The following is a 63,167-nucleotide window of genomic DNA, read 5'->3' as shown; positions in this document are numbered from 1 at the left end:
TTGTAACATATAGCCAATTGTCTGTTTGAGATATCTCAGAACTTGTTTTACCCCTTTCCAGGCATTTAGTGTGGGTTTTGAGACCAATCTACTTAATATGCCTACTGCATAGCTAATATCAGGTCTGGACCACTGTGCTATATACAATAAACTTCCAATTACAGAGTGATATACATCAGGGTGTTCAAATTCAGGACTCTCATCTATATGAAGTGTTTTTATGAAACCTGGATCCATAGGCACCACTGCCCCTTTGCAATCCTGCATCCTGTACGTAGTCAGTAGTTGTTTAACTTTGTTCTGCTGACTAATTAGGCAGCTGCCATCTTGGGCCCAGCACACTTCCAACCCTAGATATGTCCTAACCGGGCCTAAGTCTTTCACTTTGAACTTACTGGACAATTGCTTGGCAAACCTTTTAGTTTGTTTATCTGTTTTACAGGCATACAATACATCATCTACATAAATCAGACAAAACTCTTGATCACTGCCTGTACCACGTACATAAACACAATTGTCAGCTGTACTCTGCTTGAAACCAAATGACACTAAGGCCTCATGGAAACATTTGTTCCAAGATCTTGCAGCCTGTTTGAGACCGTATAGAGCTTTGTTTAATTTCAACACTCTATTGGAACCTGTCTCATAACCAGGCGGTTCGGCTAGATACAGGTCTTCTGATATTGGTGCATGTAAATATGCAGTCTGGATATCAAAATGGTTTAACAGGAGTTTTCTCTTTGCTCCAAGTGTTAAAATCAGCCTTACACTGTCCCCCTTTGCAGTGGGGGAAAAAGTCTCGTCATAATCTTTTCCAGGCCTCTGAGAATATCCTTGAGCCACTAAACGAGCTTTGTATTTGTACTCTCCTGTCACCAGAGGTTTAAGTTTGTACACCCACCTGCAGCCTACAATCTTTGCCCCCTCAGGCGCTGCCACTGGTGTAAAAACCTTGTGCTCATTCAGAGAGGACATCTCTTCCTCCATTGCCTGTTTCCAGCGCTCTGCCTCCTCTTTTGGTAACTTTAACACCTCCTGAAAACTCTTGGGCTCTGCACTTACACTAAACACATTTGCAGTATCAGGAGAAAAACGCACCGGAGGCACTCCTTTGTTTTGTCTTTTAGATCTTCTGGGAGAAAATTTTTCTTCTGACCCACTTTCCTCCTCAGAACTACGACCTCTCTTTTGTTGCTTAGCAACTGGTCTTCCACTTTCTTGAGAGCTCTTGTCTGAACTTTCCTCCCCCTCAGACTCTGATTCTCTGTGTCTACTTTCAGAGTCATGAAGCTCCTGGGAAGGTTCAAACCAAACCTCAGTATTGGCATGTAGTCTCTCCCAGCCACTATGTTCACAAAAACTGGCATTCCTGGAGATCACAATGCCATTTGTCCCTTCAGCAAAGCGGAAACCTTTTCCCAGCTCCTGGTAACCCACAAACACTAACTGTTTGGTCTTAGGATCTCCCTTCTTCCTCATTTGTTTCGGAATTAATACCCAGGCCTTTGATCCAAACACATGCAAATGGTCAATTTTAGGTTTTTTCTGAAACAATTTAAAGTATGGGGTTGTACCTATTGTTTGATGAAAGAGCCTATTTTGGAGATAACACGCGGTGAGCATGCTCTCCCCCCAATAAGACATGGGCAAATCAGCATCAGCAAGCATGGCAAACATCATATCTTGTAAAGATCTGTTTTTTCGCTCTGCAACGCCATTCTCCTCTGGGGAAAAAACGTTCGTTTTTCTATGCCCAATGCCACGCTTTTGTAACCAATCTTTAAAAGCATTTGACATAAATTCGCCACCTCTGTCCGTCTGAATCCTTTTGAGTTTAATGGACAGAAATCTTTCCACAGATGCCACCCAGCCTTTAAACTTAGTGAACACGTCACCCTTATTTTTCATGGGAAAAACCCAGGAGTAACGCGTGGCGTCATCCACAATTGTTAGTGAAAAGCGCGCTCCACCCCTGCTTACAGCAAATGGACCAATTACGTCCATGTGAACCAGCTGTAGCGGTGACTCACTAACTCTGTCACTTCTGGGGTAAGAGACTCTGTGGGTTTTAACCTTTTTACAAACATTACAATCAAGGTACTTGTTACAACTCTTTAAATTACCCCCATCAGCCAATTCAGACATTTTTAGTACACTTTTCCAGCAAGCATGCCCCATTTTCCTATGCAATAAGTGCACACAGTTGTCATGTATAGCTTTGTTATTCACTGCAGGCTGAGATTTACTGACTACTGCTGCAACTTGAGATCCTGCTTTAAGCCAAAACAAGCCTCCCTCTGACTTAGCAGTGCCTAAAATCTCACCAGCCTTCTTAATAATGCAACTGTCTCCTTCAAAATGCACTTTAAACCCAGCTTTTAGCAAACAATCTACAGACATCAGATTGCTCCTTAATGACGGCACACAAAGTACATTTTGCAGACATTCACGAAGACAAGGAACAAAAACTGCACCCCCCGAAATCACTTCGGAAGTACTTCCGTCTGCTAGAGCCACCTGGCTGCGCTGTGCTGAGTTCTTGGAAACAAACAATTCATCTGAATTCACGATGTGGCGAGACGCTCCCGAATCGACCACCCAGACCGCTTGTTTCTCATCAGCACTCTTGACCTCGCCGGTCACCAGCTGAGCCGACTGTTTTCGTTTGAAGAATTTCCTTTTATGCTGCTGCTGCTGCTGATCTCGTCTCTGCTCCTGCACCGGCAACTGAGACTTGACCAACTCCGGACATTGTCTTTTTAGATGCGCTGAAGACCCACATCGGAAACAATGCCTAACAGCAAACGCTGACTCCTCACCGGCACGCTGCTCTTGCTTCACCTCTGGCACGGCATGAGAACTCCTTCCAAACCGCCCACCTGTAGAAGCCTCTGCAGCCACCGACCTTTCTTCCCTCTTCTGCCATTCTTCAATCAAACGCCCAGTAACGTAACTGACTGATAAGTCACACTCCTGTATGCCTTCTAGAGACAAAACTAAATTATCCCAGCTTTCCGGGAGAGAACTCAAAATAATAGCCACCTTCTCCTGCTGGTCTAGTGCACAGTCTCTTTCCTGTAGCGCAGAAAACTTTAACTGTAAACTGTGTAGGTGTTCCTGCATTGTAACCCCAGGCTGTAACATTGCCTTGTACAATGCCTTGCGAATGAACAGCTTGGAAACCGCTGTCTCACGCACATGGAGTTCTTTAAGTGCTTGCCACACACCTCTAGCTGTCTTGATTCCCCTCACATACGGCAACTGGGAATCTTCCAGCCCCAAGACAATTGTGGCCCTTGCTCTTTGGTCTTTATCGAGGTCTTCATCATCAGGCTTCGTAGGAAACTTACTCACCACTTGCCAGAGACGATCCCTCTGCAGCACTGCCTGCATGCGTTCCGACCACAGCAAGTAATTGGAGTCATTCAGACGCTCAAAAGCCATCTGAACTGGTTGTGAGGCCATCTTGAGAGCGATGTCCCTGGAACCCGGAACCAGCTACTCACGACCACCGAGAGAGAAAACAGGAACCACAGCACCCAGCACTCACACGCTGCAGCTGTTGTCCTTGAGTCCGCTGCGTCACCAGCTCACCACGGTCAGGAACCAGCCAGTGTCCATCTGCTGCACCAACAGGAACAACAACTTCTGGAACTACTGGAACCAACGCCGTTGATGCTGACACCACCACAACTCAGGCTGGCAGCACAATGCCCATAACCTCATGGAACTTTGGAGTGTCAGGCATAGCCCTACTGGCTTTAGCCCATACGTAGCAGAGTTTTCCTGCACAGCGAGGAAGCTAGTTGCGGCGATGATGACTAGGCAGCTAGACTCAGAATAACTATTTACAGGATTTATTAAAAGGAAAAATAAAACCAGCAGAGTTTCTGCATACAAATAAAAGCAAAATAAACCCTCTCTTTCTCTCTCTCAAAACCATACACAGCACTTCTAACTCCTAACACACCTCACATCAAACTGTGCTAGCAATCCCTAGATAACAGAGTTGAGTGCTGCTCGTTAACCAATCAGAGTGAGTAGTTTCTAGGTCAAGCAGACCTGGGCTTTCTGCCAAGAGTAAATTGACACCAGCTTGAGTTAATTGGTGAAGCTAGAATCTGCAAGTTTCCCACGAGAACCAATTAACTGAAACTGAAACAGAAACTGAACATGGCCACCTCATGAGAAGAGAAGACTCCCTGGAAAAGACCCTGATGTTGGGAAAGATGGAGGGCACAAGGAGAAGGGGACGACAGAGGATGAGATGGTTGGACAGTGTTCTCGAAGCTACCAGCATGAGTTTGACCAAACTGCGGGAGGCAGTGGAAGACAGGAGTGCCTGGCGTGCTCTGGTCCATGGAGTCACGAAGAGTCGGACACGACTAAACGACTGTGTGGCGTTTGCCCATTCTTTTAAAAATGTCTGTACAGGGGGAGAGAAAGAGTTCATAGGTAGACCAATAGAAAAGTCAGAGGCGGAGCCTACCTGTTTATAAAAGGGCTTAGCCTGAGGTTTGGTTGGTTAGGAAAAGGCAGTTGGGAAAGCAGTTGGCAGACAGATGGAAATAGAGAGACAGTTAGTGCAGTTGGTTCTTGTGTGAGGGGATGTAGAAGAATTAGAGACAGAATAAAATAAGACTAAGGGGGTAAAGGGTAACAGCGTTTCGAATGCGTTTAAAGTTTATTTGTGTTTGCAGTAAACTACAATCTTCATTGTTAACTTAAGAACCTGACTGAGACTAAGAGATTTACCGGGGAGGACCTGGTTGGTGGCAGCGGATTAGTGGTGTACGGGTCAATAGTCCGTGAGATGACCGGGGGCTCTGTACGAACAAAACAGCGTGTTTTCATTTCCAGCAAACTCTGCAGTATTCCTGCCGACATGTGCTTCCTGATTTGAAAAGACCCATGGCAGAAGTTTCCTCATGACGTCTTTCCTGGGGATTTAACCAAAGCACAGGCATACAAGGAGGCTGCCCAATGCAGACCATTGGTGAGATGATATGTAGAATGGAAGAGACAAACACTCCTCAGCCACCTCCAATGTATGGTAAGCACAGGAGAAACCCTGAACCCCACCCATGAGAATTCACACACACACATACCCAAAAAACTACCCTTCGATAATTTTTGAATTAAATGTATTATCTCCATCTACCTTGGAAGGGAGTGGATTCTTCTTTGTTGGAGATTTTTAAAGAGCAATTGGATGGTTATCTGTCCAGAATTCTTTTTGATTCCTGCATGGCAGGGGGTTGGACTAGATGGCCCTGGGTGTCCCTTCCAACTCTACTATTCTATGATTCTATGGTGGAGAAAGGATGGGGCGGGGCAGGATGAGAAAGCAGGAGGAATTTTCTGCATGACACTAGTTTCTTTTTCTTCTTTTTTTTTATTCCATGCTCCCTTTTCTTTTTTAAATTTTTAAAAAATCATTTATTATTTTATTCACATTCTTTACAACAGACAACTCCAAAATAAAATCATATGTAACAAAACCATAAGTCTCATCGTTTCATTTACAAGATCTCCTCTCCAATACATTTACTTGATATTTCTTGCTGCTTTCTGCTTTCCTTACAGAATCTTTATAACAATTTAAATCTCTTAAATCATATACCAGTCATTAACAGTTTCAATTAATCCCTTTACCTCCCTCCCCCACAGCCCAGTACTTCCCTCCACCCGGGTGCGATCTTCTTTACCTGCTATTATTTTTGTTATTGTTCCATTATTCACTTTATTTGTTATTCCATCCTTAGTATATTATTATCCTATCTCCTTGCGCCTTTTAAACTTTTGCATATTAATTTTTAAGCTCCAGCACCGACTTTTTTCATGTAGGGCAGAAAGCACGGCACTAGTTTCTGTGTCAAAATAATTCGCTGCTTGGCCTGAACCTATAGAATTCTGGACCGGAGCTAGTTAACCATGAGAAACATCTGGGGCTTTTTAGTACAGAGAAAGAATAATTAGGAAGAGACCAGGAGAGAGGATTATGCAACTATGTACAATGTTGGAGAGAGAGGGAGAAGGAGGGAGGGTAGTATGCCTCTGAATACCAGTTTGGGGTGGGGAGAACAATAGACTGGGAAAGCTGGCTTCCCAGAGGCAACTAAATGATCACTGCTGGAAACAGGAAGGCTGTGGCACTAGGTGGATGATTTGCTTGATTCAGCAGAGTTCTGTACCTGTTCATAGAATGGTAGAGTCAGAAGGGACCCCAGGGTCATCAAGTCCAACCGCCTGCAATGCAGGGACCTCAACTTGAGGTCCCCCATCCAACCCGGAACCATACCAGACCCTGCTTAGCTTTGCAAATGTGCTAGCAGTTTTATTGCTGTAGTCAGAGCTTCTGGAAAAACCCCATGGTGGTGGAGAGGAGACAATTATCCAGCAGAGTTGGAAATAGATGTCTTTGGGACTCCAAAACCAGGTGTGGGGAAAACCTAGGCCCTCCAGTTGTTGCTGGACTACAACTCCCATCATCCCTAGCAGTTGGCCTCAAGGAGGTTGTGGATTTTCCCTCCTTGGAGGTTTTTAAGCCGAGGTTGGATGGCCATCTGTCATAGATGCTTAAGTTGAGACTCCTGCATTGTATGGGGTTGGACTGGATGTCCCTTGGATCCCTTCCAACTCTATGATTCTATGCTCTGAAGGACCAAAGGTTCCCCACTTCCGCTCTAGAAAATTTCTGATACTGAAGAGCCACATGAGCCACATTGGTCCCTGCTTTGGAAGCAGACCAGCTGCAAGGTTTGACCCACTGGAATTACACATCCCTTTTGGCTTCAATACAGAGAGGGATGAGAGTCACCTTTTAGTTCACTACTGCTCCACAAAGAGGCATTTCACAGTCATCTTCTCCGAAGGACTCGACTTCTTTGCAACACAGACCCCAGCAAACCACACAAGTGCTCTGAAGCCCCTCCTGTCCTTGCAAGATGTCTCCATCCTCATCAAGTCATGGGAACATCTTGGTTGTCCTGGCAACCAAGATGTGGGTGGCCTCTTTGCAGTCATTGCTGGGTGGCATCCTTCTCTTCCAGTTGCCCTGGCAACTGGGATTGCTGCATTTCCAACCCAATTTCCAGCTGAACATCAACCAGCTCGCATGCACGTTGGCACCAAGTGGACCATTGTGTGGCCCAACATCCCAAATGGTTGCCATTGTTTTCAAAATAAAACACTCTTGAGATACAAAATCCAAGCAGGGAAAAGGGTTACAGGAAACACAAAGCAACATAGAACAAAGGTAGACGGCAATGGAGGATGCAGATACTCCCCGCTCAGCCTGGTCCTTTGCTGAGACAACATCCTCCAAAGTTCAGCCAGCTGCAGCCCACAGGAAGAACTGAAGAGCTTCAAGAAGAAAGCTTCAAGGATGCCTTAAGAAGGCAACCTTCTTTGTTGTTGTTTAGTCATGTCCGACTCTTCGTGACCCCATGGACCAGAGCACACCAGGCACTTCTGTCTTCCACTGCCTCCCGCAGTTTAGTCAAACTCATGCTGGTAGCTTCGAGAACACTGTCCAACCATCTCGTCCTCTGTTGTCCCCTTCTCCTTGTGCCCTCCATCTTTCCCAACACCAGGGTCTTTTCCAGGGAGTCTTCTCTTCTCATGAGGTGGCCAAAGTTTTGGAGCCTCAGCTTCAGGATCTGTCCTTCCAGTGAGCGCTCAGGCCTCATTTCCTTCAGAATGGAGAGATTTGATCTTCTTGCAGTCCAGGGGACTCTCAAGAGTCTCGTCCAGCACCATTATTCAAAAGCATCAATTCTTTGGCGATCAGCCCTCTTAGGAGCCCGGTTTCCGGTGGTGGGTGAGGTGACAGGCAAAAAGTGAGTTGGGCAATGGATCCAAGACTTTTTTTCCAGCCAGACAGAACTCACTGGAACTCAGTTCTAGCACCTCTCAGGTGGGCACCATTGCCATTATGAAATAACAAGGGAGGTGTTCATGGTGAGTTCCAGCACTCCTTTTTCTAAAAAAATAGCACTGAGTGTGACTCTATAAGATAAACCCCTTTATCCAGGCAAGCAAAAGGGATTATTGTATCCCCCTCCAACATGCCACTGATCAAAATCAGAACACCTGATTTTTTGGTCCTGAGCACTTGCGGGAACTAGCTAACTTGCACCAGAGTGCCAGATCGAAAAAAGGACTTTCCAGGATCGAATCAGAAGCCGAGATGGCGTCTGTAATTCTGGGATGCTCCACTCAATTACCGCCCAGTTTCGAATCTTCCATTCCTGGGTAAGGTGATTGAGAGAGCGGTTGCTGAACAGCTTGGTAGGTTTCTGGATGAAACATCGGCTCTGGATCCATTCCAGTCCGGCTTCCGCGCTGGTCATGGGACCGAGACGGCTCTGGTCGCCCTAACAGATGATCTTCGTAGACAGCTGGACCGAGGCGGGTCGGGGCTGCTGATTCTTCTAGATCTGTCAGCAGCTTTCGACATGGTCGATCACGAACTTCTGGACCACCGCCTCGCCGACGTGGGGATCCAGGGCACAGTCCTTCAATGGCTGCGCTCGTTTCTCTCTGGTCGGGGACAGAGGGTGGCGCTTGGGGGGGAACTGTCATCCCGCCACTCCTTGGTGTGTGGAGTGCCTCAGGGTGCGATTCTCTCCCCGATGCTTTTTAACATCTTTATGCGCCCCCTCGCCCAGCTTGTCCGGAGTTTTGGGCTGGGCTGCCATCAGTATGCCGATGACACCCAACTCTATCTGTTGATGGATGGCCATCCTGACTCGGCCCCAGACACACTGATCAGATGCTTGGAAGCTGTGGCTGGATGGTTACCTGGGAGCCGGTTGAAGTTAAATCCTTCGAAGACAGAGGTCCTCTGGCTGGGACGGGACGATATGGGATTGAGGGGGCAACTCCCATCTCTTGCGGGGGTGCAATTAGTGCCAGCACCGTCCGTTAAGAGTTTGGGTGTAATCTTCGATACCTCCCTCTCCATGGAGGCGCAGATTGCAGCTATAACAAAGGCGGCATTTTTTCATCTCCGCCAAGCTAAGCAGTTGGCTCCTTACCTCTCTCGCCCTGACCTAGCCACTGTGATCCATGCGACGGTCACCTCCAGACTGGATTATTGTAACTCGCTCTACGTGGGGCTGCCCTTGAGACTGACCCAGAAACTCCAGCGGGTGCAGAATGCCGCAGCGAGACTCCTTACGGGGTCTTCGCTGCGGGATCACATTCATCCGGTGCTATACCAGCTGCACTGGCTCCCGGTGGAGTACAGGATCAGGTTTAAGGTGCTGGTTTTAACCTTCAAAGCCCTACACGGCCTAGGACCCTCGTATCTACGGGACCGCCTCTCCTGGTATGCCCCACAGAGGAACTTACGGTCCTCAAATAAAAACATCTTGAAGGTCCCAGGCCACAGAGAGGTTAGGCTGGCCTCAACTAGAGCCAGGGCCTTCTCGGCTGCGGCTCCAACCTGGTGGAACACTCTGTCACAAGAGACAAGGGCCCTGCAGGACTTGACATCTTTCCGCAGGGCCTGCAAGACAGAGCTGTTCCACCAGGCCTTTGGTTAGGGCACAGCCTGACTCCCTCCTTTGGCAATCTTTACAATACTTTAGTTTATGGTTGCCATCAATTTTGATTTTAATTAATTCTTATGATGTTTTTATAATGTTGCACTATTTTAGTGTTGTTAGCCGCCCTGAGCCCGGCTTCGGCTGGGGAGGGCGGGATATAAATAAAATTTATTATTATTATTATTATTATTATTATTATTATTAGAGGGTTGAGGTAATTTTAATCTTGTTTTAGTATTTTAACTTTTGTATGTTTTAAAGGAGGGCTGTACATTTTATCATCTTACCTTTTTGTAAACCGCTTTGAGGGTTTTTTTTATCAAATGGTGTATAATTTTTATGAAATAATAATAATAAATATCACACATCAAGGACATATTCCAGCTATGTGAAGCTACTTGTGGAACATGTAAAGCAAGGCAGGTGAGGGGGCTGGTGTCTTAGGGAGAGTCCTGGGAGCCAGATAGGGAAGCCTAGAGGGCTCCTTTCAAATCCTGGGCCTGAAGTTCCTCACTCCTGTTTTACGTCAGCTAATGCAGTGGGTAATGAATCAGTGGACTGGAACTACTGTCTTGTATGGCAACCTTGAGAAGCACCATTCCAAGGCTTCTGGCAGAAATACCTGAAGGAGCGTCTCCATCCCCATCATTCAGCCCTTACACTGAGATCCACCTCCAAGGGCCTTCTGGTGGTTCCCTCCCTGTGAGAAGTGAGGTTACAGGGAACCAGGCAGAGGGCCTTCTCAGTAGTGGCACCTGCCCTGTGGAACGCCCTCCCATCAGATGTCAAAGAAATATACAACTATCTGATTTTTAGAAGACATCTGAAGGCAGTTTTTAATGTTTGATGTTTTATCACTTTTTCATTTTTTTACTATTAATATTCTATTGGGAGCAGCCCTCAGAGTGGGCAGGGTATATTATTATTATTATTATTATTATTATTATTATTATTATTATCTTATATATCCTATGCCCTTTTAAAATGTGGCTCTTGGGGGAGGGTATTGGGTTGTTGTCGTTTTTATTTCGATTATAAACATTATGGTTTTTCTGTTGATCTTGTTCTGTGAACCGCACTGAGACGTCCAGGTATAGGGCAGTATATAAATTACAACAACAACAACAACAACAACAACAACAACAACAACAACAACAACAACAACAACAACAACCTTAGTAGTGCCATAAAGTAGAGATAAAGCCAGGCTGCTGTGAATCTACTTTGAGACCACCCACACTCCCACCACCAAGCAGCCAGTTTCCAACAGGCAAATTGTTAAGGAAGCATCGAGGAGGGGGAGTCTGTGGTAATGGAAAACAAAGTTTGGATTTGTTAAGATTTAAGATTTGTTAAGATTTCATGGTTAGGTGCACAGATATTCTCTGGTTGTTTTGCAGTGTCAGTGTAATAGCTAGTTTTCCCAGAGGATAGACAGAGTAATGAATGGGTTGTGCAACATGCTGATAAAAACAAAGACATCCATTCACTGCCTTGGGTTTCCTGGGACCTTTTCCCCCTCCTCTTTTTCCCCCTGATCAGTTTATATCTTTTTCTATTATGTCAGAAATTAAGCATTCAGCACGCATGCTTTCTTAAACACACATACACACACAAAACTACCTTCACCTTCATTGCAGGGTGATAAAACTTTTGCAATGGCATAAGCATTGCGATAATGCAGTCAGAAGGTTCCTTATGCCTTAATTCATATATGCTGAAGCCCTGTGTATAAATACTATGCTGCAGGGGCTGTAAGGATACACTTATAGCAAAGGCAGTTTTAGCATAGTGCCCAAAGTTTACCATTGCGTATAGGATATCTGGCAGTGCTTCTTAAAGAAAATGCAACATTTACAACGCATGTCTCTTAAAAAGCAAACATTTCAAAATTGATGTCCTTTAAAAATCAAAATATGGAGTGTCGGATAGGATTTTTGCATGGCAGGAAGAGATGTTCCCCAAGCAATCATGGGGATTATACTATAAATTGTGGAGTTGCATACAATGTTAAGTCACATTCAGAGGAGATCCACTCAAATCAATGGGCATTCCTGTTTGTAAGATTTCTGACCCGCATTTCATTGTAAGGTCACAGCGTGGCTTACAACCAGGGATATTGGAGAATCCAATGAAAGCAGAAACACTGGTGTTTGCAGTTGGTCCCGTGTTTGGAATGAAAATCAATCCAGTAAATGCAACCAATATTTAATGCTGCTGCTTTCAGATATGCAATTGCTTACATTTTCCCCATTTACACAGCACACCCTTCGCATTGAAATGAATGTGGTCAAGTAACGTAATGACAATGTTACACGTTCTATGTAATTTTGCAGACAGTGCTGTTTTGTGCAGAAGGCAAATTGCAGGCGAAGGGAAACAGTGCTGCGTGCAGTGAATCCAGAGTAGAACAGAAAGCAAAGCCTTCTTATGTCCCCAATTCTCAACAACCCTGGAGAGCTGGAAGCCCTAGGGAGATGCCTGCTGCCAGTCAGTGTAGCCTATACTAAGCTAAATTGACCAAGAACATGAAGAGTCAATGGACTTGCCTCCTATTTGTTTCATTTTTCCTCTCATAGCCTTAATTTCAGCGAATTCTTCTTCTTTTTAACTTTTAGAGAATTTGCTCAATACCATTGAGAAATGCCCCTCCAATTTCAGCACCTACTAATAGGAAGCCGACCCCTTCGAGATAAAACCACGTGCTTTCTTCTGCTTTCTGTGGTTGAACCGCCTTCATGAATGCAGATTATTTATTTTATTTATTAAATCTGTTTGTCGCTTTATCTTGCCCAGGGCAACCCAAAGCAACCTACGTAAAAATAAAGCAAACACAGAAACCCACATAGGTACATTAAAACCGAAGGGGGTGTACATTAAAAACATCCCAGCTGCAAACTGTACAATCTGTTACTGGAATGGAAAATGAAGGATGAAGAGGTCAAATCAGTCACGATTAAATGGGCACAAGATGTGGGACATAATATTCAGGCGTTCCTTGAGACGTTGCAGGTGTTATAGGTCAAAATCAGCACTTGGAGGAGCACAAGCACCAAAGGGTGAATTATTAGTTAGGAGCAACCTGACTCCAGCTGACTCCAGGGATGTGGGTGGCGCTGTGGGTTAAACCACAGAGCCTAGGACTTGCCGATCAGAAGGTCGGTGGTTCGAATCCCCGTGACAGGGTGAGCTCCTGTTGCTCGGTCCCTGCTCCTGCCAACCTAGCAGTTCGAAATCCCGTCAAAGTGCAAGTAGATAAATAGGTACCACTCTGGCGGGAAGGTAAACAGCGTTTCCGTGTGCTGCTCTGGTTCACCAGAAGTGGCTTAGTTATGCTGGCCACATGACCCAGAAGATGTACACCGGCTCCCTCAGCCAATAAAGCGAGATGAGTGCCGCAACCCCAGAGTCGTCCGCGACTGGACCAAATGGTCAGGGGTCCCTTTACCTTTACCTTTACCTTTACCTTTACCTTTACCTTTACCTGACTCCAGCTAGTAAAATGTTGCAAGTCCAACAGGTTTTTAATTCATGTAAGATCCAGCCAGTCTGCCAGGTACCTTTGAGGAAAGATATTTTTGCTGGCATTCCATGTCAGTTAAAAGTGTTGCTTCCTGAGGTAGCATCAAGAGCCAGCTGTCGACCATTGCGCTTGTTAATTCATTACAATCAGTTCTTTATCCTCTCAGGAAATCAGGGAGCTCACACTTACTGGCAGACAATAACATTCAAGGGCTGTGCTGCTGAACTTGCTGACAATATCCATTATTCAGTTTTCTGCCAATTCCTATTAGACTTCTCAGGCTGGAGAATTTACACTGTGTTATTGAATTAAACACACACACACACAGCTAAAAGCTTTAGGGAGCTCAAACTAATTAGACAGCATTTGTAAACCCCTTTGTTCATGGTAATTTGTTTACAAGAGTAGTTCAACCTTTTAATTATCGCGTGTTCACAGGCTGCATACAGTACCTTTGTCTTGTGCGTGTGTGCATTGGGTGCGAAGGGTACAAATGTGTGCGGGAAGTAATTTTTGACTTAATGAGCAGTGACGACCTAGTCCTGTAGTGCTTGACCTAAAATGAAAGTGTGTTTTTAATTATAGCGGAAGAAAATTAAATGTCGCATGGGAGGCCCCAAGCACAGGCTCTGTTCTGCATCACAAAAGGTAGTGTGACATTTTCCTCTCTCCTTAGGAGTCCCTATTATGAGGTAGCATGAGGTGAGCGGGGTTGCCTCAGGTGACACATTATTTTTTGAATAGCATCCTTGGAAATAGGAAACCCTGGCTCGTGAGGCACAAAAAGGAACAGGAGGGAAATCTGAATTTTGCTGCAATTTAATGAGAAGCTACCTGGTTCACACTTCCCACATCAATGCATGAACTGAAACAGAGCTATCCGAGACACGTGCTCCTCAGAATTTTATTTGCCAACCAATGTGAACAAAGATATTTGTATATTAGGGGGAAGTGTGCATAAAAATTTGTGCATTTGGTAAAAAATGGCACACAAAATTAATTACCGTATTTTTTCCATCTATAAGATGCCCCCATGTATAAGACACCCCCTATTTTGGGGGACTCCAATTTAAGAAAATGGGGGGAGATGGCCCCCATGTATAAGACGCCCCCAAATTCTGGACATTATTTTTTAGAGAAAAAACACAAAAAATACGGTATATTAGGGGAAATTGCTTGCAAAAATGTGTAGCTAAGTAAAAAGAAAAACTGCATACAAAATATGCTTAGAAATACTCACTAAAATGCTGACAAATTTTCGTGAGCACTTCCCTCTCCCCTGCCCCCTCAGTTTCTGTGGAAATATGGGGAGGTAACTGGAAAAATGGGAAACATAGAGAACCGAAATGGAATGGCTCATTTATGCCTAAGGCTCCCTTGAACTCTGCAAGATTGCCCCAACTCTTCAGAACAGCTGTTGAGGTGAGAGGACAAGTCTGGGGATTGTGAGGCAACACAAGCAGCAGAAAACCCACTTTATGTAGAAACTTTGCTTTGCCTTGACCAGTTCACAGGCCTACACAAAACCTTTTTTGCCCTGGAAGGAATGACATGGGAATGAGTACTAAAGTTGTGCTTTATTCCACCAGATTTCTAGACGTGATTTTTCCATTGTGTGGAAGCTCCATTATAATATGGAAATAGTTACGGAAACAACAGTTATGGAAACAGAATAAACTGCTGTGTGAATGCAGCCTCGGTCCTTCCGCTTCTTCGTAGCTCCAAACATAAATTTTATTACAGAATATTTTGCCACAAATAAGCAGCAGCAACATTTAGCTGGAATTCTCACCATGATTTTACTACTTTTTAAACAAAACGTATTATCAAAAATCTGCATATTTTGGGGGTCTTCCTAAAATAAGATCAACAACCAGCAACTTTCAGGGTGTCCTGGTTTTTACTTTCTTGTCCAGATGGGTCAGTCGCTGTAGACCCATGGCTCCCCACTTGCAGGCGGCACCACACAAAATGGAGGCGTCCAACCCCTAGTTTAAGTGGTTCGTCTCACCATTGCATTGCATGCATGACACACTATGTTAAAGATATAAAAATCTAATGTGCATAACGTGTGTTTGAATGCATTGCATTTAAAATGCTTTTAAATAGAGGTTTGTGTCAGAGAAGGAGCTTTTACTATAGGTAATATGGTAAATCCAAGCAGCTATTGTCAGCAGGAAGTTGAAACCTGAGAAGTCTGAAGTCTCTATGTTGTGGGAAACCAGCAGAGAGATCATCCGCTCAGCGTGTTGGGAAAAGGAGCTTCCAGCATAATGGAGTCTCTCTCTGGGATCAGAGAGAGAAGTTCTTGGAGAGTGTTAAAGGACCAAAAGGACTGAACCATGTTGCTACTTGAGTGTGATGTGTTACTTTGTATTTTGTTCTTTGTAAAGTAGTTTTGAAACTGCTCTGCAGAAAAGCTTTGAAACTCGTTCTTGGGGGTGGAAAGCTCATTCATTTCCACACAAGATCCAGATCAGGGATTCCTCTGAACAATTCTAACACACCGTTGGCTCAGGTGCTTCGGGAGTAATTTCGGGACCCACATGGGTTTGGAGTAAAACTATTTGTAATGTCTGCAGGACGTAGGAGCCCATGAACCAGACTGAAGCAGGCAGATCTGTATGGAAAGCACCCTGATTATTGTTTGTATGAAAGAGTAGCTAAAAACATGTCTAGGGTTAACTAATCCACATTAAGTGATCTCAAGAAGCGTCTTGGAGACGCCTCAAAGCTCCGACAGAAAATCAATCTCTTGCTGAGCCTGTTGCTTAGAAAGCGTTCCTTATTTCTTTCCCTTTTTTATTCCCACATGCCTGTCTTTCAATCAAGTTGAGATGCAGGGAGAGGCTTTACTCATGTCTAGCTCAGGGTTACAAATGAAAGGCACGGGTAGAGGGGGGGGAGGAAGGGAGAGAAACTCTATCTGAAGCTGCAGCTGTCGGTTTCCTTGTAACCGGGCTTGAGATCTATAATTTCTCATAGGCCCAAATGTGCTAATCCAACCTGTCATGTTGCTGCTGTGTTTGTAGATCAAATGGGATTAAAAGATTTAGGCAGAGCTCTCTGAATACATTTTAAATAACATGGCAAAGCATCTAATATGCAGGATATGAACATTGGAAGAAGTGCTGCTGGAAACATGAAGGGGAGACTGTGAAGCCAGGGGCTAGGGACATGTTTGGATGGACAGAAATGTAATGTTCAGAGTGGGGAGATCCCTCACTCACTTGGGCTGCATTCACACAGCAGTTTATTCCACTTTCCTGCCATTCCCCTAACCGTTCATTTATGCATTATATTTGAGCTTTCTCATGACATAAAAACCACTTCTGGAAACCTAGCAGAATGTAGTGGAAATTTAGTGATCATTTCCATGTTAATTTGTTTAAGAAATAATCAGCTGCCAACCCCATTAACCCAGAAAATCATAGGAGTAAATAGAAGAGATTTGGGGTGGTATATCAGCATACAGTGGATGCTCTGGTTGCGAATGTAATCCGTGCGGGATGCACGTTCGCAACCCGCAGTGTTCGCAACCTGCATATGTGCATCTGCGCATGCGTGGGTTGTGATTCGGCATTTCTGCGCATGCGCAAAGTGCGATTTAGCGCTTCTGCGCATGCTCGACCCTTAAAACCCAGAAGTAACCCATTCCAGTACTTCCAGGTTTTGGCAGTCCACAACCCAAAAAAACGCAACCTGAAGCGTCTGTAACCCGAGGTATGACTGTACAGTCCTTTCCCCCATGCAAGGCACTGGACTAGATGACTCGGTCTCATGGTGAGGCATCTGATGAAGACCTGCATTTTAAAATGAGCTTAAAAAATATATTTGTAAATGTTTGTATCTCTCATGCCAGGCAGAAACCAGCTGGGTGCTTTGGCAGATGTTTATCTTCCTAAACAGGGCCCCTCTGATTTGTATTAGCATTAGCAGGAGACGAGTGCCTCAGGGTTGTAAAAGGAAATTACAGGCTAGGAGCAAAAGGTCACACTGACCATACAAATTACAGAATACAATCAAGCTGCAAAGACACAATTAAGAGTTGGTAAATAGTGAGATTTATTGTTTAACAGAAATACCCTGTGCCTCCCATTAAACTTGAGCCACATCTTCCTAAGGTTAAAGGGCAAAAGCTAATAGAAACAGCAGCTGGCTAGGAAAAGGAGTTGTAAACTAAAGAGGCTGCTTTCGAAGATGTTTTACTGAGTCCTTTTTACTTTGAAAAGACCTTTCCTTCTAAAAATCTATCTATGTTATGTATGAAATATATTGGCTTAAATGTAATTATGCAAAGGATTTAGAAAGTAAGAAATGTTAGATTCTTATGTTAGATTCTTATTTCATTGATGGTGTGAAGAAGAGAAGAAGAAGAGTTTGGATTTGATATCCCGCCTTTCACTCCCCTTCAGGAGTCTCAAAGCGGCTAACATTCTCCTTTTTCTTCCTCCCCCACAACAAACACTCTGTGAGGTGAGTGGGGCTGAGAGACTTCACAGAAGTGTGACTGGCCCAAGGTCACCCAGCAGCTGCATGTGGAGGAGCGGAGACGCGAACCCGGTTTCCCAGATTACGTGACCACTACACCACACTGTGAGAGAAGGTGAACCCAAGATCTCTGTTTAAAATAAAATTAGAACCATTAGCCATCTGTTTTGGAGTGAATAGGGTAATAGGGCAGCAGGGGCCAAAGGTTATCTGGTAATTAAGGTGCCTGGTTGAGGCAAATGTAAGATATATGGCTATTTGTCTGCCATTTATGGATAGAAGGAAATATAGCTCTTTGTCTCCCATAAAAGGTAATAGGAAATGGGTGTATCTTTTATGATTGGTTCTAGCAAACAGCCAATAGGAATTTCAACCAGGCTGATTGGACAGAGGCAGCCAAAGGAGGAGCAAGGGGGCTGGGCTGAGGGAATATAAGTGCTGGCCATCAGGGCTGGAAGGGCAGAGCTTTGGTATCCATATACCACTGTGTCTCTCATTTATTTGTCTGACAAATAAATTATTATTTTAATTTATCTATTGCTGTGTTGAATATTTCATTCCAGCTAAGCGTTAACCACAAGCAGGGTGCTACATTGGTCCTATGTCTAGAACAGAGAATAATCCAGCAAAAAGCAGTCGGAATTTACTGATGCTGCTGCTGCTGCCTTTCAGTCCACAAACAGTACTTGATTATAGTTCCCTTCCCCCCAATTTGCACTTCATCTCCTTTGCATTGAAATGGATGGCATGCAATAGCATAAAGACAATTTGATTACATAACTTACGTAATTTCACCACAGCCAGTCGATAGCAGGATGAATAACCTAGTCTTGGGCAGAAGGCAAACTGCAATTGAACAGAAATAGAATTGCATATGACAAATATGAAGTGGGATGGAAAACTATGTTGTCTTACAACACTACTTACTATCAAGTGATGGTACCACCACAAAGACCTCCCTTGCTGGCTGTAGGGCTTGGGACATTTGTTATTGGAATCTAAAAGGTAAAGGTAAAGGGACCCCTGACCATTAGGTCCAGTCGTAGCCGACTCTGGGGTTGTGGCGCTCATCTCACTTTATTGGCCGAGGGAGCCGGCATACAGCTTCTGGGTCAGGTGGCCAGCATGACTAAGCCGCTTCTGGCGAACCAGAGCAGCGCATGGAAACGCCGTCCAACTTCCCGCTGGAGTGGTATATATTTATCTACTTGCACTTTGATATGCTTTCAAACTGCTAGGTTGGCAGGAGCAGGGACCGAGCAATAGGAGCTCACCCCATCACGGGGATTCGAACCGCCAACCTTCTGATCAACAAGTCCTAGGCTCTGTGGTTTAACCCACAGCACCACCCGCGTCCCTAAGGACAAGCAAAACCAGGGGCCAGCCCTGAGAAAAGCCTACCTCTGGTTTTAATCCAGGAGAGAAAAGAGGCAGGGAATGCCATTGGTATGTAATGTTTGGAAAATACTGGCTCAAGGTTACCCAATGGCTCCATGTTCACACTGCCTTCTACTTCCTTTTAAGTCCATCCTGCTCACAATAAATAATATTTAACTTTCTGTATATTGTTTTGCCAGTAATTACACTAAATGGCACTAATTAAAATGAAGCTCATAAAAAAAAATCAACTGGGTTAATCAGCAATTTAAAAAAGAGAGAGTTTTTGGTGTGTGTGTTTTTATCTCCTGGTCTTCTTTCCCCCGATATTGTTTTTAATGAACAAACAGTGGCTTTTAAATTCCTTATTTATCTCCATCTGACTGTTAATTAATCAGTCCCAGTGCTCATTAACAAAGCTCTGTATTTATGGAAAACTAGTACTTCATAAATATAAAATTCCTCCGCGGTTAGTTGAGAAAATCCAGCAATTACGACTCAAACCATTCATTAGAATTCTAAGGTCATTAATTTATAAACGGAAGTTTTCAACCTTATTTAGGCAAAGGAAACACTTTTATGTCATATTAGGTAGCTCTTTCTTCTGCTACTTTATCCATTTTTTGTATAAAGGAGTCTCTCCCACCTGATCTCATTATTGTAAAGTCTTCTGAAAGCTCTCTTCTTCTGATGTGCTCCATCTATTTTCTGCTGTGGTGGCAACATGCCTTCATCTGATGGTTCGGAAGTCAGCACAGCTAGTAAGGTAAAGGTAAAGGGACCCCTGACCATTAGGTCCAGTTGTGACCGACTCTGGGGTTGCGGCGCTCATCTCACTTTATTGGCCAAGGGAGCCGGCATACAGCTTCCAGGTCATGTGGCCAGCATGACTAAGCTGCTTCTGGCGAAACCAGAGCAGCGCACGGAAATGCTGTTTACCTTCCTGCCGGAGCGGTACCTATTTATCTACTTGTACTTTGATGTGCTTTTGAACTACTAAGTTGGCAGGAGCAGGGACCGAGCAATGGGAGCTCACCCCGTTGCGGGGATTCGAACCGCCGACCTTCTGATCGGCAAGTCCTAGGCTCTGTGGTTTAACCCACAGCACCACCCATGCACAGCTAGTGCCAGAGCACAAATTCCAAGCTACAAGCACCTGCTCTTAAAAGCCATAAACTAGAAGAGAAGGTCATGTTGGACACCAAAGGTCTGGGATTGTCCTCTTTAGAACAATTCACATAAGTGATTCCACCACTCACCCCCAATTCCTATGGTTATATATTTATTTTATAATAATAATAATAATAAATTATTATTTATACCCCACCTATCCGGCTAGGTTTCTCCAGCCACTCTGGGTGGCTCCCAATAGACTATTAAAAACACAACAAAAAATCAAAGATTGAAAACATCCCTAAACAGTGTTGACTTCAGACGTCTTCTAAAAGTCAGATAGTTGTTTATTTCCTTGACATCTGATGGGAGGGCGTTCCACAGGGTGGGTGCCACCACCGAAAAGGCCCTCTGCCTGGTTCCCTGTAACTTTGCTTCTCACGGTGAAGGAACCGCCAGAAGGCCCTCGGAGTTGGACATCAGTGTCCGGGCTGAATGATGGTGGTGGAGATTCTTTGTATGTCATCCTTTGATTTATGAACTCTCAGGCAGTGGTGGCTGCTGCCCATTGGGACTGGTAGGGCAGAAAGCAGGGAGAGAATCAATAGGTGGAGCCAGAACTGCTGAGAGGCAAAGCCGATGGGAAGCCCAGAAGCAGGACTCTGCCCTCCTGCTATTCCCAACAACTGATATTCAGAAGCATAATGCATATAATTGAGAACCCGAAAATGGGTACATCTATATGAACATCCCTGGGTAAACAAAACAATGTGTATCTGGAAACTGGACTTCTCTCCTCAGCCAAGCACACAGCCATAATGAGAGATGGTGGAGAGATCCAGGATGTAGGGGGACCCGTGATGGGAGTGAGATTATTCCTTCTTGGCTTTCTAAAGCAATTGTTAAGAGAACCCATCCCAAAAGACAACCCCCTTGGAGCAGCTCAGATAATGAAATCCAAACAATGTATGTTTACAGAAGAGCAACCATTGTGGCATATCGCCTTGTAGATGTCAGCCTTCAGGGAATCGGCTTCCTCCCTGTCCCCCTTTGGCAGAACAAAGAGAAAGGAGGCTCCTTACCAGTTATAACTTTTAATGGTCACAGCGAGAGAACAAAGAATCCATTTCCTAGGAATGAAGGTGCTCCCAATTAAGGGTTCCACCCACTTCCTCCCTAGTCACCCACGTCACTACCGTGTCTTGTAACTTGATCTTGTAACCACTGTGCTTTCTGTGCTGTCACCTTATCTGCTATTCTTGACCCTGGGCTGAGCGGATGGATGCTTTCCAGAGACAGTGAGTCTGTTAACTCTCTCCCTCCCAGTGCTTCTGTTCCTAGCTGTTCCCCATCCAGTATTTCCCAGCTTCTGCCTTCTGAACTATGCCCCTCTGCAAACCACTGTTCCAAATCTATACTGTCCTCCTGCTCCTGGGAAGATTCATGATCCTGGTGAGGAGCAGGGAGAGGAAGAGGGGGAAACTCCCAGCATTCCTCCTCAGTGCAGCCCTCCTCAGCACGGTCCCTGACAGTAGATAATATTGGAGTCAAATCAAAGACAATGGCAATTCAGAGGTAGATGAATTGGACAGGGCTAAGAAAGGAAGAAGATATCTTTGCGCACGCACACACATACACACACACACACACACACACATATATATATATATATATATATATATATATATATATATATACACACACACACACCCAAGATTTCTATATTTTCTCCTAATTGTCATCTCCTCCCATGTTGCCCCAAATCCCATGCCAGGCAAAAGCACCTGAGTGGATGGCAGAGAAAGAGAGGGGTTTTTTTATAGCTAAGGTCAGAATCTGAGCCAAAGAAAGACAGGAGCCCAATAATGACCACCTTACATTGAAGACAAACATTAAAGGTAAAGGGACCACGGACTATTAGGTCCAGTCGTGACCGACTCTGGGGTTGCAGCGCTCATCACACTTTATTGGCTGAGGGGTCATGTGGCCAGCATGACTAAGTTGCTTCTGGTGAACCAGAGCAGCGCATGGAAACGCCATTTACCTTCCCGCCGGAGTGGTACCTATTTATCTACATGCACTTTGAGGTGCTTTCGAACTGCTAGCTTGGCAGGAGCAGGGATCGAGCAACGGGAGCTCACCCCGTTGCGGGGATTCAAACCGCGACCTTCTGATCAGCAAGTCCTAGGCTCTGTGATTTAGCCCACAGCGCCACCCACATCCTGAAGACGAGCATTACAACCAGCCAAATTTTGCAACTAGGAGACTGGGTACATGAACTCTGGTAGCTTCTCTAACCTGATTAAACCTGGCCACAGGAGGCGTGGCTTATGCTGAAGACTCCCATTGGCCTGGCTCCATCCTGGCACGCCCATGTTTCCAGGCCAACCCCTGGCTCAGCTTGAAGCCTCGGCCGCACAGGGTAGCTCCTCTCATCTAATTAAATTGCCTTTGTGCTTTGCAGAATGAAAATGCATGGTGGAGAAACAGCATCTGTTGATTACATAAAGCTAAGCAATTTCTTCAGCAATCATGGCAGGAGTTAGCTAATCGCAGGGTTGGAGAGCCTCCTGCTGTGTTTTCCATTACCTTGTAATTTTTGCCTTGTTCACTGTTGCTACGAAGCCCCCTCTGCTTTGAATTCCTCCAGCATCCCTGGCTCATCTTTGGCACCACTTGTGTTGTGTGTCAGATGCTTTCTGCTGCAGGATTTATTGCGCTAAGTTATTCGAGTTTAGCAGTGAGGCAAGCCTCTGATATTATGCTATTAATCTCCCAAATTTATGTCCTCACTTCCTTTTGAAGGTCTAAATGTAATCAGAAACAATTTGTTTGGGGGTGGCATTTAAAAATTCATAATTTTCCCTTACAATGCATGTGTGGCGGGAGGGGAGCGGGGAAACTGCAGCACTTGCGGCTCATTAGCGGCGAGATTCACAAAAACATCTGGCTCCCCCACTTTCTGATGGAATTGCCGGCTGCCGAAAGTTTTGCATTCATTCCACGCATCTCGGCGAGGATGTACAATTGCTTCTCCAGGAACTCATTAAACGTGCCCACAAGTCAAACAGTATAATCATCCAAATGTGTTTGCCGAGACTTCGAATCCCCACCCCAACTCTTGCCTTACCATTACTCACTCAAATAGATGCATGGGACCTTCCCCATTCATTTCAGTGAATTCCTCTCCCCGGGCGTAGAAAACAATTCTTATGAGGAAAGGCTGAAGTCGCTGGGTATTCTGAACCTGTTGGGGAGACAAGATAGCCCTCTTCAAATAACAGAAGGATTGCCATAGAAGAGGTTGTTCTCTGCTAACTTGGAGCAAAGAAGCCCTAGAACCTGTGGCCCTCCAGATTTTATCAGACTACGACAGTGGTTTCCAAACTTCCCACCCTCATGGAACACTTGGAAATTGCTGAGGTTCTTGGGGAGCTGCTTAATTATATTCCCGTCTGTTGTAGCAACTGTGGTAATAATAATAATAATAATAATAATAATAATAATAATAATAATAATAATAGTTGTTGTTGTTGTTGTTGTTTATATCCCGCCCACTCTGGGCGGCTTCCAACAGGAGTTTGGATTTGATATCCCACTTTATCACTACCCGAAGGAGTCTCAAAGCGGCCAACAAACTCCTTTCCCTTCCTCCCCCACAACAAACACTCTGTGAGGTGAGTGAGGCTGAGAGACTTCAAAGAAGTGTGACTAGCCCAAGGTCACCCAGCAGCTGCATGTGGAGGAGCAGAGACGCGAACCCGGTTCAGCAGATTACGAGTCTACCGCTCCTAACCACTACACCACATTGGCAACAGAATATTAAAATACAATAATCTATTAAACATTAAAAGCTTCCCTAAACAGGGCTGCCTTCAGATGTCTTCTAAAAGTTTGGCAGTTGTTTTTCTCTTTGACATCTGGTGGGAGGGCGTTCCACAGGGCAGGTACCACTACCAAGAAGGCCCTCTGCCTGGTTCTGGTAACTTGACTTCTCGCAGCGAGGGAACCGCCAGAAGGCCCTCAGCACTGGACCTCAGTGTCCAGGCAGAACGATGGGGGTGGAGACTCTCCTTCAGCTATACAGTACCGAGGCCGTTTCGGGCTTTAAAGGTCAGCACCAACACTTTGAATTGTGCTCGGAAACATACTGGGAGCCAGTGTAGGTCTTTCAAGACCGGTGTTGTGCACTTTTCCATAGAATTTGTATTGCAATACAACAAAATGCAATGTAATGAATAAAAGAAGCAATTAAACAATGGCTATTGAATGTGGTGGGTGTGCCTCTTGCAGGGCAAGACTGAAGCAGCCGCTTCGGGCAATAGGAGCAGAGCCCTTGTAGGTGCCCCATCCACAATGCCACCACTGCCAGGGTTGCACCGGGGTTGTCAGCCTAAGCAGCCATGCAGGTGGGACACTGGGGTGGGGGCCTGTTGTGTTTATCCACCCCATCTTCCAGGTGGAACACCAGCCTCTATGAATGATGGAGCACCCACTGTTCACAGCTGCTGCTTCTGTTGTCCTTCAGGCTCTCCACAGACACCTGAATGAAGCCCCTGGTCTAGCAGAATGCCCATCACCTTTGGGCAACATTGGCTAGGACTTACGGGAATTGCCACCCAAGAACAGGTGCGCACATGTGCATAAAGGGTAGGGGAGTGCCGACATGTCTGGTGATGTTTGCTGCTGTGTCACACCATGTTCACTGGTGTGAATGAAGCAAATCTATTTCCATTACAGGGGTATCTTGGGTTACATACGCTTCAGGTTACAGATGCTTCAGGTTACAGACTCCACTAACCCAGAAATAGAGCTTCAGGTTAAGAACTTTGCTTCAGGATGAGAACAGAAATTGTGCTCCAGCGGCGTGGTGGCAGCAGGAGGCCCCATTAGCTAAAATGGTGCTTCAGGTTAAGAACAGTTTCAGGTTAAGAACAGACCTCTGGAACGAATTAAGTACTTAACCCGAGGTACCACTGTACTGAGCAGGTAACGGAGTTTAAAAGTTTGAAGCCAGGATGGAACTGCTAGCAAGGTAGGCAGGGAAGCAAGTACAATAAGCACTATTTCTGAACGTACCATTAGCCACTTCTGGAGGAGAGTTGAAGGAGACAGCTGCAAATCATCTAGACCACCAAGGCCCAACATTGCCATGGAAAGGCCCAGCAAGGCCTGCCACCACCACAAGGCCCAGCCCCTCAGGATTGGGGGGGGGGGTCCTCAGCCACATCCCAACAAGCTTTGGAGGGAGGGTGAAGACACCTCAACCCTATGGAGTCTGCACAATTACTGTACTGAAAAAATACAGCCATACAAACTATAATGTCAGGGTTGTGTTGGTTGGTTGGTTGGTTGGTTGGTTGGTTGGTTGGTTGGTTGTAGTGTGTTATTAACCTGGACTGGAAGCTGGCCTTTGTGGCAGATTATAGGGAGGAGGGCCAATGGCCAGTCTGCATTGGAAGAGACACGCCAATAACTAGGAGTACTTTAATGCAGGGATGGGGAAGCTGTATTTTTCCAGCTGTTATTGAACAACAACACCCATCATCCCTGACTGTTAAGCATGCTGGCTGGAGCCATTGTGACCTTGAGTCCAACAACATCTGGAGGCCTCCATCCCTGCTTTACTGCCAATGGAGATGCTTCAAATAAGGCAGTTGTGTACAGACTTCCTGTTATGGATGGGGGAGAAATTCAACTCAGTTGACATTTAAAGACAAGTCCAAATTTTTCCAAAATATGCAAGGTGAAACACAGCTGTCCTCTGAAATTTGCACTTCTCTTCTCCAAATTCTGCAAGTAAGGAGTACAAAGATGCAGATACAAGGATCACGTGTGCATATAGAGGCATACATTTGTGAAAGTAAAATACAGAAATGCATTATATATGGGGAAATGGCTTTGCAAAAATATGTATATTAAGGGAAATTACATATTAAAATGTGTATAGCAGGGGAAATTCACACAAAAATGCTGATGAATGGCTTAAAAAATAAATGGCAAACTGATCCAGAAATGTTCAGAACAGAACTTCAGATTCCAAAAAAATAAGGAACTGAAATTGACAAACTTGTCTGTCCCTGTTTGTGGATTCCCCAGTTATAGTTGTGACAACATTCTAAAGCTTAATCAGTGTCCCTTCTCAGTATGTGCTTCCATTCCTAACATGTTTGTTTGGTCATTTCTGTGGGCCAGACCCCCAAGAAGACATACACCATAGTGGTTTCCTGCCCCAGGAAATGACAGTTTCGGCCTTTTACAACTCTATGATTCCATGACATGACACTAACCCAGCAATAAATCTGTTTCAAATGTCTTTGCGCCTGTGCGAGGAAAGCTTAGAAGGCAATAGTCATATCTGCAATGATTTGCATAAAAAGCCAAAGAATGCTGATGGATCTTTGTAGTAATTTTTTAAAATCAGAAATTAGCATTTTTAAAGCAACCAGTAGGGTTAAAACAAGCCCTGCCAATCCCACTTTGTCAAGCAGTTCCAGATCTAATTAAAAAGCACTAGACTATTGATTTAATTGGTAATCAGTGCCTGTAATTAAGGGCTGGTGTAAAGCAGGTACATTTTGTGCGTGTTCCAAATTTCAGGGACTCCCCCAAGCACAAAGACACAGAGCCCAGTAATCAGTCTATACCTTTATGCTCTAGGGCTATGCATACTGCATATTGTAATTGGTTGCACTTTGGAGCCATGTTGATTAACTTCATTCATTTCATTGCCATGGTGTATGCCAATATTATGGTACAGTATGATCAAGGTGAGAGGATTTTTCATTCATTCTCCCTTTTTCAGTTCAGCCTTAGGCCTTTTTGTTTCCAAAGGCTCCTTGCCCATCCATTGCATTTAAGAAACTGCTGCTGAGACATAGAATAAGTGAGACATCAGTCCAGTGCAATAAATTGGCTGATATTCTGAAGACGTTTATTAGGACACCCAAAAATTGGTGGTTGAAGGCATGGCACAGTAGGGTGTGTCAGACCCTCCAAGTGTCCCTATTTTCCAGGAACAGTCCTGGATTTACAGAAGCCATCCCAGTTTCTGATTTGATCCTGGAATGTCCTGCTTTTCTTTAGGAATTCCCTATTTTCGTCGGAGAAATGTTGGAGGGTATGGAGTTATCCAGCCCCCGAGCCATGTGAAGACAGCCCTGCAAAGGGAAGTTTTTTAATACTTGATGTTTTATTATTGTCAGGGAACTGCCATCGGCTCAGGGGCGAGAGGGGAAAAGCTGGATGGATTACAGAGAGCCCCCAAAGATCCTGGGAAGCAGCACCTCCTCAGCGGAGGAGAGTAACCAGGCCTCCAGCGGAGAGGAGCTTCAGGGCTCGGAGGAGGCGAGGCGGTGCCAGGACACCTTGCCTGGGCAAAGTGGGGAGGAGAGAGGTCCTCCGTTACCCACGCCCTCCCTGCGCAGTAGGCTTCCGCGCTGAGAGGGGAGGTGCAGACTGGGCATCAAGAAACTACTCTGCTGGGGAAGGTTTAAGGACCACCTACACTCAGATTCTGCCAGTGAATGAGCAAGACACGGAATAGAGGCGCTCTGCATTCCAAAGGTTTTTATCACTAATAAGAAAGCTTTAGAACAGACTATTTAGGCATATTGCCTGATTGCTCTCGAGCAACCAACCGATACCTCTAACAATTATGTTTTTATATATGTTGGAAGCTGCCTAGAGTAGCTGGGGCAACTCAGATGGGTTGAGTATAGTAAAATTATTATTATGGAACAGGACATCCCTATTTTCATCGGAGAAGTGTTGGAGGGTATGGTGTGTCGTTTGAGGGGGGGGGTAAAACATTTTTGCAAATTTCTTCAGTGAAAGGTCATTCAAGTCACCTTGGCCTGTGTTGCATTTTGAGGAACTAACACTGTGGCCACCTCTCGCACCTGACCTTATCCAGTTCCTCTGCAGTTGCAGCTGTCTGCAAATAAGCCATTTGTCATTTGCTCTGTCTGGCAGCAGCCAACTAGAGAGCAGCCTTCTGCCAAAGAAAATTATTGCTACTTTGCAAAGGGGGGGGGAGCTACAACTGCCAAGGACAGAATGGATGATACACTGGTATCTCAGGTTAAGTACTTAGTTTGTTCCGGAGGTCTGTTCTTAACCTGAAACTGTTCTTAACCTGAAGCACCACTTTAGCTAACGGGGCCTCCTGCTGCCGCCGTGCGATTTCTGTTCTCATCCTGAAGCAAAGTTCTTAACCTGAAGCACTATTTCTGGGTTAGCAGAGTCTGTAACCTGAAGCGTATGTAACCCTAGGTACCACTGTATAGGAAGAGGGAAAACGGGTGAAGTCGCCCACATCCCAGGTGATTGACCTGATCTGGATGAGGTTGTATTCCGTCTGAAACAACCAGTTTGGAGTTTGGGGTGCTGCCCCTTGCGGGTGGTGCTGTGGTCTAAGCCTCTTGGGCTTGCCGATTGGAAGGTCGGCGGTTCAAATCCCCATGACGGGGTGATCGCCCATTGCTTGGTCCCTGCTCCTGCCAACCTAGCAGTTTGGAAGCACACCAGTGCAAGTAAATAAATAGGTACCACTGAGGGGGGAAGGTAAACGGTGTTTCCATGCACTCTGGTTTCTGTCACAGTGTTCTGTTGCACCAGAAGTGGTGTAGTCATGACCTGGAAAGGTGTCTGTGGACAAACGTCGGCTCCCTCAGCCTGAAAGCAAAATGAGCACCACAACCTCATAGTCGCCTGTGAACTGGACTTAGCCGTCCAGGGGTCCTTTACCTTTTCCCTTTTTTTAACCTTATCTATCTTTGTCACTGGAAGCTCAGATGAACTCTGTGGCTAGGAGTGCCTTTTACAATGGTACCTTGGGTTACATACGCTTCAGGTTACAGGCGCTTCAGGTTACAGACTCTGCTAACCCAAAAATAGTACCTTGGGTTAAGAACTTTGCTTCAGGATGAGAACAGAAATCGTGCAGTGGTGGTGCGATGGCAGCAGGAGGCCCCATTAGCTAAAGTGGTCCCTCAAGTTAAGAACAGTTTCAGGTTAACGGACCTCCAGAACAAATTAAGTTCTTAACCAGAGGTACCACTGTACTTTGGAATGAATTCTGGAGTTTCTCCTGATTCCGAAAGAATGGGGCATAGGCAAGATCTGAGCAATAAACAAATAAAATAGGCAAAATTCACTCATCCCTTAACCCTTTACCAAAAAATAATAATAATCCAACACAATATTGCAATCTGATTATTTTGGACCCCCAATCTCTTTTCAGTCTCTTACACCGGGCGTTTATACCTCTTGGGTGGAAATTTCCTCCTGTCCAACACCAGCAAAGTGAAGGAAAGAGGTGTAAGATTCTTCTTCTACTACTGGAGGCATTGAGAGTACTTAACACTGTCCCTTTTAATTAGGAGCTCATTAATAAATCCATCTTGTTCTCAAATCCCCACACACCATTGTACAGTAGTTCATTAGCTGAAGAAGAGGCAATTTAGATTTCCTCAGATAATAGCATCTGTCACTAATCACATTAAGAAACTATGCAGCAAGGTATCTGAAGCCAAACCAAGTGGTTGGCTCAAGGGGTCGGGGAACAGAAGCACAACCAGGGAGGAGACAGCCTCACTCTGACGAAGGTGGGGTGGGGGAAAGATACTTCAGAAAATATCTGAATGTCTTCCCAGATTTTAGAGCTCCAAATTAATTGGCTTTGCTTCCAACATGGAATACAAGCCTTGAAACTCATTCACTGTTCCATATTTTTATTTCTTACTTTCTACAGAACACTGTTCATGTGCAGATTGATGAAGCATTCCTTGGCTTCATTCACATCCTCTCCCCTCCTTCACCAAATTAACCATAAGCATTGATAAAAATGTAGCACAAATTGTGGGCCAGTATAGGGACGCAGGTGGCGGTGTGGGTTAAACCACAGAGCCTAGGACTTGCCAATCAGAAGGTCGGTGGTTCGAATCCCCGCGATGGGGTGAGCTCCTGTTGCTCGGTCCCTGCTCCTGCCAACCTAGCAGTTCGAAAGCACGTCAAAGTGCAAGTAGATAAATAGGTACCGCTCTGGCGGGAAGGTAAACGGCGTTTCCGTGTGCTGCTCTGGTTCGCCAGAAGCAGCTTAGTCATGCTGGCCACATGACCCGGAAGCTGTACGCAGGCTCCCTCGGCCAGTAAAGCAAGATGAGCGCCGCAACCCCAGAGGTGGTCACGACTGGACCTAATGGTCAGGGGTCCAAGTGTTCAGCTACAACCCCAGAGCCCATGGTTCAAATCTCCACTCAGCCATTAAGCTCACTAAGTAACTTTGAGCCAGTCACCTTCTCTCAGCCTAACCTATCTCACAAGGGTGTAACACATTGTTATATACAATTTTGACTACCGTACACATTTGTGCAAACAATTTCCCCAGATGCATATTATTTTCACAAGTTTTGTGTGCACTTTCCTCTAAAAACGCAGACAATGTTTTTGTGTAAATTGGTTGGAAAACTGCATCACAAAATTCGGATATGTATATATTCTGAAGTTGGCTGTGTTTTGGTTCTCATATCAACTCAGAAAGTGGGTTTAATAAATACAGCTATCATCATCATCATCATCATCATCATCATCATACCATGCCCATCTGACTGGGTTTCCCCATCCACTCTGGGCACCTTCCAGAAAATATAAAAACATAATAAAACATCAAACATTAAAAACTTCCCAATACAGGGCTGCCTTCAGATGTCTTCTAAAAGTTGTGTAGTTATTTATTTCCTTGACATCTGAAGGGAGGCTGTTCCACAGGGAGGGTACCACTACTGAGAAGGCCCTCTTCCTAGTTACATGTAATTTCACTTCTTACAGTGAGGGAACCACCAGAAAATCCTCAGAGGTGGACCTTTGTCTGGGCTGAGCAGTGGGGGTGGAGACGCTCCTTCAGGTATACTGGACTGAAGCCGTTTAGGGCTTTAAAGGTCAGCACCAACACTTTGAATTGTGCTCAGAAACGTGCTGGGAGCCAGGGGATGAAAACAGAATTGGAATTCTCCCTCTTCCCTAGTGGTTAACCTAGACCAGGCTTCCTCATCCTCAGCCCTCCAGATGTTTTGAGACTACAATTCCCATCATCCCTGTCCACTGGTCCTGCTAGCTAGGGAGTTGTAGGCCAAAAACATCTGGAGGGAAGCCTGACCTAAATCCAGCCACTTCAGAGTGCTCAGAGTGGTGGGTCAGGAGCAATAAATAATAATAAGGTGAGGACAGGGCAGATATCAGCAGTGGACCCTTCCAAGCAACTGGGGCAGTGGTGGATGCTCAGGAATGCCAGGTGGTGACAGCAGCTCTGATTCCAATGACGGAACCTGTAACCTTCTGTATGTAAAGTACATGCTCAACTAGAGCTATGGGCATTCATGCCAACATGGTATTTCTCACGCCTCAGACGTAGTAGATTTTCATACCTTTTTTCACATTCTGGAAACTTGCCGTTAAAAGTCTCCATGCCAGATTGTGAAGGAGAAGCTGAAGGACACTCGAAAGCTACTGACTTGTCCCACAAAGTGGTTCTTCACTACTGCAAAATGAGCTAAATTAGGACAAGCACTTATCCATTTTTGTGAAGTCCTGGATTAAATACACACACACACACACACACACACGGGTCGTCTAGCAAATTTAGGTTTTAATACCTATTTGGAAGCTACTAATTACATTTAAATTGCAAAATGAAAACCAAGCACTTCATCTCCAAGTCATGCAGAACCATTAGAGCAAATGTGCATTTTTAATGGTCCGTGTGCATTATTTCTGTAAAGAAGAAGCAAAAAAGAGAGATTAATGGATACTGAGGAACAACAAGAGTTCATTGCCTTGACATTATCTCATTGTCTGACTCAAGCTCCTAGTCCATAAGACAAAGTTTTCACAAGCTTCAATTAAGTCCAGTTCCCTGCCCATTACAGTATTTGAGTTCTCTTCACCATCCAGCCAAGTTGGAAGTTACGATACAAGGCTTTTTGTTGCATAATGAAAGTTTAGCCCTAATAATGAGTATTGAACGAGTGCAATACCATCTGACATTCCACAAGTGAGCATGCTTGCAAAACCATATTCTCATGCCTAACGCTGCAGTCTGAGCTCCACTCCAAAGAGTTGATTCCATCTGCTGCGTTTGTTTGATTTGCAATAGCCTGTCCTCTGCCATTTTAAAAGTCCAATATGGTGTTTGTTCTTGAGCTTGAAAAACATCCCATTCCCCTACAAGCTGTTACCGACATTTCAAACAGAGCCTCACTCATTGTAGGCTGTGCACTAAATCAATTCATTTGTTTCCAGAGTTTCAAGTGCGAGTACTCGGCAGAACTTCAAAATTTGCAAGCTACAAAAAAGGGGGTGGCTAAAAAAACAGCCCACTGAAGACTGAGTGGGCATGGGAAGCTGGAGATTTGTTTGGGAGGAGAGGGGAATGAAGGGAAAGAAATCTGAAGGAGCACTCTGCATTGAATGAAAATCTTAGTCAAGTTTTACTGCATGGGTTTTATTCTAATTCCTGTCTTGCTCATTATCTTGATGAGAAGAGAGGAGGTTTTTTTACCGTTTCCATTAAAAATACAATTCTCACATATTATATGCATTATTCTATAAGCATACTATACATCCGAACAAGTTTCCTGAAGAAACCAGCTCTAGGGGAAGGGGAGATCTTCCAAGATGCACCATGCTGTTCCAAAGTGACTCACTGTGGGGGCAGCAGATCATCAGAAGCCTAATTAAAACAGCACATCGCATATTACGTGCATGTGGCGTCTGTGCTGAATCAGCTCACTTTTATGGCTAGACGCATCCGTCCTTTCTCTTCCCATCACTAACATGACTGATTTGCCTAATGGAATTTGACAAGGAAGCTCTGTCTTGGTTATCAGGCTGGAGAAGGAATCTCAAGGGGGATGTGGCAGCTGTGAGGGTGCGGATGTGTGTGAGTTTGCAGACATAGTCATTTGATGCACCAAAATATTTTGGTACTGGAGGCAAAAGACCAGATAAGAACATAAGAAGTGCCCTGCTGGATCAGCAAAGGCACATTGAGTCCAGCATCCTCTTCTCACAGTGGCCACCCAGGTGCCTGTAGTAAACCCTCAAGCAGAGCCCAATCACAAGAGCACGGTCCACTCCTGTCACTGGCTCTAGCTGCACCTGTTGTTGGGCTCCCTGCCTTTCTCCCCAGCAGTCCCAATGGGCACCAGTCACTACTGACTGGTGCTAGTGAAGATGTTTCAGTGATTTCTTGCTCTCAGTGAGATGCCTGACTCTTGTGAAGTCCTCCACTCCTGTTACATAATAGCTCTGGATCGATAAACGTGCTTGCGTTGCAGCTTTTTGAAGCAAGCATTCTGGTCGGAGTGGTGGGGACTCCACCTCTGTTAGGTATAATGGTTTAATTGTACATTGAAATGGAAAATGGCTCTGTATGTGTATTGCTAGAGGGAACATTGGTAAATTCCACTGAAGCTACTTAAGAGCTCCCTGAGTGCCTAATAGGTTGATAATTAACTGAGGATGTATCTCTGCTGCTCTCTCATGTGGTGTTTAACTTAGATCACATGGGAGCTGTATTCAGTTGCAAATCTCCATTTTATGGGAGTTCTTTTGGTTCTCAAGCCACTGATGTCAAAGTGTGTGCTTTGATTGAGAACAGCCTCAGGCTAGAATGGAGAAAAGGTTTTGATTTCAGGTCCGTTTGAAGTAATTTCATATTTTTAAGATGCTGAACCTGTGCTTAGACAAGCACATGATTTTATGCAGCTATTTGAATGTATCATTATTGCTTTAAATCTGTTTTGGAACAAGTTCTGTTAGTAAAGCTTTGGAACCATATTATTTGCCTGGGCAATTTTTATTCCAAGAAGAGTCCGTTCTTATTCATCCAATTGCTTCCATATGTGCAATATCAATAACTGCAATAACCTCCACCTGGCAGCACTGGAGTTCCTCCAGTAAGCCTCCCCCCCCCCGCACCCCACCCACTGCAGCCTGTTCCCCAAGGTCCTTGATCTGTAGGGTGGCTGGTTTCTCCTCCAAGGACTCATCTGTCAAATTCTGGGTCAGTGGCGGGCATAACAATAATCAGCCACTCAGGTTGTTATCAGGCCAAAAAAAGTGGATGTTTCTTCAAAAACAAATAACTATTCATAGATTGATGGATGATATGAAAACTAAATACAGTGGTACCTCGGGTTACATATGCTTCAGGTTACACACGCTTCAGGTTACAGACTGCGCTAACCCAGAAATATTACCTCAGGTTAAGAACTTTGCTTCAGGATGAGAACAGAAATCGTGCTCCGGCGGCGCAGAGGCAGCAGGAGGCCCCATTAGCTAAAGTGGTGCTTCAGGTTAAGAACAGTTTCAGGTTAAGAACGGACCTCTGGAACAAATTAAGTACTTAACCTGAGGTACCACTGTAGCCACTTTTGCCCATTTATAAACACATTAGGTGCTGTGCCCCTTCTTGCTCTGCCCGCCAGCCCCCTGCCCTTTCCCCCACCCACCTTGACACCCTAGAACTTCCACTTTCCACTCCAGACAACTATTAAACTTGCTTTTCACTTTCTCAACCCCATTTCTTCATGCAAATTCAGCCCTACAAATCTTCCAATGGGGGCTGTGTGATGACAGCCTTGGATTTTTATGGAGGAAGACATTGGGCAAGCATTTGAGACTAGCTTCAAGAAATCATATCCAGATTAGTTGTTCCGCTTTGCACTAAAAGAACCAAAACCCTGCAAAGGAGTAAACACTCGGTGGAACTCTATTTCTGATCAGGAATGACTAGAATCCTTACACACACACATATATATATCCATACACTGCATTTTCCCCCCAGTCTTAGAGGAAGGTGAAATGTGAAAGGAAAGGCATTCTCACTGAAGCTCTCTCTGCTTTTGATTTATGGATTTGTTCCAGTCAGAGAGGCTCAGAGCTTCTTTTTGATAAGGGCTCTAAGTGATTAGAAAGTAATGAACTATGGAAAAGGATCAGAAGATGCTGAGATTAGATCTTCTCTGCCGGAAAGGAGCTGGAAATGGAACAATCTGCATGAGATGTCGTTTGGGTGTCAGCTTTTCAAAAGCATTGATTTATTTCTGTTATCTTTACATTTTCTCTCCAAAGAACAAGATATGTGGAATTAAGTCGGCAATGATAGGGACGTAGTCACCTCAGCTGGTTCCATTTGGCTCCACTTGAAGTTTCTTTTTTAAAAAAAAAGCTATTCCCCAGCTAACTCTCGAACTCACAGGATTTAGCAGTAGGGTATCTCCTAGTCATGTATGGGGCTGTGTGCCATTGTGCATTCTCTTAACCTATGTACTAACAAAACCTCATCCTTCAAGACCAGAACAGTACCAGTCATGGGAGATGAAATCAACAGGCATGGAAGAACTGCAAGGCTTGAAGAATTTGTGTGTTTATTTATTTTAAATATTTAAAGCAGGGGGACCCAGACTGAGAATGCTTGGTGCGCAAAAGTGCACATACCCAGTTGTACAGACCCTCCAGTTTCTCTAGTAAACAGGTCTTGATCTGCCTGTGGTGGTTTCTCCCCAGCAAACATTTCACATTTTGACAATGTGGGGGAATTGTGCCTTGGTGAATAAGGTAAAGAAGATCTTCTGGAACCTGCGGGAGAATCTGGCTACCTGAATTAGCTGAAGTAGATTTTTTTTTCCCAGGGAAGAGAGGTTTTCCTGGACAATGCCCTCATTGATGACAATGTCAAAGTTTGCTGAGCTCAGGCTTGGCTCTAAGTTCCAGGAGCTGCTTAAAAGCTCACCTCAAAGAAGAAGCATGTTTTAAGAGCATCAAATTCTTCTCCGGCTCAGATTAAACTTGGGGAAGGAGAAGAATTCCTGGCTAACCACAACAGCCATGATGAGCCAGAAGCTATGACAAACAGAACAACCAAAGATAATGAGTTGTATCCAGTGGAAGTCCTACTCAGAGCAGACCTTCTAATGGTAATAGACATGACTAAGTTGGGTTCAGTATTCTGAGGATAATGTAGCTGGATACAACCCATAGGAACATGGCAGAGCTCAACAAGACAGTCTCTAGGAGGCGGAAGAGTTGGTTAATCAAATGCCTAACTGAGCCATACCCACTAATTCAGAAGCCTAGGAACAACACTGCATTACTTCTCTTCCATGAAGAGTTCCAACATTTGGGGCTTTTTAGTTTAGTGGAAAGGGGAATGAGAGGTGACAGGATAGAAGTTTAGAAATTTATGCATGGCATTGAGAAAGTCAATAGAGGAAACCATCTTCTCTTCTCATAGCACTAGAGGAGAACTCAGGGATCTCCACTAGAAGATTCAAGACAGACACAAGAAAGTAGTTTCTCACACAGCACATAAACTATGTAATTTACTCCCAGAAGGCAGTGATGGCCACCAACCTGGGAGGCTTTAAAAGAGGCTTATATTCAGGCCAATACAGTATCACCATCCCACACACACATACCCCCAAGTACCAGAATCTCTGAACTATTACCTACTTTGGGGTATTCTCCTGGTAGTGACTATTGCTTGCAGCCACAGAGATACAAAGCATTGACCACAGCATTCTGCAGCATGCATTAAAAAAAAAAAGACTTGCAGATAGTAATAAATCACGGGGCACATAATTTAAAACAAATGATGCATAAGGACTTGTAAAATAACAATAAAACAGCTGCCTTAAATTTCCCCAGGTGTCAGTTGGCCTGGCACAACTCCAGCTTGAAGGAGTGCGGCAGGGAAAACATAGAGAAAGGCTTGTCTTGTTGCAAAGTGGGAGCTGCACACCATGCAAGGAGGTCTAGCTGTAAGGGCCCCTGTTTCAGAGCCGAAGCTGCTGTACAAAACTGCTTTGATGCAAAAACATGGGCTTCTGGCGGCGAGCGTTCAGACGATTGGTGGCCATGGCGATGCATGCAATTTTCAGTGGCGGGCAGGCTGTAGAGCGATTGGTGTGGTGACCCCCCCCCCCTCCAAAGAACGCTCAACAACTCTGGGCATTCTCCCCCCCCAAAAAAAAAAACCTTTTGTTTCGGTCCCCAAAAACAGCGGTCGTCTTATACATATACAGTACATCATCCCTCTTCATTGGCCATGCTGGCTGGGACTGAAAGGCTTTGGAGTTTGACAACATCTGGAGAGAGCCACAGCTTCTCCAGCCCTGCTCCAAGCTGTAGGCTTGGTGGGTCAACGCATGAGGCAGTAGTCTCTATGTCCCTATAGCTATAGTCCCTATATGCACTCAGCTGCCTATGTATCCCTGTCTCAGACTGATATTAGGGCAACCTCAGATTTGGGAGAAGGTGGCGTCTCAGACTGGAATCACTGAGCATCTGCAGAGGCCCACACTGGAATAGGGGCCCCACTGTTAATCTCTGAAGCACCTTAGCCCTCCTCCTCCTTGCTGTGCCTTCTTGGCTCTGAGCTAGCAAGCACTGAGAGGAGCAGAGGAGCAACATACACTCATATTGCCTCCTCTTCTCTCCCTTAGGCAGGGATATGGAAGCACTGCTGCTCAGCGCTAGAACATGTGCTTTGTCTGTCTTTACAGTGGTGTCCAAACTTTTTTCAAAGAGGGCCAGATTTGATGAAGTGAAGGGCCGTGAGGGCCAACCATAGTGGTTAACCTTTTTTTAGGTCTGAAGTTTTTTATGATTTTACCCCAAAGAAGTTGTTGAGCTCTTTTTAAGGGTTGAAGAAGTTGTTGAGCTTTTTTTAGGACTGAAGTTGTTAAGGTGTTTTTTTTTAACCCCAGGACAAAATAAACTTCCACAGGATCTGGATTAAACCGACCGGTGGGCCGGATTAGGCCCCAAAACAGACTTTGGACATGCCTGTTTGTCTCAGGTTAATCCTGGGCATCTCCAAGTAGAACTTCAAATGTCCAAGTCTGAAACCCTGGGGAACTGCTGCCAGTCAATGTAGGTAGGACTGAGCTAAATGGACCAATGGTCTGCCTCAGTTTGAGGCAGCTCTCTATGTTCCTGATCTCTAGCTGTTGTTGACCTATAACTTCCATCAACCCTGGCCATTGGCCATGCCAGCTGGGGCTGATGGTAGATGAAGTCCAATAACAGCTAGGGGACCACAGATTCCCCATCTGTTCTTTGGACCCCAGAAGGAGAGGCAAAAAAGCAGCAAGGAGAAGGTCTTATACTTGCCTGAGAATGCCTTTCCCTACAGCCCTTCAGAAAATGAGACCAGCCATGTTTCAGAGACCTGCATTTCCCCGAATCATGGTGGTGATATTTTCTTGGAACAACGTAATAGGGAAATGGAAGAAAATCAAGTAGGTAATGAGGTGTGCACTCAGGTAGTGGTGTGAGGCGAAGCTGCGAGCACTTCTAAAATCCCTGCCTTTGCTTTGTACCCTGGAGGAGCAGAGGAAAGATGCAGCATGCGTCATCTAAATTTAGTTCTGGCTCAATCCCCTGATTCAGCCCTTTGACGCCCACCAGCAAAAAAGCTTGTTCTGTTCTGTTCTGCTCCAGGTGGCAGTGTCTGCCCCAGCACTGAGCCAAAAAGCTTTCGTTCTGCATTTCACTGATTTATGCTTTTTTAAAGAACACAAATACTTGCTTAGTGCGAGAAATATGAGTGCATGAGTCAGTGTTGCTGACCCCCACAACAAACACTGTCCAATTTCCGCAAGCCAATTGCTGTAGCCTTCATTATCATTGTACGTGAGGGGAATTTGAGACTTAAGGGGCTGTCAGGTTTTTATCATATTTGAGGTTGTTGGGCTTTTGTCTGTTTGTTTTTAGCTCTCTTCAGCAAAGAATTGAAAGGCATTGATGGAAATGTGTGCAGTTAAGAATCCTCTGCAAGGAGGATATTACAAGGGGTCTTTTTAAAAAAAACAAACAGACCACTTTCTCCCCTTTCTTATCCAAAGTTAGGGCTGAGTCACCCATGTGCCTACATCCCTCAGTGACTCACAGTTGAGTGCATGAAAAGTCTGCATTGAAATGTGCTGAGTTTGACCTGATCTGAAAGCTTTGAGGCATCCAATCTGGAATGGCTATGGGTTCATGAAATTACGGATGAGAGACTTGCTTCAGTGCATTTTTAGGAAGTCTACATCAAAGCGTTTTTCAGCACCATGACAAGCTCCCTACACTGATGTGGGGTGATGTCAGGAGCCCTATGTGCAGCTTGCAAACAAGGGAGGGCTTTAGTGTCTAGAATTCGCTAGACGTGCCTTTTAACAATCACAACTGGTTCAACAGCTACGGCTATTCCTGGACCAGGAAAGGCTGGTCATAGCAGTTTCGTACATTGGTTACTTCAAGACAGCGTTACTGTGATGCATTCCATGTGCAGCTGCAGCCAGGTCAGAACATTGCAGCACGATTGCTGGCAGGAGTGAAGCCTTGTTAGCATATAACACCTGTGTTCAAACATTTACAATGGTTGTCAATTTGCTACCAGGCCAAGTTCTAGGTGTTAGTATATAAAGCCCTTAACAACTTAGAATCCTAGAGCCATAGAGTTGGAAGGGACCCTGGGAGTCTTCTAGTCCAACCCCCTGCAATGTAGGAATCACAGCTAAAGCATCCATGGCAGATGGCCATCCAACCTCTGCTTAAAAACCTCCAAGGAAGGGAATCCGTTCCACTGTCAAACAGCTCCTACTGTCAGAAAGTTTTTCCGTATGTTCAGTCGGATAGCCCTTATATCCCAGTCTGATCACTGAGATGATTTGGAGGAGCACTGTTAAGAACATAAGAATTGCCTTCTGGATCAGACCAATGGCACATCTACAGTTCAGCATCCTGTTATCACAGTGGCCAACCAGATGCAGCAGCACTGCTTCTGGTCGTGGTCATGCCCCTGCCACCCCATCTTTTTCCCCCACACTGCCTCTTCCTTTCTCGCATCTGCAGCTACCCCCAGCAACTAACGGAAAGTAGCAGTGGAAATTGGGAGGGACCGTTATCTTGCTCTCTCCTGCATGTCCCCACTGAGCCTGCAAGTCTACTCCGTCTGCTGATGGCTGAAGTGAAGGCACGAGTCAGGAGTTGGTAATGCAGGTGAGCTCTGCATAAGCAAGCTGCCAACTAGCTCTGCCGAGGCTCTTTTTATTAGCACAATATGCAAAACCAGTCAGATACATTTTGGACTGTGACCTTTACACATCTTCCAATCCCGAGATCAAGGGGTAGTACAAAGTTATTTTGGCACCTGTTTCCACCATGTCACTTTCCCCTTGCACAATGTATGACGAAGGAGACAAAGGTCACAGACAGGGCACGGCAAACCACTAAGAGAGCAAAGGTTAGATAGAGGGCATGATGTTCAGACAGCTGTTGTTTGTCTGCGGGTGGAAGTGTGCTCCACACCCGATAGTCATTCCTTCAGTGGACGTAGCAGCCTCAGCTGCAGTCTCCCTGCCTCGGCTCGTCACCACATCGTTCATACGACATCACATGTGTGCAACGCCAGCCACCCAATCTGCAGTGCATGGTGATGCCTCTTCTGGAGGAGAAAGTCTTTAATCAGAGCAGCTCAAAGCGCTACCAGAAGTAGTGAGTAGTCATCAAAAAGAGAGCACAGACAAAAAACGTTGGTGAAGAACTGTGAGCAGCTCTAGACATAAATAGCAAAGAATGTAGTTTGCACAGCCATGGGTTTTTGTTTTGTTTTTTATCAATGTGGGATGAACATTACCTTGTGTTACTGCTGACAGTCATTTCCTCCGAATATTGTAACATAAAGATGAAGTCATCCTCTCTGGCTTCTGATAGATGCTCCCATGACAATGTCATTGAAGGGCAAATGTCAGTCATTTAGACTGAAAAGATACTGGTAAAAGATTGATCTGAAATGTGTAGTCACAGGAAGAATATATTAACAAAAACACTATGCATAGCAGAGTAAAAGTCATAATTCTTGACATTTGGGGTGGGGATTAGAAAACAGAATCTACACAGCTCCATCTTCCCATGTTGCTAATACAGGAGTTTAAACTTTCCCCAATGCCCCATTGTAATCACAGGGTCATGGTGGGTGTGGCCAAAAGGAAGGTGGAACTACACACAGAGAGAGACATGTGCTCATATACACATGCAGGTACGCACACACACACACACACACACACACACACACACACCACCTGCACATCTCTCTCACTAGGGATGACAAAACCTGTCAATTTTTATTTCTCTCATGTTCTCATATTTCCATTCTTAAGTTCAGCTCTCCACATTTCCACATCAGTTTGTGATTTCTTTCAAAAAGCTTCCATGAAACTTTAATCAGCATTTTTGGGCAAATTTCTTCCAATATACACATAGTCATATGCAATTTTGCCTAATATACACAATTTTGCAAAGCACTTTTCCCGAATATGATGCATCTTTGGGAGTGATTTTTACTAATACGTGCATTTTACCTCAGTCTTGTAGACATTACTTGGCAGGAAAACTGCACTGAAAAATTCAGAGTGTTGAGAATTTTAAAGGATAACTTTATTTCAGAAAGTGCGTGTTAGGGTTAGCTAGGTTCACCTTTAAATGTTAACTGAATCTAATTTCTCCCCCATATCAATCTCTCACTCTCAGACACACAACTACACACCACACTGTCTCCAAGTGTTCCCCCTGAGAGCCAGTGTGGTGTAGTGGTTAAGAATGGTAGACTCGTAATCTGGAGGACCGGGTTCGAGTCTCCGCTCCTCCACATGCAGCTGCTGGGTGACCTTGGGCCAGTCACACTTCTCTGAAGTCTCTCAGCCCCACTCACCTCACAGAGTGTTTGTTGTGGGGGAGGCTGGGAAAGGAGAATGTTAGCAGCTTTGAGACTCCTTCGGGTAGTGATAAAGTGGGATATCAAATCCAAACTCCTCTTCTGTTTCTTCTTGAGCACTCAGTGTCAAAGCAACAGTTTATGAGCTGCTGATAGCATGGAAGGTTTGAGGTAGAAGCTGCTGGAGGTGTAAGAAGGTATTTTCTCCTGTTCTGCCATGTATTGATTGCATACAACACTGTTTCCATTCCCTTGCAGTTCATATACCACCCAAAACTATGTAATTTGCCTTGTGGTCTGCTGCAGCAAATTATGTTACTAATTGCATAGATTACATAATTGCTCTGTCATTATGTAATTCCACCTCAGTCATTTCAATGAAAAGGAAACACAATACAAATGCAGGAGAAACATAATCAATTACATATCCTTAGCAGACTCAAAGCAACAAGAGTACGGATCATATTCACTTAATCTGAACATGTTTTATAGATGTGTACTGTTATAATCTCAAAAAGCAGAGACATTACCTTGTCGACAAAGATTTGTATAGTTAAAGCTATAGCTTTCCCAGTAGTGATAAATGGAAGTGAGAGCTGGACCACAAAGAAGGCTGATCGCCGGAGAATTGATGTTTTTGAATTTTGGTGCTGGAGGAGACTCTTGAGAGTCCCATGGACTGCAAAAAGTTCAAACCTATCCATTCTGAAGGAAATCAGCCCTGAGTGCTCACTGGAAGGACAGATCCTAAAGCTGAGGCTCCAATACTTTGGCCACCTCATCAGAAGAGAAGACTCCCTGAAAAAGACCCTGATGCTGGGAAAGATGGAGGGCACGAGGAGAAGGGGACGACAGAGGACGAGATGGTTGGACAGTGTTCTTGAAGCTACCAGCATGAATTTGACCAAACTGCGGGAGGCAGTGGAAGACAGGAGTGCCTGGAGTGCTCTGGTCCATGGGGTCACGAAGAGTCGGACACAACTAATCGACTAAACAACATCAACTGTTATAATAGGAATACAGAATTTCAACTTGTATTTTGGAGATCTCTGGGGAATATTTTTTTTTTAATGTGGGGGGGAAATCTCCAACTTTCCTAAATCTGAAGGACTTACTTCATGAGCTACCGGGGTGCCAAGTGAGAGTCCCCAACTCAGGATCTTCTGAGGTGTGAGCCACCAGGGCAGATCTTTCCAAACTGTGTGTCATGACACATTAGTGTGTCGGCTGCAGTGTGTAGGTGTGTCACAGAAATGCTTCCCAAGCTCCTCCCGGGCCTGGGAAAGTGTTAGTTTAACCTCTGGCTTGCTAGTAAAACTGAATGACGATGTTGCAAAATGATGCATGTCTAAAAAGTGTGTCACCAACACAAAAAGTTTGGAAAGCTCTGCACTAGGGCTACAAAGTTGGAGCACCTGCCTTGATAGCAATGGGCTCACAGGTACTTGGAGTTACTCCATCTGTCAAGGCAGTCTATTGGCTTCCTTCCACAGGAAGAGCTATGAAGGCTTCCTGTTCAGGCTGGGTGTTTATTTCCTGATTGTCTTTCCTGGCCTTTGGCATCCCACACAGTGCCTCAACTCTGACAGCCTAATCAATCGTAGACTGGCAGGTTTCCCACACACAGACCAAGATGGCAGTTTGGCCCCACAAGATGGGCCTCTCCTTTGTCAAATGGCCTAGACCTCCACTTTAGTGCAGCAATGGCAAATTGAGAGGATGGGGAACTGCTGTGGGAATCGGAGCTGGGCTCCCCCTCCACGGCCATTTATATAGCATGGAGTCTTTTACGGCAGGTAAAATTGGTTTTTGTAGTTGGATCAGGAGAAACAAATCTTAGCTGGAGGAAAGAAACCCCCGTGGGGATCAGCGGAGAAGCTTTCCAAACTACGCTCAGACCAATAGTGAAGATTTACACACCCTAGCGAGAACAACTTGGGATAAAATGAGAGAGGGCGAGGGAGGCAGAGTGATATCTGTTAGTGCCTGAGGATGGCTTGAGCCAACAAGGCTTCAAGGAGGAGATAAAATACAGCAATTCAGGGAGGGGAGGAAACACCTCTGCTTAATTCAATCATTACTGCTCTCTTGCAGCTCAAAGGCAGGCGGCAGTGCTATCAAAGGAAGATTTACCCAGGAACCACAAAAGAGAAACAGTAAAGTGAGGATCTCCAAGGACCACAAATTTGCAGAGTACATTCCATGCAAGTTGCTAATTAAAGCAGCTTTGAAGGCGGGAGCTTAAATCTGTACAACACAAACACTTCAGGCCACTTTGTAAAAATGAAAACCCTGTTTGTACAATGGATGAGAACACAGGAATGTGATACCGCTGTCCTTTGAGCTGATTGTTTCCTGCAAACTCACGTAGGTAATTTTAAATGTTAATACATAACCTGACAACTGACTTGTTCCCTGCAGACCAGCATCTAAACAGGTGCCAGGAACATGGGGGGTTCTGTGTGAAAATGCTGCAAAATGAGCAACACAACCAGAGAGAAAAGCAGTGACTTAATGAGAGCTTAAGATTTCCCATTACTAGGAATTGCTTGTTATAGGGATGGGGGAGATGATGATGATGATGATGATGATGATGATGATGATGATGATTTGCTTGCATTTTTATGAGGAATTACCTAATCCACACTTCTCGAACCAATATGTGAAACGAAACACAATGCGAATTTCTCAGAATTTTGCAATGAAGTTGTCCAACCAAAAATGTGTAAAGTAGGGGAAAGAACACACAAAAATGCATGCAACAGCATAAAAACATACCAAAATGCATTAATTGGAGGAAATTGCTTGTCAAACTTGCATATTGTAAAACTGCACACAAAAATGCATCTATTAGGATAATTTTGCCTTAAAACATTGATGGGTTTTTATGAGGGTTGTCTCAAGTAACTGTGGAAACATGGAGAACTGAATTTAAGATTGTGACAAATGGACCTGCTGATAAGATGGTATCTGCAAGAAGTCCTCATCTGCAGAGCACAGTGTTTGATTGGGCATATAAGGGGTGAAAAGGTATTTCAGGTATCCTAGTCCCAAACTGTATAGGGCTTTAGAAATGAGAACCTTGAACTTAACCCAGCAGCTAATCAGCAGCTTTAACTAAGTGGAGCTTTACCATATTATTGCATGCAATTTTCTTTAATATAATGCATTTTAGTATTTTATTTTCTTTAATATGTGCATTTTATGCACACTTCTCACTAATCTATGCATTTTGTACACACTTATTGGAAAGTTGCTTTAAATGATTAGAAGAAGTGTGAATTTCAATGGCTTGCTTTATTTGGGTTTGTGAACTGGTTCAGGAAATGTGAAATCTTGACTTCTCACTAAAAGACAAACAAAATGCCATGACCCTATGTAGGAAATCTCATCTTAATTCCAAATTAGATTCATTTACCTTTGAATATGCCAGTATACAGCCAATTCCTACATAATGTAGTAATGTCCTCGCACACATTGCACATTCCCTGATTGACTTGGATCCCTTGAGAAAATAACTGGGAGAGGATAGTAACAGTGTAAAGGGAGAATTCAGTATTTCCATGAGTGTTTCATTGTTGGCAGAGTGACAAGCACACCCAGAGAGTGTTTGACTCGTTGTTACATATGACTTCAAAAAAGAAAACAAGAGAAAATAATACTTCATGGAGGTGGAAGAACCAGTAAGACAGACACAAAGACAATGCAATTGCTGTGTACGCTGGGGCTCCCTCTGCTGGCTCAGCAGTGACCATATGTGTAGCTCTAATAGAATCACAGAGTGCAAAAATTATCTGGTCCAGTTGCCTATACAATAAACCCACTGCTAAAGCATCCCTTACAGGTGGCCATCTGGTCTCGTCTTCAAGTAAGAAGAGAGAGAGCCAGAGAAATAAGGTTGGAAGGACAGAGGCTTCTTCCCACTGGCCCCAGCTTTCCTGTGACGGCTTCCACAGCTCTTGTCCTACCACTGTTGGAATCTTATGTTAGTATGACCAAAAAAGGGAAGTGCTGAGGTGGCGAGGGATGTGTTGGGGACAGTTTGGGGGTTGCCACTAATACACACACACACACACACACACAGAGAGAGAGAGAGAGAGAGAGAGAGAGAGAGAGAGAGAGAGAGAAGTACACCAGCCTTGTTTGCAAAAGTGGGAGGAGGAGGAGGAGGAGGAGGAGGAGGAGGAGGAGGAGGAGGAGAAGAAGAAGAAGAAGAAGAAGAAGAAGAAGAAGAAGAAGAAGAAGAAGAAGAAGAAGGAGAAGGAGAAGGAGAAGGAGAAGAAGAAGAAGAATTTATTATTTATACCCTGGGATTCCCCAGCCACTCTGGGCGGCTTCCAACGAAAAATTAAAAATACATTAAAACATCAGTCATTAAAAACTTCCCTGCATGAAGTTTGGCGGGGCCCTGAATAAGGCTGATGAACATCCTCCATCCTCCCCTGCCCCCTACCCTGCTACTAGCCTGCAAGCTTTAGAACTGCAAGGGGAACAAGAACACACAACATGATTTCACACATTCATTCAGGATTCATTCATTCATTCACTTAGAGGGAAAGGCTTCCTGTTAAGTTCCATAAATGAATTGAGCAGTATTAAAAGAAATAATCACATGAGTACAAGGATTACCAATAGCACATCAGGACTCCTCACTCCTCCACCAATGCACCCCTGTGCCACCCCCATATCGCCTTCAAAAGGTTGAGGGGCAAACCATAACAGATTGGGACGTGTGGGGAGGGGAGCAGGAGAATATTTCATTGTGCAAGGAGAAATGTGTGTGCTGATGGGACCATAGTCTCAGTTGAATACAACCCATTGTGTATAACAGGTACTAAAGAACTTATTAACAGAAATGGCTGGTATATTTTTAAGCATTAGAGTGAAACTTCATCAAGAGTGTCCTGTTCTGGCCTCAATGTGGAATTCAGGGATAAAGACTGCAAGGCAGGCAGGCAGTTTGGTTGTATCAGCACCATGGAGAGCTCCTAGTGGCCAACGTGCTCCAACTATGGCTGAATACGAACTGTGGCCTTTTACTCTTCTGCTTCCTGCCTGCTAGCCTTTGGTTCAGTGATTTCCTGATCAGCAGCATGGCTGTTGTTCTCTGTGGCAAGAGAAGGTCCAGTTGGGGTGTAGGCTCACAAGACAAGAAGGCAAGGCTCGCAAGACGAGGTGTGACAAGGTTCAGGAAGAATACAAGGCAAGGCACAAGCTAGATGCAAGGCTCAGGCTGTGCTCTGGGAGACACAGAGCTCTGAAGCTGCTCCAGTAAAGGACAAGTAGAAACTGAGTCCTATACAGTAATAGTAGCAGCGGCAGCAGGTGCAGTCTCATTGTTAGCATCACCTGAGCTGCAAGATGCTGTTCTACGGAAAGGGCCCAGCCTTCTCCAGCAATCTCCTACTGCAGCAGAGCAGGGCAGCCTTGGTCTTCCTGGGTCTTCTGCAGTGGAGTCCTCTGGATCAGAGGATAGCGATGCCACATCATCAGGTCAAGGAGCACTGGAACTGCAGGTTCAACTGAGAGCACTTCTGGGGCTGGCCCTCCATGCCCTCCCCCTCTGCTATAGAATCCATGCCCTCGCTCCCCAAGGAATCTCACTGCAGAACCATGACAACAAGACAAAGTCAGGAACCTGGACCTTAACATGATGTTCCTGTTGGCCTGGTGGACATCAGGAGTTACATGACATCAGGAGTTAAAAGGCCCAAACAATGTATTGATTGAGCTGTTGCTTGCTTGGATTGGTCTAGTGTTTGCCTGATAGGACTGTGATATGATTAAATATTACCTACCAATATTTCTTGCCTGATTGGATTACTATTTAATCGACCACTGCCTAATGAAGTGGATTACTGCTTGCTTGATTGGACTACTTATTGCCCACCAGACTGGACTATCACTTGGGTGACTGATTGACTACTGGATTGGACTACTGCCTGCTCTTGACTGATCTGTTGCCTGCTTTATGAGCTTTTAATAAATTGTTGTAAGTGTCCTATGTCTCATATTTTGTTCTACTTAGATAACATTTAATTTAACGAACTGATCACTCTAACCACCACTTCTTGATTAGAAAGCTGAATAACTTCAGATTATTAAATATATGCCTATGAATCCACTGCTGATTAATTTTGTATACCATACTGATTTATCATTTAAATGATCTAATAAACTGAATATGAAGTTTAAGAAGAAGAAGAAACATCTTCTACAGTCCACTGGGAAGGCACAGGAAGCACTGGGTCCCCAAGGATGGAGACAGAGAGCCAATGCTAGCATTCTGCAACCACCAGGGCAGGGTTCAATAAGTGTACTGAGACTGCTATCCATTTGCTCAGTTTTATTAGCAGGAAAACAGCAAAGAATCACAAAGCAGATCTTATATCTCTTCATTTGCTTGGAACCCCCTCTGCAGCAATGGACCAGGCTGAGTTCTCTAGCATGCTCCACAGTCCTGACCCATTGATGAGGTTCTTTTTTGAGGCTCGCACAGGCTGTTTTTATACTATAAGCTGCATGAGCTTCTGGAGCCCTCACTCACTGGCATGAGCTGTGCATCTCAAAACAAAATATACACACCTGTGTGAGCAAGCTCCATCCCAGGTGTCATGGCATTCAATTAATGAGTGTATACATTCCATATTAACTGGGATAATGGAGCTTCTGAACTGGTTGCTGGTGGTACCACATAACCTCCTTGCAATTACGATTTCTTCCTCATATCCGCAGCTGCTGGATTCTCCCTCCTCACTGTAGCAGAAACTTTTGTAGTCCTTACCCTACCAGTGTTAGATATCCAATAGAATTCTTTAAAATCCGCATGCCTTTTAAGTGTTTGTACACTTAAAAAGCATGACACAAGCCTGAGAGCTAGCATAGTTTATTTCCCTCCCACTGGGAAAAATGAGATGAAAAGTATGGAGGGGGGGTTCTTCCAGGAAAGGACAGAGGACCATATAAAACATGAAGAAAATTTGCCAATCAAATTTTCACTGTTGTCTGATTGACTTCGCCTCCTGTGGATGACTGGGAAAAGGAAGGTTAAACACTTCAGCACAGAGCACAAGCACATAAGCACAACCCTGCTGGATCAAGCCAAAGGCTCGTCTAGTCCAGCACATTGAGTTCATAGCAGCCAACCAGATGTCTATGAGAAGCCCACAAGCAGGACCTGAGTGAAACAGCACTCTCCTCACCTATTTGTTCCTGATCAGCCACAGTACAAAGCTACTGAGCCTCTTGGGCTTCCTGATCAGTAGGTCGGCTGTTCGAGTCCCTGCAACGGGGTGAGCTCCCATTGCTCTGTCCTAGCTCCTGCCAACCTAGCAGTTTGAAAGCACGCCAGTGCAAGTAGATAAATAGGTACTGCTGCGGCGGGAAGGTAAGCGGTGCTTCCATGCACTCTGGTTTCCATCACGGTGTTCCGTTGCACCAGATGCGGTTTAGTCATGCTGGCCACATGACCTGAAAACCTGTCTGTGGACAAACACTGACTCCCTTGGCCTGAAAATGAGATGAGCGCTGAAACCCCATAGTTGCCTTTGACTGGACTTAACCGTCCAGGCGTCCTTTACCTTTTTCCTACAAAGCTGGAGCATTTCCTTTGTATGTCACCTGCGTGTGTTTTCTTTAAAAAAATTGCAAAGCTATTATAACTGGCAGAGGATCTTCCTACCGAGCTTGTTCTTCACTGCCAGGGCGAGGTGTTTGGAAGACCACCCGTTCAACTTCCAGATGATTTATGCATCTAGTTAATCAATAACAATAGGTCCATGTAGGTCTCAGGTCTAATTTAAACTTGGGCACCTCAATGTACTCATTAAATAATAATGCATTTACATATTTTAATTATATTTTATGGACTTCAAACACAATGCAGTTAATGGGGAAGGGTGGATTTGGCAGAAGTGATTAATGAACGCGGGTAGCAAGATATACTGCATGAGCCACGGTATGGAATTGGCTTCAACAATGCACACAGATCTGTTCATTCTGATACTAGCAGCAAAGCTTGGATGCCTCTATCAGAAGAGATGATGGTATCATTGCCAGAGTATCCTGAAGCACATATATTACTCCTCCTAACATAGATAGCTCACGATCCAGCATTTGCAATGAAGCAAAAGGTTGGATCCTGCAAGCCAATGCTTCCTGGGAAGGTGCATTTACTAGGGATGTGCAGAGGTACCAATATTCACCTAGTAGCAGTAACTGTGCATTTTAAAAAATCAAATCTGTTTCTGAGTCACTCTGTGTTCTCCCTGCTTCAATCTGTGCTCTGGATGCCAGGCCAATTTTTTCTTTCCTATTTCCCAATTCTGTGTTTCCCATTCACTATAATGGTGAATTTTTTTATTTAAAAAAAAAAAACAGGTATAACTCTCACTCCATTAAAACTACAGATCTGCCACAACTCTATCTTCCAGTGGAAGCTGGGAAAATGGACAGTACTCAAGAAGGGAGGAGATAGAGGAGGTGGATTGAGGTAGCAGGGGTGCCTGGTGTCCATTGTCATCATAGGACTGAAGGCATGAGGCCCAAACAGTAGGTTGAGCCAAAGCCAATGACAAGCATTAAGTCTAAATTTGTTCCCATCTTCCTAGCAGCATCTGGGTTCTACAAGAGCAACATTGAGACTACAGAGTAGGAAGCTGACAGGCAGTTTCATACCCATGGGCTAGTTGTAAGAATGCAAACCGGTGAGGCAGCTGACATTGGTGGGGCTGTGCCTCATTGACCCAAATGGACCAGCCTCAGCTCGGAGGTTGAGTTCTGAGACAAGGATTGAATGCAATGCCTGAGTGAAACCAACTCACTCAGAGTCCTCTACACTGACTCCCTGGTCCTGAATGGGGTAACTGTGCCCCCAAAGGACCAGGTGCACAGTCTGGGAGTCATTTTGGAGTCACAGCTGTCCATGGAGGTGCAGGTCAATTCTGTGTCCAGGGCAGCTGTCTACCAGCTCCATCTGGTACACAGGCTGAGGCCATACCTGCCCGCAGACTGTCTCGCCAGAGTGGTGCATGCTCTAGTTATCTCCGGCTTGGACTACTGCAATGCGCTCTACGTGGGGCTACCTTTGAAGGTGACCCGGAAACTCCAACTAATGCAGAATGCGGCAGCTAGACTGGTGACTGGGAGTGGTCGCAGAGACGATATAACACCAGTCCTGAAAGACCTACATTGGCTCCCAGTAAGTTTCTGAGCACAATTCAAAGTGTTGGTGCTGACCTTTAAAGCCCTAAACAGCCTTGGCCCAGTATACCTAAAGGAGCATCTCCACCCCCATTGTTCTGCCCGAAAACTGAGGTCCAGCTCTGAGGGCCTTCTGGTGGTTCCCTCCCTGCAAGAAGTGAGGTTAAAGGGAACCAGGCAGAGGGCCTTCTCGGTAGTGGCGCCCGCCCTGTGGAGCATCCTCCCATCAGATGTCAAGGAAATAAACAACTATCTGGCTTTTAGAAGACATATGAAGGCAGCCCTGTTTAGGGAAGTTTTTAATGTTTGATGTTCCATTCTGTTTTTAATCTGTTAGGAGCAGCCCAGAGTAGCTGGGGAAACCCAGCTGGATGGGCAGGGTATAAATAATTGATGATGATGATGATGATGATGATGATGATGATGATGATGATGACTGACAGCAGATCTTGAGAATTTCAGGCATGAGACATTCCCAGTCCTATAGGACAGGGATTGAACCTGGCTCCTTCTGCATACAAAACTATGGCCCAGGGTTCCTCCAAAAAGGGTGCAATACTTCTCTTTCCCCAAACTTTCCTCTGGGTGCTTTGGGAAATACAGTGGTACCTCGGGCTACATATGCTTCAGGTTACATACACTTCAGGTTACAGACTCCGCTAACCCAGAAATAGTGCTTCAGGTTAAGAACTTTCCTTCAGGATGAGAACAGAAATCATGCTCCGGTGGCGTGGCAGCAGCAGGAACCCCCATTAGCTAAAGTGGTGCTTCAGGTTAAGAACAGTTTCAGGTTAAGTACGGACCTCCGGAACGAATTAAGTACTTAACCCGAGGTACCACTGTAGGTGTGTTTATCTACTAAGTAAACAAGCTCATTTTGTGTCATGTATGGCAAGCACCTCTCACCTGTACCTAACAGTGTCTCTGTGCTTACATAACCTCTTTTAATTCCATTTGACCATTGATTTGGAAATTAAATAATAAACATGGGAATAGGCCAGGCTACCAAAGGCTTCCCTCCCTCCTTCCCCCCATCTCTCCCTCTCCTTCTCCCTTTCATGCTTGATTTATGTGTTTGTTTATTTACTGATAAGTCTAAGTGTCCCCTGTTGCATTTCACGCATAATCCAGCAAATCCAAAGGATTTATTTCTGTTCCCCGTGCAATTGATTAGAAAAGTCAATGTTTTACACAAAGGATTAAAAAGAGAAATATCTTCAAGCCTTTGCAAAATCTCCTTATAAAAAGCTATTATCTCCAACACGCTCTGGGGCGCAGAGAAACCTATGTTGTGTTTTGTCAAGCATACGGAAATTCATGAATGCTTAATATGTTTCATGTTACCAGCACGGTGGCAATTATGGGAAGCTGCTCTCTAATTTGCACAGTGATTTTTCCCCCCCACACGAGATCGCTGTAAGTTGTTGCAAGTTCGCATGTTCCAAACACATTTATTCCCCTCTAAGCACTTTACTCCTTCTGGAATCCCTTTAAAGAAGATGCGCCCATGCAGGTTTGGATCTAATTATTTTCTGGGACACTCCGCTGAACAGCTGTTTTATTAATAGCAAAAGGGAAAGAGTGAACATATTCTGGAACAAGAGTTCTGCAAAAGCAAAAGCACAATGGCTTTTCAGGGATGAAAGGACACACACACCTGCCACCGTTCTGCTCCTATATTCCTGCTCCCAAAATTCATTATCCCTAGATTTTGGAATTCTCAGTCTTGCTCTGAAAGGCAACTAAGACATAAAGAATGTGGGAAGCTGTATTTAGCAAGCCATCCCTCTACAAATGAACACAGGTGGCCCAGTATACCTGAAGGAGCATCTCCACCCCATTGTTCCCGGAGCGGCAAACATGACATGCACCCAGGGGTGGGGCGATCCACCCACAGATTCACCCATGGGGGACACCGATCCTCCCAGGGGGTGCCATCAGCAACACGTCGATCCTCCCAGCGATGCCAGCACTGCCCACTGATCGCACGCATATGCCGCTGGCTGCCAGGGATACCTCTGGTTACAGCCACTTCAGGTTGCGTTTTTTTGGGTTACGGACCGCCGAAACCTGGAAGTACCAGAACGGGTTACAGTGGATATGAACGGGATCCGTTCCAGAGCCCTGTTTGCATCCAGAAGCAAATGCAACCCGCGTATGCATGTCTGTGCGTGCGCAGGTCGCGATTCGCCATTTCTGTGCATGCGTGTGATGTCATTTTGACCGTCTGCGCATGCGCGAGAGACGAAACCCAGAAGTAAGGTGTTCCGTTACTTCCGGGTCGCCGCGGAGCGCAATCCAAAAGCGCTCAACCTGAAGCACATTTAACCTGAGGTATGACTGTACTTCCAGGTTTCGCCGGTCGCACATGCACAGAAGCGCTAAACTGTGCTTTGCGCATGCGCAGAAGCGCCAAATAGCAACCCACACACGTGCAGACGTGGGTTGCGAATGCGCATCCCACATGGATCATGTTCACAACCCGAGCATCCACTGTATTCAAATGTCCACAAAGAGATTTGCAAATGAGCCTTTTAAAAAAACATACCTAAGGGGGCAAAAACAGACAACCCAGTGAGTCCTGCACATGCTTGTATATGTAAGCAGGTCCTTGGTGACAGCCAGGAGGCATTTTCTTGATTGAGGGAGCAATCCAAACCCGGGGGGGGGGCGGTTTGGAATAGGCAGCTCTCTGGCTGAGCCATCCAAGCCCGGGTTCAGCCAGGGCTACACAAGCTTCACAATAACTTCATCCCGGCTCAGCTGGAGATATGCCAGCAGGAGTCCTCTATCCAGACTCAGCCAGATCAGCCAGATCAAATCGCATTCCAGCGGTGGGGCGGGGGGCAGGGGAGGCTTATCCCTGTTAGCTCACATGACCTAGCAACCCCATGGAGGTCACGCAGGCAAAAAAGGTGGTGTAAGTCAAACTCTTCTAATGGCTTGTTTCCCCTCTGCCAGGATCGGGCAGCCAGTAGCCGTGCTTCTGAACGGAATTTGAAACATGGGTAAGTTGCACCGGCATAATTCACCCAGGCACAAAGTATACTGGCTTCCTATCGTTTGGACTGCTCTGCCCAATTTTAAGAACTAATAATAATAATAATTTATTATTTATACCCTGCCCATCTGGCTGGGTTTCCCCAGCCACTCTGGGCGGCTTCCAACAAAACACTAAAATACAATAACCTATTAAACATTAAAAGCTTCCCTAAACAGGGCTGCCTTCAGATGTCTTCTAAGAGTTTGGTAGTTATTTTTCTCTTTGACATCTGGTGGGAGGGTGTTCCACAGGGCGGGCGCCACTACCGAGAAGGCCCTCTGCCTGGTTCCCTGTAACTTGGCTTCTCACAGCGAGGGAACCGCCAGAAGGCCTTCAGAGCTGGACCTCAGTGTCTGGGCTGAACGATGGAGGTGGAGATGCTCCTTCAGGTCTACTGGGCCGAGGCCGTTTAGGGCTTTAAAGGTCAGCACCAACACTTTGAATTGTGCTCGGAAACGTACTGGGAGTTGTATGTAGACTGCAAATTGCCTCCCCTTTCCATAGGTCTGGGTTGGTTTTTGTGCTGCGCCCCAGTAAAAGAGCAGGTGGTTTGGCAGTTATATTACTTCTTCTGCAAAAAACCCCGTTCCAAATAACATGGACTCCCCATCTACTATTTGTGTCAGTCCAGTTTTGACACGGAGAAGTGCCAGTAAATAACCTCCATTCCCTTCCTTGTTTGGTCGTAACGCTTTTATTTGGTGCGTTATTTTTTTTGAAAATCCTAAATTAGAAAGCGCTCGCTTTCTTTAGGCCAAAGTGGCTCAGATTCCAACAGAACATGAACCTCTTATTTTTAAAGCCAATTAGAAGATGGTAATTACCTGTGGGACATGGATATACACACACACACACACACACACACACCAAACTACCAAGGTGAAAATATTCTATATTAGAAGCACCTCCCTGGTGTCAGAGCACTCAGACAAAGAGGGAGCTGGCATTCTCAGGAGAGCGTTTGATCAAGAGAGCAATTTCATTTTTCAGGATAGGAATGAGCAGATGCTGGCTTTTGGTTCTGCTTCCATCCCCGCCGCTGTGGGCCTTGGCTTCCCCATCTTACCAGTGAAATCCATTCATTTTACAATTTAATTCAGAATGGTAAAATAAAGTCGGGACTAAACTGGACTTCAAGGCCAGGGCGGTATTACTCAAATGGCAGAGCAGGAGCATTTAGTGGGTCAGTTGCTATGCGGTTATTAGCTGGTAATCTACAAGATTTCCAAAAATCTCTACTATGTGATAGCTCACATTTCTCTAGCTCCTTCAAGGACGTGTGCATTTTGAGAGATGCAGCTTTTTCCCTGCAGAGTTCTGGAGATGGACCAAGGTCTTTTCTTGAGACCTTCCCTTATAAATGAGGGCAGAACTGTTACAAAGAAGTTGCCAAGCTTTCCTGACAACTGATTGTACAATCTTCAGAAACTGAGAGCCACATGTGGACTTGCCTAGTCCTCAGACTATTATTACCTTCACAGGCATGCTTGGTGGGGACACAGAAGAGGGCCTTCTCGGTGGCTGCTCCCAGCCCTGGAACTCCCTCCCTGGAGAAGCAAGACTGGCTCCCTCCTTGTCCTTCTTGTTCTGACAGGCTTTGGGGAAATGACTGCTTTTAATGAGGGGGCTGGTGCAGTGCTGTGCTGTTTCGTTGTGATTGTATGTTTTTCATAGATCACACACGCACACATACACATATAATTTAAACTCTATTAATGTTTAATTGTTTCTAATGATTCTTCCCCGCCCCTCCCCCCCAAAAAATGTTTTAGCTGGTCTTGTTTTATCTATAAGCCGCTTTAAGCCCTTATCAGGGGAAAATGCAGAATAGAAGAAGAAGAAGAAGAAGAAGAAGAAGAAGAAGAAGAAGAAGAAGAAGAAGAAGAAGAAGAAGAAGGGGCACTCAACTAAGTTTTACTCAGAGTATACCTATTTAAATTAATGGACCTAAGGCCACACCCACACCTTATATTTAAAACATTATAATCCCCCTTTAAACAGCCACGACTTCCCCCAAAGAATTCTAGGACCTGTAGTTTGTTAAGGGTGCTGGGCGCTTTTGGGAGGCCCCTATTCCCCTCCCAGAACTACAATCCCCAGAGTTCTTTGTGAAGAGGAACTGACTGTTTAACCACTCTGGGAATGGCAGTATTTCTCTGCCCTAGGAGGACCCAAAGTGTCAAGCCAACAGATATAAAGATCTGATGGAAAATAAAACTCCCAGATGGCTGTTGCCATTGGAGGCTAAGGCCGTGAAAAAACTTAATATGGAGGCCAATTGGCCAAAGTATTGGGAAATTTTGGAACAAGATGGTGATAAATTGAAACTACAGAGTCATGAGAAATTGAAGACTAAAGTACGAGACTGGCTCCATTATTATCAAATAATGGAGGTTTATAAACAAGACAGGAAAATTGGTTTCCAGGTGGAGAAATCAAAATTAGAAACAGAATTGTTAGAACCCAATGCTAAGAATTTGTCTAGAATGTACAACTTGTTGCTGAAATGGAATACGCAAGATGAAACGGTTAAATCAGCTATGATAAAGTGGGCACAGGACATTGGTCATAATATTATGTTTGCTGACTGGGAACAGTTGTGGACCACCGGTTTGAAATTTACGGCTTGTAATGCCTTAAAGGAAAATATTATGAAAATGATCTATAGGTGGTACATGACCCCAGTCAAGCTAGCAAAAAATTACCATTTGCCTGAAAATAAGTGTTGGAAATGCAAAGAAACTGAAGGTACCTTTTATCACCTTTGGTGGATGTGCCCAAAGATTAAGGCTTTCTGGGAAATGATATATAATGAAATGAAAAAGGTGCTTAAATGTACTTTTCCCAAGAAACCAGAGGCCTTTCTCTTGGGCATTGTCGGCCAGTTGGTGCCAAAGAAAGATAGGATTTTCTTTATGTATGCTACTACAGCAGCAAGAATACTCATCGCAAAGCATTGGAAGACTCAAGATCTACCCACTCTGGAAGAATGGCAGACGAAGGTGATAGACTATATGGGACTGGCTGAAATGACTGGCAGAATCCGTGATCAGGGGAAAGAGACGGCGGAAGAAGATTGGAAAAAATTTAAAGTTTACCTTAAGAAATATTGTAAAATTAGGTAAAGGTAAAGGTACCCCTGCCCGAACGGGCCAGTCTTGACAGACTCTGGGGTTTGTGCGCCCATCTCACATCTATAGGCCGGGGGCCAGCGCTGTCCGGAGACACTTCCGGGTCACGTGGCCAGCGTGACAAAGCTGCATCTGGCGAGCCAGCGCAGCACATGGAACGCCGTTTACCTTCCCGCTGGTAAGCGGTACCTATTTATCTACTTGCACCCAGGGGTGCTTTCGAACTGCTAGGTTGGCAGGCGCTGGGACCGAGCAGCGGGAGCGCACCCCGCCGCGGGGATTCGAACCGCCGACCTTTCGATCGGCAAGCCCTAGGCGCTGAGGCTTTAACCCACAGCGCCACCCGCGTCCCTAATTGTAAAATTAAGGAGTGCTAAAATGTCTAGATTTGAGGGGGGGAAAGGGGTTTACAGCTGAAAAAGATTAAGTAAAAGAAAAGAATAAGGGATAAATCTGATGAAATTAAGTGTTAGGATTTGCTGGAAAAAAATTGGGAATTGGGATGCAGAAAGGGGAGGCTTGGGGAAGTCGACGAAGTAAGGTTTATGAAAAAAAGGATATGAAATTATACATGTTTGTTTGTTTCTTTATTTGTTTGTATGTGTCTATAAAAAATTCTTGTAAAACTAATAAAAAATTTATTTTAAAAAAAACAAAGTGTCAAGCCAAAGGAAAATGTACACCGTGCAACTGGTTTGGCTCAGAACAGAGTGATGTGGTGGCATTCCATGTTGAGTTCCCGTAACTTGTATTGCTGAAGTGAAAAGAGAAAGCACATTGTTTTGTGTGAATTGCTGGAGGAACACAGTATAAATCAAAAGAGAAACAATGCCTGTGATATTAGACAGAATATTTATACTCGCTTGTCATGCTGTATCAGAAGGAAATAATAGGCCTTGAGAGGAGCTGGCACAGAGCATACAGAATTGCATAAAAGCCCCGGAGAGAGGCAAGAATGGAAGGTGCTCAATATCTGAGTGTGGGAATTTCTGAAGTGACAAAAAGGCATTTGCTCAGCCATCGGGGTTTCCTTACTGAGATTGCTCTGTTATCAGGATTTCTGTCAGTCTCCGCCAAACAGCTTTGCTCAGCTTATTCCCCCATGAGCTGCTCTGGGGAATGTTTTATTCATGGGAACGGTTTATTTATTGGTTTGATTTCCAGAAGGATCCCCAAGGCATTTCCCAAAAAAATAAAATAATATTCATTCATTCATATGGCTACTTGTAATTTTATTTATCACTCATTCATAAAATTTATTCCCTGCTCTTTAGCTGCAAAAACTCCCAGAGCTGCCAAATGCTAACAGCAGAAAAGGAAAAGGGAATGGGGAGGGTAGATGAAAACTCAAGCGCTGAATTTTTAATGTTATAGGGGCCTTATCATGGACAGCTTGGATGGAAACAGGGTGCTCACTGTTATAACTTACTAACTAACTAACTAACAGCATGTTAATGGTCCCAGAGAAATAGCCTGTCAACCCAATTGTTCTCAAAGTGACTGGAAGTTGTGAGGCCTTGGCTTTCTCTGTTATATTCTGCCACCTTATTTTGTTTCCTGCTGCCTTATAGGCAGCTGGAACTAAAGATGGGCCCAGCCCAGCTTGTGACCGTGTTAGCAAAGCCACTTAAGTAATGCAGAAAAGATCATGCCACTCTGCTTGGCTGCCAAGCAATATCTCCACCCATCTCCCTCTTGGCTAGTTGACTTTAAAGATAAGAGAATTAACCCTGAAGTTACAAACTTTCAGAGCCCTCTCTGTGGGCATGTGTTCCATCGCCCCAGCAGGGCCATTGCTGGGGGTTGGCAAAGTGGGCTTCCCACACGCACACACCACTGTGAGCAGGAAATGTAGCACCCTGCTTGTGGTTAACGCTTAGCTGGAATGAAATATTCAACGCAGCAATAGAGAAATTAATAATTTATTTGTCAGACAAATAAATGAGAGACACAGTGGTATATGGATACCAAAGCTCTGCCCTTCCAGCCCTGATGGCCAGCACTTATATTCCCTCAGCCCAGCCCCCTTGCTCCTCCTTTGGCTGTCTCTGTCCAATCAGCCTGGTTGAAATTCCTATTGGCTGTTTGCTAGAACCAATCATAAAAGATACACCCATTTCCTATTACCTTTTATGGGAGACAAAGAGCTATATTTCCTTCTATCCATAAATGGCAGACAAGTAGCCATATATCTTACATTTGCCTCGACCAGGCACCTTAATTACCAGATTATCTTTGCCCTATAGCCCTATTGCCCTATTCACTGCAAAACAGATGGCTAATTGTTCTAATTTTATCTTAAACAGAGATCTTGGGTTCACCTTCTCACACACCATCAATGAAATAAAAATCTAACATAAGAATCTAACATTTCTTATTTTCTAAATCCTTTGCATAATTACATTTAAGCCAATATATTTCATACATAACATATATAGATTTTTAGAAGAAAAGGAACTTAGAGAACTTAGAGAATTTAGCTTTTACTAAGTTCTCTGAAGCTTCAAAGCAGCTTCAGAGAGAAGCCTCTTTCCTTAGCCAGCTGCTGTTCCCATTAGCTCTTGCCCTTTTTAACCTTATGAAGACGTGGCTCTCTAATGGGAGGCACATGGTATATTATCTGTTAAACAATAAATTTCACTATTTACCAACTCTTAATTGTGTCTTTGCAGCTTGATTGTATTCTGTAATTTGTATGGTTAGTGTGACCTTTTGCTCCTAGCCTGTAATTTCCTTTTACAACCCTGAGGCACTTGCTTAAACAGGGGCCCTTAAACAGGAAGATAAACATCTGCCAAAGCACCCATGCAGCTGCTTTATGCCTGGCATGAGAGAATGCGAGATACAAACATTTACAAATATATATTTTTAAGCTCATTTTAAAAATGCAGATCTTCATCAGATGCCTCAGAAATGCTCCCTAGAACGCACACCGCCCACAGCGGCATCGGGGGGAGTTGCTCGCCATGCTGGTGGGGTTGGGAGTCCAGCAACATCTGAAGGGCACCATAATGGCTGCTCCTGCATACACCAATAGCCTGCCTTTCCTTCATCACGGAGCTCAAGGTTAGCATTCGTGGGGTTCTTAGGCAAACTGTCATCAAATGGCAAAATATTATTATTATTATTATTATTATTATTATTATTATTATTATTATTATTATTATTATTACCCCGGGCATCTGGCTGGGTTTATTTATTTATATTTATTTGTATGTGCACATGCAGACAATCATTATTATCCCATAGTAAATTGCCGTGTTGGCACTTTGCGATAAATAAGTGGGTTTTGGGTTGCATTTTGGGCACTCGGTCTCTAAAAGGTTCACCACCACTGAGCTATGTTCTTCTTTGAAAAATATTTTCTGATTCCTGTTGTCATCATATCAGATTTCAGCGCAGCATAGATCATACACAAAAATACAGAAAATAGCACTTGGAACGAGGGATGTTGAAGAAAGAGACAAGAAGAACAGAAACATGGGTGGAAATTGCTTATGTTTTCTTATTCATCCCATGTCCAGAATAGACCTCAATCCAGTGATCATAATCAGTCCTGGTTGATGCTTCCAAACAATACGTAATTACAATACGTAATTATGGGGGTTCCCCCCCCCCATTTCCATTGTGTTTCCTTTTCTTTGAAAGGAATGGGGTGGAATAACATAATGATAACATAATTTACATCAATAATTACATAAGTCACATAATTTAGCCACAAGACGAATAACCTACTTTGGGGCAGAAGGTGAACTGCAGGAGAAAGGAAATGGCGTTGCATGTGACGAACACAGAATGAGAAAGGATGCATTCTTGCAAAAAAAAAAAGCAGACTGAAAGTTACCTCAAATGAGTAAACCTATTAAAAGGTATGTGCAAACATGTTATTTGGTCTGGAGCCAAATCCCTGGCAGAGAATGAAAGGCGTTTAATAGAAGGCCATGGCTTGTGTAACTTATAAACGGTATCTTTTTAAGTGAGGGATTTGCCCCCAGTTCATAGGCCATCCCATGAAAGGCTGCCCATCCTAAAGTGGAACTTCCCTTCTTAATTTTTAAAGCTTGTAGAAATAATGGTGATTTGCAGCATTGGGGAGCGTCGCCTAGGAATTGGCAATCACACCGCTGGGAGATATTACACTTCATCGGCATGCTGATATACGATTCCCTCGAGGTTTTACTGTTGCTACCCAGCAAAAGGCGAGAACGGGGGGGGGGCGGGATTCACCAACCCATGCACACACAGAGAAAGGGGGGGTGTCATGGAGAAAAGCCACTGAAATGTGCCAATGCTTTGCCTCTAAATAGAAAAAACTCCTGGCAATTAAACGGATTGCTTAGCTATGCCAGTGTTATGTGCAAAGACAATGTAGGTTTAAACATGGCACATGATGTTTTTGTGTCTCCTCCTCCTCCAGCATGAAAAGTAATTCTGCTCCTCTGAAATAGAACCCTGCTGTGCACAGCACTGATTGGCTAGCGCTCATCACCACTTCTGGCATCACCATGTGGCAGCCTTGAGCATCTGCTGGGGGAGTGGAGAAGAAGAAGAGTTTGGATTTGATATCCCGCTTTATCACTACCCTAAGGATTCTCAAAGTGGCTAACATTCTCCTTTCCCTTCCTCCCCCACAAAAAACACTCTGTGAGGTGAGTGAGGCTGAGAGACTTTGGAGAAGTGTGACTAGCCCAAGGTCACCCAGCAGCTGCATGTGGAGGAGCAGGGAAGCGAACCCAGTTCACCAGATTACAAATCTTAACTACTACACCACACTGGCCACTGCCATTTTATCCCTTGTTGCCAGCATTGGAGAGCTTGCACTTTAATTTCCCACAATTCCCCAGAGCTGTGTTACATCGGGTGTATTGTGGGTAATTTAAATGGCAGCTATTTGACATGGCCTTGGAGTCCGACTTTCTGGTGACAAAAATATGGACCCAGAGTAATAGAGATTATTAATGGGGAGGTGATCAAAATGTTTCTCAGGGACCATAAGTTTTGAGGAGGGGCTTAAAGGGAATAAGAGAAGAGGAGGTGTTCTGGGATGCAGCTCCCGGCATAAGGAGCAACAAGGGAGAATGGGTGGATCGTTTCGGGAATCAGGCGACCACGAGACGACTGAAGGTGAAAGAGCTGTCCTCTCATTCCTTCCCTACCCCATTCTTTCGAGAGGGCGTCTGCCTTTTTAAACTGTTTTAAGCCTAATTTACACATGTTTATTCACTGCTTTTGAAAGGAAGAACAAAGGAAGAGCAAAGCTGTAAATCGGCTGCAGACATTAGGAAGGGTTTATGACATCACATGCTCCAGCCAATCTGTGCTTTGCACAGCAAACAGCTTCTGTTACGGCATGTTTTCCCCCAGTACGCATTTTCCCTTGTAATACATATTTTATTGAACAATATGGTGAGTATGCTTCCTCATATTAATGTACCACTCAGATTAACGTGCATTTGGCTAAATCTCTCTCACGTCCATTTGTCTCCCATGAAAAGGGGGGGGGGATATTTGGGTGTGGGCATGAATTGCTGAAAAGGCTGTTGGGACTTTGGCCCAGCTTTAATCAGGACATGTTCTATAAAGCAAAATAATGAAAGCTAAAGAAGGGGGGAAGTGACCAAATATGACATCATTTCTTCAATGAGGTGTCATAGCTCAAAGAAAGAGCCCGTCGTTTGTTTGAAGAAGGTTCCAAGTTGATTGCTTGAGATCTCCATGAGAAGGTCTCAATTGGCAGGGGTGGAAATAATCTCCGAGACCCAGGAGAACCCAACCAGTCAGAGCCAACGAAACTTAGCAGGAAGTACCAACAGCCTGACTCTGTATGAGATAGCTTTATTGGAGGACGTGCCTGTGCCTCCTGCAACCTTAATAAGCCATTGCTCTGCTTACCATCAGACACAAAAAAAGGTCAAAACTGTTGTTCTGTCTGACATGGTATTTTGTGGGGTGCTCGCATCGCTGCACAGAA

At 44.7% G+C, this 63,167-nt stretch overlaps 1 long non-coding RNA gene across 1 annotated transcript; it reads left to right on the top strand.

Moving 5' to 3' along the window:
- Positions 1–4,450: 4,450 nt before the first annotated feature.
- Positions 4,451–44,373, top strand: LOC308574947. The gene is made up of 3 exons (XR_014002659.1): positions 4,451–5,053; positions 40,520–40,602; positions 43,916–44,373. It is a non-coding gene; the product is annotated as an uncharacterized lncRNA (long non-coding RNA).
- The last annotated feature ends 18,794 nt before the right edge of the window (positions 44,374–63,167 follow it).

Source organism: Podarcis bocagei (genome assembly GCF_964188305.1).
Source record: "Podarcis bocagei genome assembly, chromosome: 15".
NCBI lineage: Eukaryota > Metazoa > Chordata > Lepidosauria > Squamata > Lacertidae > Podarcis > Podarcis bocagei.
This window is presented reverse-complemented; position numbering and strand designations above follow the sequence as displayed.